Source organism: Copadichromis virginalis, linkage group LG5 (genome assembly GCF_057382275.1).
Source record: "Copadichromis virginalis isolate Kocher_CV1m ecotype Utaka linkage group LG5, C_Virginalis_male_GT1.1, whole genome shotgun sequence".
NCBI lineage: Eukaryota > Metazoa > Chordata > Actinopteri > Cichliformes > Cichlidae > Copadichromis > Copadichromis virginalis.
This window is the reverse complement of record NC_140622.1, coordinates 36,014,799-36,086,887: the sequence shown is the minus strand read 5'-3', so window position 1 is coordinate 36,086,887 and position 72,089 is coordinate 36,014,799. Positions and strand designations below refer to the sequence as shown.

General features: G+C 38.5%; 3 protein-coding genes and 1 pseudogene across 6 annotated transcripts; 2 read left to right on the top strand and 2 right to left on the bottom strand.

Moving 5' to 3' along the window:
• Positions 1-29,223: 29,223 nt before the first annotated feature.
• tfap2c (transcription factor AP-2 gamma (activating enhancer binding protein 2 gamma)) lies at positions 29,224-42,155 on the bottom strand. Of its 3 annotated transcripts, XM_085457602.1 has the most exons (8): positions 38,225-38,628; positions 37,227-37,688; positions 36,738-36,789; positions 35,529-35,600; positions 34,724-34,946; positions 33,421-33,539; positions 31,952-32,093; positions 29,224-31,734 (listed from the first exon to the last, which is right to left on the bottom strand). In XM_085457602.1, the coding sequence occupies exons 1-8, from the start codon at positions 38,270-38,272 to the stop codon at positions 31,440-31,442; spliced, it is 1,413 nt and encodes a 470-aa protein (XP_085313728.1). In that variant the 5' UTR covers positions 38,273-38,628; the 3' UTR covers positions 29,224-31,439. The 3 variants fall into 3 exon arrangements, with proteins under 3 accessions (XP_085313728.1, XP_085313730.1, XP_085313729.1); XM_085457604.1 differs by lacking the exons at positions 35,529-35,600; positions 38,225-38,628 and adding an exon at positions 42,040-42,155; XM_085457603.1 differs by lacking the exon at positions 35,529-35,600.
• A 4,377-nt stretch (positions 42,156-46,532) lies between these two features.
• On the bottom strand, positions 46,533-69,220 carry rtf2 (replication termination factor 2). The gene is made up of 9 exons (XM_085457601.1): positions 69,025-69,220; positions 68,626-68,720; positions 68,331-68,424; positions 68,001-68,140; positions 66,516-66,594; positions 54,472-54,582; positions 54,341-54,392; positions 51,061-51,135; positions 46,533-47,693 (listed from the first exon to the last, which is right to left on the bottom strand). The coding sequence occupies exons 1-9, from the start codon at positions 69,091-69,093 to the stop codon at positions 47,497-47,499; spliced, it is 912 nt and encodes a 303-aa protein (XP_085313727.1). The 5' UTR covers positions 69,094-69,220; the 3' UTR covers positions 46,533-47,496.
• LOC146710239 (uncharacterized) lies at positions 48,000-48,640 on the top strand (annotated as a pseudogene).
• Positions 57,159-66,514, top strand: gcnt7 (glucosaminyl (N-acetyl) transferase family member 7). Of its 2 annotated transcripts, none has more exons than XM_085457600.1 (5): positions 57,159-57,430; positions 60,703-61,006; positions 61,187-61,928; positions 62,513-62,605; positions 63,198-66,514. In XM_085457600.1, the coding sequence occupies exons 2-5, from the start codon at positions 60,800-60,802 to the stop codon at positions 63,443-63,445; spliced, it is 1,290 nt and encodes a 429-aa protein (XP_085313726.1). In that variant the 5' UTR covers positions 57,159-57,430; positions 60,703-60,799; the 3' UTR covers positions 63,446-66,514. The 2 variants fall into 2 exon arrangements, with proteins under 2 accessions (XP_085313726.1, XP_085313725.1); XM_085457599.1 differs by having other exon boundaries at positions 62,510-62,605.
• Positions 69,221-72,089: the final 2,869 nt, after the last annotated feature.

Genomic DNA, 72,089 nt, shown 5'->3' with positions numbered 1-72,089 from the left:
CTGCAATCCAGCCCAAAACTATTTCCTCTTTCAATTTCCAAGGGAAGTTGTTAAATGGTTTCTGAACCAAACAAGCCTTTTTTCTCTCTCCTCTTTTTTTCTTCCTCGGCTACTCTTCGTACTTTTTGTGTTGTTTAGTATGCTATAATGAACTACCAAGCAATAAAGCCGGAGGAGAGGAAATAAACCATTCCACATTCAGATTATAACTAATCTAAATAAACATTCCATGAGCAGTCTTATTTATTTACATGAATACTTTTAAAAGGGATGTTAAAATGGAAATAAAATCATTACCAAAGTGAAAATTAAATTGTTAAGTAGTTAACACATGCAACACTGAATCTCTGTCTTTCTCTCTTACACACACACATGCACATTTACACACACACACACGCACAGCCTTTGTCCTGAGTATGCAGTCAGGCGGGAAGGAGAGCTATTACCACAGGGCCAGAGAAGCATGCTCATCTAAAGGACAAATGCTAACCAGGCAGACTTTCCTCATCCCTCTCCCTCCTGCCCTCCTCTCCGGCAGCTCGGTGCCCTCTAACCTCGCTACCAGTACGGAGAACAGAGAAAGAGGGGATCTATAAATCCACCCCCTCCTTCCCACTTCTCTCTATTCCCCCTATTTGTCGGTGGCAGAGGAGAGGCGAGGCTGGAGGTGGTGTGTAGCAGGTCTTCAGAGTAAGCTGTGATGACAGGTGTCACTGGGTCTCATGGGCAGACCTGTGACGAGTGTCCTGCTCACTTACAATCCTCACTTTGGCGCTTTTCACAAGTCACGAACTGATGAGTGCCAAAAGAGGGTACGAGGATTCATTTGCCCGTTTTGTGTTCCCTTAAAGCCGGTCTATGCACTGGGCACTTGCATGAGCACACACAGATGAAAGCACTTGCAGTCCCATAATGCCAAGCATGTGAAGTGCACCATTTCTGCACAGAAAAACTTAGATAAGTGTACACATGTGCATGAATCTGCACACACACCCTCCCTCAAGCCTGGCACTACACACACGCCGGCTGCCAAGCCAGTTTAGTGTAGTCTGGGAGAGTTGCTCTGTCTCAGGGCAGGGACAATGCAAACAAAGCCTGTAGCTCCTCCATACAGTTGTTAAATCAGCTCTCCCTCAGGAAAAGAGAGAAGAAACTCAAAGGCACGTCTGTCTCATTTAATATGATTTACAAAAAGGTTTTGTCGGGTGCAGAGAGCTTGTTCACACTCCTGAAAGTCTGCTCCGATGATAAATGATGACCAAACAACTTCATTTAGGGTTGTTTGTGTTTCTAAATGTACATGGCCTGGTGTTGGCTTTTCATAAAGCTGTACAATGGGTTCTGTGAAGCAAATTAATTGTACAAAAAAACAGCATTGACTTGCTGTTGCCATTAGTGTAAGTGCCAGGTATTCCTTGTTATGTCAGTTTGTGTTGTTATCATGTGAGCTCACAGGGTTCTCACACTTAGCATGTGATGTAAAAGGAAAAAAGAAACAGCCATCAGCTCCGGCACAAATTATTCAGTGTTAGAGAATAGTGCTATTAAGGCTGAATTATGGGAGCGATCAGCATTAAGAAATCAAATACGTGTGTGTGTCTACCGAAGGTATTCCCTTTCACCTCAGTTAATGTGATGCTAGCTCAGCAGTTGAGAGCTAACCTTTTTCTCTCCCAAGAGCCCCGGCTCCTCGAGTGACGTGATCACAGCAGGACAAGGCTAGGATATGTGGCCAGGGAGGAGCTGACCATTCATCAGATCATGGCAATTAGTGCATTTCCATTTCACATGGGATCTCAGCAGGGATACATACTCATGAAGTCCCCCTTTTCTATGTGAAACAGGGGTTGGCCCGCTCCTTCTTTTATCCTGGAGCCCTGTTCAAGGAGGCTAATGAACATCGGCCTGATACCTCTCTACTCCAGGAGGGCGGCTCCTATTCAACCACAGTTCCTTCTGTGAAAATACATTTAAGAAAGGCAGAGTCAAAGCCAATTCAGCAGACACACCACTCCTCTCCCGCTCTCATGCCCCACTGTTTTTTCTCCCTGCTGTGGCACACAAATGGTCAAAGGCCAGTTCTACCTTTTAACGCTATGTCAAGCTCAAAGGGAGGCTCGCAGGGGATATAGAAGAGAGCTGTGTTTATTTAAACATGTCTTTATAAAGCAGTGGGGGGACGTGTTAAATACAGTCTGGAATGGCCTCACTGTACTTACCAGGACATGAAGAAGTGAAGCTGCAGTGTTGGCTGCTGCTGCTGCTGCAGGCCTCTTAGGTGTCACTGTCACTCAGGGGCTTCCTAAAGCCTCTTTAAATGCCACCAAAGCTCTTTAACTACACTGTGTCAGAGTGTCTATGCATGCATGTGATCCTACTGACAAGATTAAATTCAATCTTAACTTCTTTAAATGTATTATGATTTGAGAATATACCATTACTTTTTTTTGGTACCGACTTACCCAATCAATTATAAATACAGTAAATGTTATTTAAAAAAAAGCGTTCTCTATGTTGTGCATTTATCACATAACTGTCCTTTTTCCAAGAATAGAAGATCTGAATATGAGTTAATAAAGCCAGTGACATTTTCACCATTCACTGAATACATTTCACGTGTGTCTAAAATGCCAAGCAAGTATTTATCACTGCCTTTTACATAATATTCAGTTGTAATTTAATTATATAATTTCTAATTTAATAAAAGTGCTTTAATTTTTTTTTTTTTTTTTTTTAATTTTTGCATCTAAGTTCTTTATCATATTTGGACTTTGTAAATGTAACTCAGTTTGACAGATTCACCGAAGAGATTCATTCTGATTACACTTTCTTTCACTAAAAATCCTCGCCTTATTGATTCAGTCTATGAGAGTAAACATGTGTTTAGTTATTTTTCCATGGCTAATAGCAGGAGGTTTTCACGGTTGACATTGTGCAGAACTGCAGGAAGATGCAACCCTGTCCGTTTGTCATGCCTGGAGTTCATCACAGACTTGTCATTGCTTTGATCTTCGACTGCTAAAGCGCCTCATAAGAGCCTCCCAAACTGGGTTAATTTGTGCTAATAACGAGACTGTTAATGAAGACCTCCACTGGTCATTGGCTTAAACTAATTAATCACTGACCTAGCTTAAACGAGGGGGGGTAATTGAATAACTAAACTATGGACAATGATTTCCCTGCAAATTTACCAGGGTTGACTTTGTTTGTGATGCAAACATGTTTTTGTTTTTTTTTATTATCGAATTTTATCAATATAAAAATGTATTCATAATGTTTTTTAAGGAGTTTTATTAGGTAATAAATAGATTTAATATCATTAGCATTAACCTGTGGTGTGTCCATGCATCATTTTGTGGGGACACTGTAATTTGCTCTAACAACTCCCTGCAAGCCCATCAGGCTCAAGGAGGACATTTGCATTTATGCAGATTAAATTAATCTGTTGATCTCCATGTCTGACTAATGAAGAAGACGTCATGTGTGGATGGTGAGTGGATATGGATGTCTGTGCGCGGACGGGTTAATTAGGGAAACTGCGCTGGGCTTCCCAAAAAGGTCACACATTGCCATAGGCTTGAATACATTCTCTTCTCTTGACATGCCACAAAGTGACAAGTGCAATGACAGTTTTACTATTTTTTTTATCATATATATATATATATATCTATATATATATATATATATATATATATATATATATATATATATATATAGATATATAGATATATAGATATATATACATACATACGTATATGTTTAATAAGTCATCTTAATTATTTACTTTAATCCATTCAGTTCACGTAATTTGCATTAACAAATACCTTACTCTTGTACTCATATATATTTGATGTATTTGATCTGCCTTACAGTTCAAGGACTGTATGTCTTGTATAATGTGAATTTAACACTTAAAAGTTTTAAAAGTCTTGATTAGTGTAAAAAAAAAACGAGACTTTAAAAAAAATTAAATCAAACTGCAGTTATCCCATTTTAAAATGTGGGTGTGAAAACATTTTCCCTGCTTCATGTTTTCTTTAGCTGTCTCTTCTCACTTCCCCTGATCTGTCTGATGGTCATTGCTTCCTTGTCTCATCAAATTATTCAAATACAGCCTACCTGACAAGGCACAGTCACTGGCTGCTATTCACACATGGACAACAGATTTTGTTGGTTTTCAGACAGAAAACAGTAGAAAAGATATTGACGCACACATTGACACAACAGAGTAAGATAAGAAAATATGATGTGAACTTATTTTGCTTTAACAATCTCTTGATTATTTAGAAAACGGAGGCAATAACTTTCTGGAAGAAAAAAAGACATTTTAGCTCGATCTCTTGGCCAGGATCACGTTACTTTGTTCACAAATGATTTTACTCATGAGGTGATTCTTATTCTCCTGCAGGACCTTTGGGGTGCTCTCCTTATTGGTTTGGGGGAAACACACAGGCAAAGACAACACACCACAATGTAACATTTTTTAAGCATGTGAAAGAATTTCATAAACATTTTCAGATGGTATCATATTTATTAATTAGTGTTTCTTGTTGAATATTTATTTTTATGGAGTTGTTATGCTTTTAATGGACAGGAATAATTCTAAGAAAACAGGAAACATGGGAGAAAGAGGCAGGGAGGGATGATATGCAGTCTAATTAATTAAAGAATACATAAATTATATTATTTATCTCACCATTTAAAACTTTTAGCATTGTATTTTTTTATTTTTTTATTTTTTTTAAATATAGTCATTTATATCTTAATAAATGCCCTTGTATCTGCATAAAGTAACACAAACAGGTGGCAATAATGGATAGTGGAACCTAAAGTCTAAACTATTGGTACACTACATGTTCAGAGTACCTCAAGTGTTTGTAGGATTAAGCCACAAGATGAAGATGATCCCTCAGAACAGCTCTGTATTTATTTGAAGTGACCCATGTGAAGAAGTGGATGTTTACCAGCAAAATGCCTCCCAAAAAAAGCATTTGTTGATAGACACACTAGCAGTTAAATTAAAAAATCATTTAATAAATGAGTCAACCTCAGCTTCCTTATTAAAAAGTATTATTTGTGTTTTACCAGTGAACACTTACATCCACATTTCTGTACAAGTTTGTCATTGCAGGAGTACTACTCTACTATTATGAGGCTTATTTAAACTGGTAAATTGTAAGCAGTCCAAATTACAGGTGTGCATCATTGATCCTAACCAAACCATACAAATATCTCACTGTTTCTTTCTTTCTTTTTGTCTTTTAACCATTTTTTTTCTTGTAACTGGCTTAAATTGCACAAAGTTCACCAAACAAATACAGGCCAGAGCACTCACAGAGTTTGCATCCTGCTCGAATCCTGCTCATATGCTACATTCTCATTTCCTCTGCATCTAGGTGTTGCATTTTCAGGAATGCAGATATCAGACAGTCAATCACATGGCAGCTCAGTGCATTTACGCATGAAAGCACAGTAAAAGAACAAAAAAAAACAAAAAACAAACATCTACAAGCAGAAGGTTTCTAGGTGAAAATGCTTTGTTATTGCTAGAAAACAGTGCAGACTGCTAGACTGCTTCAAGCTGAGCAGAAGGGAACAGTAACTCAACCACTCACTGCAACCAAGATGTGAAGAAGAGCATTTGTGAAAGCACATCACACCGACAGACTCAGTCTGACAAAGCACCATTGAAATAAAGTGGAACAGTTGATTTACATTATGAATATGCATATGCAGCCATCAGAGTGTTGCTCTGATGCCAATATGGACAAAAATCTCACGGGAATGTTTGCAGCACCTTCACACAGAATTAAGAGAGGGACTCTAATGCAGGCAAAAGGAGGCCCAGCCCTGTGCTAGAAAACATATCTGGTGGGCATATAAAAAGTTGCATTTGGTCTCAAAATTTTGTCATACCTTTAAGGTGAGGTAATGATAAAAACTTCATAAAACTTCATCTTGAGTGTGCGAATGTAATTCTAATATTCTAGTATTCAAGCAGTCATGTAAATGAAAGATTGCAACAGTGTATGAAATTCCCCTTTGACAGTGAGTTAGGAGTTAGATGCATTTGAGATGTGAGATCCTGTTGATTTGCGCATACAGCTGTTCCCATTAGGTCCTGTAAAAATAAGTCAGCTTATTTATACAGAAGCTTTCTAAAAAAACAAACTTCTAGCTTCTTTTAAGAGTTGTTTTGGCAAGGTATCTACTCGCACCAGCCTTGAAAAACACCTGAGGGTTCAGGTAGTAGTGAGTGGGCCGGTATTAACAGATTTCATACCAGCCATTGTGGTGCACCATGGCTTGGAATGAGCCAAATCCCTCTTTGGGTCTGCCTAACCAAACCACAGCATCTCACTTTGTTTGAATAATATAAAAAGAGAACTTTGTGCTGACACTGAAAATGAAACAAAGTAAACAAGCACAGTTTAAGTGACACAGCGGATTCAAAAGATAAACATGTATGACTGAATAAATGGATTACATGTTCCCCTTGACAAAATAGCTTTCTGCACCTCTGGGATTTTTGAGTTTGCCAAGTGTTGACTGCCACACCCTACCAAGTGAATAGATCTGGAGTACAGGGGGTGTGCTAACTGATCCTTGGAGTTTTTGAGCAGTGTCAGTAATATTTTCCTACTGACGATCACCAGATTCATTATGTAAACACTATGAGGATATAAATCCCTCATGATAAACCCCCAATAACAGTCAGTATATAGTTTGAAGATATTCAACATTCACCTTCAGTGGAAGAAAATGAAACTTTTCTGCTGGATAAACCAAGAGCAAAACTATTATTATATTGTATTATAGCATTTCAAGCTCCTTAATGGTTGGTTGATCATAATGTAAATGTTGGATTGGAGAAAAAGAGATTTAAGATGCAGCTTTAAGATGTGCATGTTATCTTTCTCTGTTTTTTCTTAACCTTTTGAAGTAGAACAAATAAATAAGGAACAAGGAACAAAATAGTTCCTTGATCTCAGCTGTTGCAGAATATGCAAAGAGGATTGGCCCCGCAGATGCGGTGAAGTGGCGATATTAGTTTCATGGGCGTCAGTGCTGGCAGCTCCACTAGAGATGGGGAGAGCAGGGCGCGCTGCAGCATGTCTCTGTTACACTTGCATTATTTAAAGAACTGTGGGAATTTGACACAGGATCCAGGCTACTGCAGTGCACACTTTGTAGGTGGATAGAGGAAAACTTTAACTTTGAGTATCAGGTTTTTGAAAAAATAAAATCTGAAGCTGAAATTTGTTGTATTTGCTGAGTTTGTTTCTTTGTGACACTGGTGAAGCTTCTTCTGCATAGTGTAAGGCGAGAAGCAAATTGTCTTAAGCAGTAGGTCTACTAGTAATAAACTGATCAGCATAAATCAGCATTCTTCTGCATGTACACATACACCTTTACACACTCACAGTCTCCTAGATGATACCCCCTCCCTGCTGTCCCCTTTGATGTGTGGACTTGGCAGTAAATTCTTGGGCTCTTTTATGCTCATTCCTATTTCGATTAGTGAGGTTAACAAGCTGCTGCAGCTCAGGCTAATGAGACTGTACCACGAAGAGGGGTCATCAGAGGTGGGGTGGTGGTGGTGGTGGTGGTGGGGGGGGGGGAGGGGGGGTAAGAATGGATGACTCAGTCCCCTTCCTTCTTTGTTAAATGAGATGGAGGGGGAATCCTAAACATGTGCTTTTCACTCATGTGTCATAGAACAGACAAGAGTGTGCGATTAAAAAGAAACAAGACAATGAATTGTAAAAACAGTGGACACTTAACCTCTCTCTGTCATATCAAGCACATTAGCTTTCAAAGTAAGAACAAGGCTGTTCTTACTTTGACTGAGGTTGTTACTTGTTAGATGCATGCACACGCAAGCGTACGGCTTACTAACATGGGGCCTTATGCACCCAATCCCGCTGGGGACAGATGGGCAGACAGAGAGGGGGGCCTCATTAAGGCAGGATGTACCAGGATGCAGTAAAACCTCTACTTTCCTTTCCTGTCTTTCTCCTGTGCTTATTCACAGCACACAGTGCTTTCTGGATATCACAAACACATGGTAGGGGAAGAGACACGGGATCACTTGGTCACACAAACAAAGCCATCACACATTATTCTATTGTGTCAAGAATATTCTAGTTTAGCTACCTGTTTCTTAACGGTGGAATTGTTCTAAATGTAGTTTTCCAAAATATAGTGTCCCTGTAAATTATGGTTCCTATAAAACCCTTGTATCATTTTACTCCCAGGATGCATAGCATGTAAAACAAGTATTCTCTTGTTGTGTCCTGTGTGTGTGTGGATATTTCACAAATTCCCTTTCACCAACAACAGGTGTGCCTACTGCTGTATAGCTTACTGCTGTATAACAACACATAGCTTAAATTATTTGCATCTGTTTTTAATATTCTAGCATATTAATATTCTAGTGAAATAGTGTCTCAATAAAAGTTCAAAAATGTCTTCTTTTTTGTAGGCAGCCTTTAAAACACTATGGCAGCCCTGCTTAATGGGGTCTGCGGAGCAATGGGAATGACAACTCTGGCTGTATGGGTGTCTCCAAACCACTCATGGCAAAGTTCAGCTGGGGTAAACAGCTGATCTGGCACACCTGCTCTGGGAACCAGGATAAAAGGTGATAGCACACTCTTTGTCGGTTCTGATTTTCTTTTAGTTTAGGTTCTCAACACCTGGCAGTCTCCCCATTGTCTCTCTCTCACACACACCAACACCACTGATGAACAGACATTTTTCAGTTTGCTTTTTTGTTTATTTTGTAATATCTCAGTTTAATCTTTCACTGTCATGTCCTTTCATTTTTTTGTTGTGGCATGGGGGCTGGGCCATAGCAACATGCAAAGTGAAGACAGGCTTTCAACTTTGAGAAGATTAGCTTATTATGACTCATTTTTGTAGGCCTCAACATTATGTATGAAAACATTAACCAGCCCACTGGAGCCTCATTACAACATACTAAACATTTTGTGGGGCTCAGTATGCTAGCAAAACAAACTGAGAGTCTTGCATTAGTGTCCCCTGGTGACCAAAAGGTTAGGCTGTCATTTAGCCGTTATGGTTACATACTGTAGAGATCAGCTGTGATTGCTGGCCAAGTGAAAAGACAAATGAGTAAATGATGAGAAGTGGTGAACTTGTCTTGTCTTGTCTCTAGCAGCATCAACACTCCCCTGCTGTGTCCGTGGCCGTCTGCGGTGTTGTCCTAATAAGGCCAATCAGTGCTGACACACAGCATACTGTAGTGTACACTCAGTCCTCAAGTATCCAGCCCCTGTCAGTCAAGTTAAGAAGGTGGGAAAGAACCTTACAAACATATGAACATGGTAGGATATAGATTCTTCCTTTTATCCTTTCATTTAGTCATTATTCTCCCTCTGTGTTCCTGACCAATAACAATGCATGGGCTCAGTGTGAGACAGACTTTCTGTAAATTTACAGACACAAAGTTGACATGCCTGTTGCTTAGAGCTACGGAGAGGACATTGATCTCTGCAGAAAGAAAGACAACGTAGAAGAGAAAAGACAGTGATGCTCAAAATCTTCAATATGGGGATTCCGATATAATTGAATCGAGCTGCACCTCGGGGGAAATGAGTAGGGCAAGAGGAGGGGTTAGCGGAGGCAGAAACAGTGGACATCAGGATAATAATGATAATTAAATTAAAAGGTTACTCACCTACTCAGTCACTCAAGGGGGGAGACAAACACTGCTCCTGGAGATGCATCTTCCAGTCAATGAGACCTATCACAGCACTGCCTAATTGAGGCCATGTATGTGTGTCTAATGACAACAAGGGGATTGGACCCTCAAACGCCTCCCAGGGGCTCCACTTCTAATTGGTTAATTAATCCAGAGCTCGTCTGTAAAGCCAGGGGCACAGAGTAGAAGAGGAGGGAGAGAGGTAAGAACAGAAGGCTGGAGGGATGTGTGTGTGTGTGTGTGTGTGTGTGTGTGTGTGTGTGTGTGTGTGTGTGTGTGTGCGTGCGTGCGTGTGTGTGTGTGTGTGTGTGTGCGTGCGTGCGTGTGTGCGTGTGTGTGTGTGTGTGTGTGGTGGGTATATGTTTGTGTGAGTTGGAGGAGCAGAGGCAGGCAAGTTTGACAATGACATCAGCAGTGTCAGAGTGGATATTATCCCTTAAAGCTCCACATATCTCTCACTAAGTCTGGGGGAATAAAAGCTGCCTCTTTTATGAGATCCTCCTTTCATTCTATAATTTCACAGCATAGATGATCATTGTTTATTTATTTATGTTATGTTTATATTTATGTTTTTATTGATTGTTGTTCTTAAACTCTTCAATGTTCCTTCCCTGTTCGGTAGAGATGGGTTACAGTAGGCTGCAGGGAAGGGCAGCCATGTAGAGTCCTCATCTGGGTGATAGTCACTGAAAGAGACAAGTTTGTAATTTGCCCTTAGACGTAACACATCACATATTGGATTCTTGCATAATATCCTGGTTAGATGAGGTAAAATAAGAACTGGCAATCATGATCGAACTAAAATCAAGCAGAAATGATCTAAATTGGTTAGTGTGTTTTGCTTTATTCAGGACCAAACATTTATTTCTTAGATGAGGCAGCTTCTTTGTAACAGTGAGGACATTGTTTCCAGCTCAGTGGTGTGTTTTTGCTAATTTGTTTATCATGACTGCTGTTTGTGAATATTGATGATCTTTTTTTTTCATTCTTGGCTCCCAATTATTGAGAATTGAGACCATTTTTCAGAACTAGGAGACCTTTGTATATAGCGAAACATTAACTTTTGAGTATTGACCACAGTTCTGCTCTCCTAGTGGCCATTTTTTACAAAGATTGCAGGATTTTTTCCTTTGTGTGATTACTGCTGTTGTGTGAGTAACTGTGCTGTACTGGTGTCAGTTCCTCTAAAACCACATCAAGCTGGTATTTGTGTTTATTGCTCAAACTGTATAAATTACTTCATATTCACAGACATAATGGAGTCAAACCACAAAATTGTACACATACTCAGGCACCCATATATACACAGTGAATGAAAAATAGAGCAGACATACCAGGAAAATGCAGTCCAATCACAATGTGTCTTTAATACCGAAACATGCACACACACATGCATAAATACTCTGTATGAACACTACATTCTGAAGTGTATGGAGTCTTGTGTGTGTGTGAGCAGGGTCAGTGAATACAGTTAAAGGATTTTGATGACTGAGAGATTCTGTACACACACTTCTAATCCCGTTCATACTGCTGGTAAAACAAACACAAAATGAGGCAGCTGCAGCACAGAGAGCACTGAAGATACAATCCAAAACTGAGCACTGTTTTGGAGAACTACAATGTCCCAAAATGCTAAAGACGCAGTCGATTTCCGTAATTATTTAATTAGAATAATAAAAAATAAGCTCTGAATATGTTAGACAGTTGAACACTTTTTCACCAAATAAATAATTAGGGGTTTATGTGTGCCTTAAGAATTATTTGCATATGATCTGGAAATGTACATTTAGGCTTTTTCTCACATGTATTCGTATATTGTATGAAATCACTTTTCACATAGCTCTCTTTAAATTGAGAAGGAGCAAGAACTGCATTTAAAACTGCATTTAAGGCATGTAGCCACAAGATTATTATTGCTCATATTACCTGCTTACCAAAATGTTGGTATAATACAGGGTGTATCAAAAATAATCTGCCAATTTCAGACGTCTTTGATTCCACAGCCGTTTATGATCAAAACATGTACTGTGAGAAAGTGGGGATTCGTGAGTTTGACCTGGTTGTCAGTAGGTAGCATAACAACTGCAGTGGCTGCAGTGACTCCAGACATGCTTGAAAATTATGGAATGAGCTTAATTATTGCAGAGACTTACACCAGGCATCTGGAGACACCTTGAACACTTGTGAACAGATTTGCATGTAAAACTTTATAATTAGTCATGTGTGAAGTGTTTATGTCCATTACTTTAAAAAATGTAGCCTTTGATTTGTTTTTGATCCTTTTTGATATACCATACATTGTTTTAAATTGATTCAACATAATAACTGTATTCCCAGTGGCAGTTTCTATTTACGCCTCCCTATTATCGGGCCACATTCGATCCACGAGTTACATTCATAGAGAATGGAGCTACATTGTCCAAGCAAGGACACTTTTAGGATATTTCTACTATTTCTCCCTTCATTATTATGACAGTTATCTTGACAGCACAGCTGTCATTACGATTACTGCCTTTGAGTCTTACTAATGGTTGTGCAACATTTTTCCAGCTGATAGGCCTTCAAACACAGTCTGTTACTCCAACTCGACTTTCTGGATCACGTCTCACTACTACCTTAAGCAATAAGCCCCATCAAAATAGTCCCTTCTACTATTTTAATCCATGGTTGTTTTTATTTTGAATCACAACTTCCTTGTACTTCAGAGTTACTTAACTGTAGATACACTGTCCTGACCTGTTTTCGTCTTATTTAAGCATATTTTGAGCATATGTTGCTTTGCAGTATAGCTGTTTACTTTTCTTCACTTGTTTGACACATGGCTAACATATTGTTATGCTTTATGTTTCATATGTCATGCTTTTCTTTTTCTCGTTTTTTTAACACACATCGTGGTGTTTTTCTGTTGCTTTTATTAATATTTATTTTCCCAGACACACGAGTCATTTTTAGGCAAAAGAAGACCAACATTCACCAATCCCTGGAATACTCAAAGTCAAAAAAAACAAATGATTTCTGTAGTAGTTGAGCTCTAAAGATGAGCCGTGGTGGTCTACGAGAAAAACATGGCCCCGGTCAAATCAAGTGTTTGTCTTGGACACTTCGACCCTGAGGCAAAGACAAGTGCAGCACCAAGCAGACTGTATGTGACATGACAGAGCTCCAAATAAAACCAAATGGACACACACACACACACACACACACACACACACACACACACACACACACACACACTGCCTGGAAAAATAGTGTGCATGTGGTCAGAGTGTCAGTCATCAAGGTGTAAACGATGCCCACATGCTCATACATGCACACTATGTTCTATGTAGACATGTAAAGCATACAGGAAGTCGTGTTCCTCTTGCGTGCATTCTATCCCCTTAGCATCTTTCTCCCTCAAGCCCTTCAGGTCAGGGATGTTAAAGTAAAACACATGTACAATAAATAGACACAAGCAAATCAGGGCAAACAGAATAATGGCTCTACATTTGTAGTCTCTGTAGCATCAAATTTTCCACTGAATTTTCCATTAGAAGCAACTGGAGCCAAAATGACATTGTTTCAAATTGTCCAATGTTTGTTAGTATTTATCTGTCAGTGTCTGCATGTCTGAGATTGTGTTTAGAAGTTTAATGTTGGTCTTTCACTTATTGCAGTGTGTGTGTGTGTGTGTGTGTGTGTGTGTGTGTGTGTGTGTGTGTGTGTGTGTGTGTGTGTGTGTGTGTGTGTGTGCGTGTGTCGCCTTGTTTCCTCATACATCAAAGAACAAGGCGAGGAGTGTCAGAAGTCATTTGGCCACGATGGAGCCACACGGCACGCTGCCATTCACTTCGAATCAGCCACACACTGAGAGATCCAGCTCAGCCTGTAGGGGATGGCCATTGCTATACACACACCCACACACACACACACACACACACTATCTATCTATCTATCTATCTATCTATCTCTATCTCTCTCTCTCTCTCTCTCTCTCTCTCAATATATGTACACATATATATCGAGAGACAGAGAGCGATTCATTACTCCATCTCATTGTGGCTCACAGACACACAAAACACAAGGGCTCCAGTGCGTCTCATCACCCAGCCTCTGGTCACTCCTCTTAACCGGACGGAACACACATGCCTAAAAGAAATGCAAAGACACCTACAATCCACATAGACTCATACTGACACAAAGATGTCAACTAAAACACACATTTAATACACATGCACATGCACCAGACAAGTGCTGTCTCTCCAGTTTATTGTCTTTCCATCCTACACCATATCAGAGATTTCTTTACTTCCCCACTGACTTTGCTGTCTCCCTCCTTCCTCTCTAACCCCCCCCTCTCCCTTTCAGAGATTTCAGAGAAAATAGCTAAGGGCCAGATTAGAGGTTGGCTGCCTCTTTGCATTACCAGCAAAGATAAATATTCCCAGGATGACTCCCATTGCCTGGAGGATGTTTATATGTGTACATGCTGCTCTACATCCCAAGACACACACACACATTTGTGGACACTGACACATGTACGTATGTGAGCACATGTGCAATTCTAAACACATGCACTCTGTTGTTATTCACTTTTGCTCAGTGCGACAGGGTAGATCAAGCATTTGTCTGCCTTTTACAGGCTTTACAACACTGTTACCTGTAGATGTGTTTGTGTGTGTGTGTGTGTGTGTGTGTGTGTGTGTGTGTGTGTGTGTGTGTGTGTGTGTGTGTGTGTGTGTGTGCATAGTGGCCAGGTGATGAATGCCAACAGCTGGTCTGTGATGTCACTGTCACAAGCTTAAGGAAGAACGTGGAGATGACACTGTGGGCGACTGCCATTCCAGGAATGTTTTTTTTTATATGATCCAGTTGGTTATTTAATTACAGTTTGGCAACACTCAGTTGGAATGATGATTACCATTGAATATCTTACTAATTTTTATTATAGTACAACATAGCATATTTATCTACTTTCTGCCCTTAGACAATTTTTATTTTTATATCAGCATTTTTAAATTTGTACGCAAGTTTTAATAGACAACAACATAATATGTGGGCCTGTAGCCACAAATATCACTTGCAAGATGCTATTATACTGCCTTCCTCGTGATTTACCGGCTCTCCAATAAACAAATTTACAAGTAAACATCATCAAAGGGTTTATTTGGAATCACCTTCAACATCACTCTGGGTTCTTGGCTAGCTTTGTGTTAGCATGGTGTCTGTGCAGATGCTTGCATAAGTTTTGTTAGCAGTATAATGTGGTTGTTTTTGTCCTGATGCAGTTTGCCCTTTACCTTCATGCTCTTGTCCTTTTGTGCTTAAAAATAAATTTTTAAAAAGTACTTTCCATATCTATGCTCCTCAAAAGCTGTAGACCACACCACAGTTTTCTTCCTCTGACACATGAGCTGAAAGTGAATTTTCTTCTTGAAATGTGCAGGAAGAAAATGTTTGTTTGTTTTTTTTCTACCTGTCATTTTCCTGTTCACATGCAGCACGGTGGCACGGTGGTTAGCACTGTTGCCGCACAGCAAGAAGGTCCTGAGTTCAATTCCACCATCAGGCTGGGGTCTTTCTGTGTGGAGTTTGCATGTTCTCCCCGTGTTTGCGTGGGTTCACTCCGGGTACTCCGGCTTCCTCCCACCGTCCAAAGACATGCAGCTTGTGGGGATAGGTTAATTGGATAATCCAAATTGCCACTAGGTGCGAATGGTTGTCTGGCCCTGTGACAGACTGGCGACCTGTCCAGGGTGTACCCTGCCTCTCGCCCTATGACAGCTGGGATAGGCTCCAGCGCCCCCCGCGACCCTGAAAAGGATAAGCGGAAGCGAATGGATGGGATGGATGGATGGACATGCATAAACATGGTCCATAATTACTGACAAAAGAAGATGAGCACAATTGCTGTTTGTAAGTAGGTGCTTTACACGTGCTTTCATGGTCATGTGAACTGGATATTTTGTTTGGTTTTAAATTTTACTTTTGGTTTTGTGTTTTTTTTTTTCAATTAATACCTTTTTCACTCCAATATCCTGTTTAGGTTTTTGGTAAAAATGTGTATATTATACAAATATATACAACCACAGGCATTTCCTACTTGATTTTCCTCTTTCTGTCAAGATGAAAACTGGAAAGACTAATATCACTTTCCTTATTTCCTCCCATCTGGCAATTACAACCAAAAACTGCAAAGTGTGGCATTGCTTTATGCGCGGTAAACTACAGGAGATTAGAAATAATAACTTTGTAATGATCGGTCTAGATTGCAACCAGTTTACATGATTGAGAAATCATCATGTGTTGAACACTTAGGATTTCAAAAACAATATGGAGACAGTAATTTATGTGTTTTTAACCGTATCCTTTTAGAAGGAAATGGCATGTTTGCAGCCTGGAATAAAGAATGGTTTTGGTTGCTGTTAATGTGCAGTAGTTTAGTTTAGTTTAGTTTAGTAAGGCTTAATATTAGTTTTGACTGACAGATGAATGCTAACAATACAGACAACTGGACCTTTCAAACTAGTTTGAGGCCTTGGTGTCTTTTAAACAATTTAAGTGCAATAATCGGCCAAATACTTCACTAGGAAGTCTTTTCCTTGGTCTTTCTTGGTGATGGTGTAAGCACCCTTTGCTACACTATGACATCTGAAAAACAAGTATAGAGAAAAACATCTTATTTAAGAGCAGTTTCAACAACACTATTATGATAAGTGAACCATAAGTTGTGGAGTATTCAGTTTTCCAGAAATCTAATTAATCAATGGCAATAACCATAATAATGTGGCTGAGCAAAAATAACCAACAATATTTTTCTGTTCTCTGTTTCTCTGATGAAACAAATGAACAAACAAGGCAGATAAAAATGTCTGTCAAATAAGATAGCCAATGGCATGCAGTGGTTAGTTAATGTGTTTCCTGTAAATCACTGTGTTATAATGTAAAATAAGTTAGTTTTGAGATGCAGTTAAGTTCAGGGGACATTTTACTTTCATTTCCACCACAGTGGCACCATTAATGGACTGTACAACGAGCAGGTGTGACCGCTTCCTTAGTATTGCCAGTTTTAAAGTCTGAAGTATTTAGCTGTGCGTTAGTGCAACTACCAAGGTGTAACGAAATCCACAATGATCTTAGAGAAGCAATTAATGCTGCACAATTTGGGAAGGGTTATAAGACCATTTCCAGACAATCAAAACTCAATCATTCTACAGTAAGAAAGATAATTTGCAAGTGGAATACATTTAAGACAGTTGTCAATGTTTCCAGGGGAAATTTGTCCCAGCAAATTCACCCCAGTTCTCAAAGAAAATGAAACAAACAAAACAAACAAACAAACAAACAAACAAACAAAAAACCTTTCAGTTCTTACTTCTGGTTAAGCTCTTTATGTTTTAAGGTAAAGTCCCTGCAGCAATCTTCTGGAACAATCTCCTTTTGGACAGAAGAGAAGTGGAAATGTTTGGCCATAATACAGAGAACCACAGTTGGAGAAAAGCAAACACAGCATATCATCACAAACACCTCAAACCAACTGTCAAGCACAGTGGTGGAAGGGTGATGTTTGGGGCTTGTTTTTCGCAACCACAGGACCTGGGCCCCTTGCAGTCATTGAGTCAATCAGGAACTCCTTTGTATACCAAAGTATTCTTGTTTGAAATGTAACCTGTTCGACAGTAAAACTGAGCTATGCAATGTTATCTCAAGCACAGTAACAACTACAACAGAAGGGCTGAAAAGGAAAAGGAACAAGATGTTGCAATGGCCCAAAGTCCAGACCTCCACCTGACTGAAATGCTGTGGCAGGAGTTTAAGAGAACTATGCATAAACAGATGCCCACAATGAACCAATGAAACATTGTGAAGAAGAGCAGGCAAAGATTCACCCACAACAATGTGAGAGACTGATTTAATTCTAACGAAATTATTATTTCAAGTTATTCAAGTTATTGCTTCTAATTGTAAAGCTGGTTCTACGAGTTACTCAGTTGGTATACTTAGTCTTTCACATATCGTTTCTGCATTTGGTTTAGTTTTTGATAAATAAATAATTAGATGGTGTAATATTACATGTTTTTTTTTGTTGTTGTTGTTCATCTGAGGCAATATTTAAGTCATTTTTGGATCTGGTGAGGACTAAATGATGTTTTTAATGACCTGATATGTAAAACCTTGGAAAACATCATAATGTAAAAGTATAATTCATCCCTTTTATGTCTGCAGAGAATCACCCATAAGCAATTTTAACCTCAGACTGCATGCTTTCTCAAGTCTTGGCCAGAGTGAAACACCTTTATCATGGCATCTTCCCAGAACACTAATTACATAGAAGAGTTGTTGAAGTCATTCCTGAGCAAACACGAGAAAGCAGGAACCACATTTTGACATATAAAAGCACCAGTGAGATTTGATTACAAGTCAGCAAGGACATGTGGCTCCACAGGAGTAGACTATGCTCCAGTGTCTTTTTAGTGAGAAAAGACTGTCAAGCAGAGGTAGACTTAGACCTCCTGAAATTCAGCTTTGTAGATTCATAATTTGTTTACTCATGAAGTTCTGTGACGCTGCCTGTAAAAATTTGACTCTTAACTGATTCAAATATCATAGATCTCTCATTCAAGGCTGTCTCCTTGTGTCCTTGAATCCAGTATTTGGCAACTTTCAGCATTATTACTATTCTTAGTTTACTATCTGGAAGACATATTCTTATCACGAGCAATCTTTTTGGCACAGTGCACAGAAAGTAAGTCTACTTTTTTTGCTTGTTTGTTTTTTGTTTTTGTTAAACCGGCAACTAGACTGAATCTTTTCTAGTCACTTTTTACTTTTATCTCTCAAAGCTCCTTAGCTTGGCCTAACTACTCATCTGAGTATGGAAAACAAGGAAAAATCATTTCAAGTAGCTCACTATGGTGATATCACTGAAATGACACCTCAGATTTAAACATTTGAAACATGAGAATAAGGAGATAAAGCGCATGGGCATAACTTGCTTTCAAGAGAACACTTCAGCGAAACTGGTATCAGATGTAGATAAGACAGTAAGGAAGATGCCCCCCTCGGAGGTTAAGTAAGGAGACAGTGGTACTGATTAACTGTGTTGTTTTTAACAGCAACAATGAAAAAATTTGAATTTTTGAAGAGCTAGTTAACCAATTTATATCTGAGCATTTACTCTTACGTGAAAAAATCTATACATGCTAATTATTTTATTCATTAGATGTTTGGTGGGTCATCTTGGTACTTGTCAAGTAAAAGAACCCTTTTGCTCACAAATGAGTTATTCACCATATTTTTGCTGACTTTTTAAAAATCCTTTTTTGATGTATCTGTTAAAGTGCTCTTACACTTAGGTAAAGCTTTTGTCATTAGAGATAACTACTAGGAGGTTAAATGATATGATATTTCAAGCATTTTGGATTCTTCAAGTTGTCTTATTTAATCATTTAGGAGCATGCACGTTGCTGCTGTCAGGCTTTTTGGTAGATGAGTGAGCTGGAGTGAGGTAGTTTGCGCAGAGCAGAAAATGATGAGACATGTCAGAACAAGACAGATATTTTCAAGCTGCACATTTTTCTCCTTGCTGGAGACTTCTGCCTGTCTGTTTCGACAAAGAACTAAACCCACACACAAACACATGAACATGTTCAGGATTGCGCTTACACACACTTGTGTAATCATGCATTCATGCTCGTACGTTTGTCCACTCGTGTATCTAGAGATGGAGGGAAAACACATACAAACAACAAAGTTCACCAGTGTGGCCTAGTTTTATAATAGAGAACATTTACATTCATATCTGTATTAAATTACACCTGTACTCAGTGTTAATCTGCTTTTAGTGTGAATATAATTTAAGGCAGGCAACCTAAAATGTACATACCCTGTCAAAGTATATTCCCTTAGAAAAATGATATAGTAATCCATCCAGTGTGGTTGATTTGTCTTTGTGGTATAATACAGTGTATTCTGGTAAACTTGTATTGCTAGATATTTAGTGACTCATACTGCACTCATCCATAAACGCAGGTGCACTCATACATCCTGCAGTGTGATATCTCAAAATCAATTTCCCAACAGTCTGATAAGCACTTGTTTAAGTTGTGAAATTTATCACGCCTGCTTTCTTCAAGTATCTTGTTAATGCAACTGTGGATATGAAGGTTGCTTAAAACGCACAGCTTAATACCAGAAAGCAAAGTACGGTGCAGTGCGATGCCTGTGGTAAGTATATACTGCTTTCAGCAATTGCTTTTTAAGTAATAACAAAGACTACATTAGTTTTAAAGGTATAAAATGACTCTCTTGATAAGAGCCACCTCTGTTTCTCACCCAACAATCAGATAGTATACCGCAGCAGTTCTCTGAGTATAAACATGCTGAGATATGAGCTTTATCGCCCTCATATCACTGGCATCTGGGACCTCTCCATGCTCTCTCTCTCTCCCTTGTGCTCTTCATGCTCTCGTTTTGCTCCTTTGCCCGTTTATCCAGCAGTGTTTGCATCAGCAGAACCGTTGTAAGTGGCAGTCACGCTAATTTATTTATTTTTTCTTGTTATATATTCTGAATAGACAGGTGCATGTGAGTCTACACACAAACACACACTTTATAATGCTTGTTTACTTTATATTTGTTTCATACACAAGCAGCTGCATATAAACACAGAAACGCAAAACATTTAAGTAAGCAGAACAGATCATGGTTTTTCTTTTTTAATAAATCAATTTGGTGCGAAGGCATTTGTCCACTTTATGCTGTTCAAACATTTAAAACAAGCAAATGTGTTTGCCCAGTTTAGCACACATGCCCTAATCCACACTATGACAGATATGATTTCCACATTTGGAGTAATATTCAAATACAACATTTAGTTTACGACATTTAGGTTTCAGTAAAACCACAGCAGAAAATAGCTTTGTTGTTTCTCTTTCTTCCTGTTTCTCTCTTTCTGTTGTTTAAAGAGGAGCTCTACCAATCTGCCAATGGACACTGACACCTTTCATCACCACCTTCCCTCTTTAAGCAATAACAGCGTAGTGGCCGGATGCCACGGGTAGGTACTGTAAACATTCACTCCCTTTCGCTCCCTCCCTTCAACACAATGGCGTCCAACATCACAGAGGCATGCAAGTTTGTGGCTGCCATATGCCAAACAAGGGCTGAATAAATTGCTGGAAAGGAAGGAATGAGCAAAGAGGATAAAAAAGAAAAGAGCTGCTTTTTGATTAATTAATGATTAAAGTAGGACAATGAAGGTTGAAGTAAAACTTTGTCTGGTTTTTTTTTTCATCTTTATAATGAATAAATTTGTTTAAACTTTAAAAAATGCAGCTTGCTAGTGTTTCTATTTGTTTTTTTTGTTTTGTTTTTTGTTCGGTAGCATGAGACTGTCAAACTGCTATTCATGCAAGTGTTACAAGTTGCTTAAGTATGGCCTTTCCCTGTCAGAGATGAGCACATCTCCCTCTCTGTACACTATCCTGCACGTTGCAAACAAGTCTGGACAGCTTTGTATCTCATCCCTCTGTGGATAAACACAGGCAGGAAATGAATGTGGTTTTACAATGATTCACTCCATACTGGAAGCATTTGTTGTCAAAGAAATCCATTCAAAGCAGCTTTGGCTTCACATGTTTACTATTTTCTCTTGCTTTGGAAGATACGCATCTTTTCATTTAGCTGATTCTTACCTCAAAAAGCACCTTACAAGAGATCCTTTTGATTTTTGTAATATGGGGAGTTGTGTCTAACTCTTTTTTTTTTTGTTAAACAAAGGCCCTATTTTCAATTGGGGTTTTTTAGCCAAAACTCAAGTGTCCAGTTATGTTTAGATATTTTATTTTGTCTTTTGCGTACCCCTTGCTTACCGCTTCACATTCTCGTATTTATTCTCTATCCCATATTTTTCTCTTCTGCTCTGCTATCTTTATTAGTGGAAAGTCAAAGTGCCCGAGGACAGAATTTAAACTGTGCAGTACAGCTGGTTAGAGACTGTCGGCCAGAGTAATGAGCTTTACCTTTAGCTGAACCATAAAGGCTAGTTCCTGCTTATGGGCATTCCTGCTCTGAAGTGAGGACAACACACAAACACATGTGCATGTATGCTTAATATCCTATGTCCTGGTTGTAGCAGCTATCACTTTCAGGCTTTTAAATGTTTCCCCTCATGTGCAACTTAACAACCTGAATTGTTATTCTCATGTCGAGCAAGTTCATCAGTTACCGAACTTGTTCCGGATTACATCATTAGCATCTTCATACCTCATGACCTTAACAGGCGGCCGCTTTCATCTGACGATCTAGTATAAATTTCAAAACCTTACAATGAAACTAATGTGGAACTGTCTCTCTCTAAATTTGAGGTGATTTACTTCTGTAGCTTCCAAAATGAAATGTGTGACTTGTCAGTGCTTTGTGTCTTTTTTTTCCTCTACTATTAATATTTAGTTGGGGGATTTAATTTTCTTAATTCAGATTTGTGGTTTTCCTTTATTTGTTATGTTTATCTTTTTTTTCTTATACAGTACAAATATTAGTATTATTAGGTTTAAAGATATTAAAGATATTATGTTTAAATATTTTGTATTTATATTTTTAAATATTTTGGTGGATGGATGGATGCATATTACTTGTGTTTCAGTCTCTTTCAGATCACAGTTTTAGTTTTACAGCTTGGACTTTCACTTTTTTCATTGACTTCGTTTCTTTCTTTCTTTTTTTTTTTTTTACTGAAAAGCACCCTAGAAATAGTTAGCACTAGATAGTGAATTGCTAGTGAATAGCAAAATATAGCATTAATGGTATTAATTTTAACGCATTAAAAAAAAAAACAGCTTCAGGAAGTAAAGACAAGCAGTTATTATTACACACGGCAAACACCAGGTACTGGATCTTTCTACTGAATTGTTCAAGTAACCAGAATCTAGATGGTTTATTGTGTCTGCAAGCAAACTCCTGAATGAACTAGCTACTTTTATAAAGTCTCCCTTTGTGACTGAAAGCATGTGCATGTTTTCACTACATTAGCTAAATAAGGTGTAGTAGTGCAGTATACCGGATACTCTGTTAGTTTAACTTGACACACACAGACATAGAGTGGACAAAAAGCTAACATGTGCAGCAAATTAATATGTTCGCAAAGGTATATTATACTAAAATGATAACAATAGACTCAAACTTGTCAATCTTTAAATGTTTTTAAAAAATAAAACGATAACAAACAAAAACTGTATCAACTGATTAGCCATGATCATCCCCAACTGACTGAAGAATTATAATGTGAATGGGCCTAAATTCAGTTTTGATGACAGAAGAGTTTGTCATTACTAGCATGACAGATGCCAGAGCCTGTGAAGTATTACAAAATATAGAAATAAATACATTAATACACATAAAATATGCTCATTTACGCTCAAAGTGTTAGTTATTATTATAAATAAATTTAACTGCAACCTGCAAGCATCTGCAAAGTTTACCCTTTACTTTTTACAAAATGCAGCCCCACAAACAATTTTTTAAACCAATCAAACCTGGAAGACTGTTGGAGCTCCCAATGAAAATATCACTGAACATTGTAAACCAATAAAATTTCTCAGACAAGAATAGGGCCAGTCAACTCTAAGAGTACAGCACTTTTAAACTCCATTGTCTTTTGGCATTTTCTTTGTATAATTCATCAGCTACTAACAAAAATAAACAAACAAAACTATTGTCTGTTGTTTAATGTAAGATAAATACATTATTTTCTTCACATTTGGAAGTATATTTGGGAGTGGAAGGTAGTGACGGGAAAACCTGAAGTCTAGATAGCAGTGGTGGTAGAGCAGAGAGAGCAGATGGCTGAATGACACTTTGGGTGAAGCACCGTGAGAGCGCTGTAGATGCCCTAAAACCCACAGTGAAAGATTACAAAGAATTAAAAAAAATGGAGACTAGTGACTGATAGTGAACGCTGGCAAAAGGATCATTAGACAAGAGTTGTAACATTGAGAGCATGAAAAAACATGACCAAAGAAATAGGTCAGCAAGAATAGGATTTAAGACTAAAATAGAGAAAGTAGAAAATTGCTTAGTGAACTCACACGTAGACGTCATGAACAGTGAAGAGAACGTGACCATTACTGCGGCCTTATCCTTTATTTCAGCCATGCGTTCTCAGACTTCATTCTGGGCTCGGGAATCAGCCATGTGCATGTCAGTGACAATGAAGAACTGAGCAGCGAGACGGAGACAAATCAATAATCCCTGCTAAGCCATAATCCCATTAATGGTAACAACAATAAGCAGCAAATGTTGCTTCATGGGATTTTTTTCTGTTTTCTATTGATTCACAGTAGACTTAATGGACTGCACAAAAATGTTTGAGAAAGAAGCATCTGAGCAACTAATGAGACTACTTATCTCCTGTTGCGATACCCCCTGTGGTCATGAATTTTGATTCTGGTAAACTGGTAAACAGTACTATGCATAAACTTTGGTACGTTTTGTGTTTACAGGTTTGTTTGTTGACCAAACAGCTTGTTCTGATTACTGCACTCAGACCTAGGTGAACAAGATTTGCCTGTATGTTGGTTAGCAAGGGGAGACGGCAGATGCTTTTCATTAAATAGATGAGTGGCGGCAACCATCCTGTGTTAATTTATCTGTTTTTGTGTGTGAGTAAATGAGGAAGAAGTAAGGGCTTTTTACTGGTGGTGGACTCTTTGTACGAATTAGCTTATATAAAATTGTGGGAGACCATCAAAGTCTCTTCTACAGCTAATTCTTCTCCACTCTCTGAGAGTACTGAGATGTGGCAGGTTGAAAAGAATTGCAAAGTATCTTCATTTTGCTGTTGACACTAGGAGAAGCCAGCAAAGAATCACGTATTCCCCGAGAAACCAAAACATCTGTTGTCTGTGAGAAGAGAGCACCAGGATGAGAACAGGGACTGAGGGGTCTCTACAATCTTGTCCACACTGGCCGTGGCTACAATGCTAACTAATTGGAAAGAGGCCCATTCATGAGCAAGCGAAGGAGGGGCATCTGCGTGGCAAGCCAAAGAGGAAGGAAGACAGACCACCTCATTCCCACAGGATGAGGGGGAAAAAAGGAAAAAAAAATAACAAGAAAACATCAACCAAAAAAACAAAAAAGAAAGAGTTGGTCCCCCTCTTCCCTCCCTCTCACCCGCCTTTCCTCTGTAGCTCTTCCAGTCCCAGACTCCAGACTAGCTTCATCCTTGTAATTTAGATTAATTTCTTCCACATTTTCCTCAGGGATTAGGCAGCAACCCCCCAAACCCCAGCACTCCTACCCCCAGCATACACACAGCATGCATGCACGCACACCCAGCTCACCCCCTACCATAGTTGCTTAATGCTCTCATTATTGAACTTCTTTCCACCAAATATAACTTCACCCTACCCCCAACCTTCACACAAAAACAATCACTCACAAATGTAAAACCTCTCAACTGAGATCAGTGTGGATAGCTTGATATATGATTCTACTTATTATATAAAGAAACCATTATGTCTCATTTTCAGCTTTATTTGGTTCAATACTTAGAGTCAACTCAGAATTATTATTGCTGTTTTCAAATGCCGTCAACCACGCACTGCAATAAACATCCTTTGCAGCAATTACTAGCCAAAGTGGTTTGTCACGGAAAGATGAACCTCTTTGGCATCTTTAAAAGGTTTCTCATAAATAAAAGGTAGAGGTTGCCTTGGGAATAATTATGGAATTAGGGATAACAAAACAGCTGCTATAATAACAGATACACAGTGAACATATAAAAGGCAGTGACTATTGTCAATACACAAATTAGCCATGGTCTTTGACAACTGTTCACTGCGTCGCAGCAGCCAAATACTGACAGACTTACTGTAACTCAGGTGTTCTTTAATGCCAGTGAGTCACTCTGGGAGTAGACACAAACATTCCTCAGCCATACCGGGAAAGTAAAGCAAAGACACATTTGCTTTACGACTATTACGTTTTAAATATATTTACATTGACCAACAGTTAATTACACTTTCCTCTTCAATTTAAAACGGCCAGTCCATCGCATCATGTACAGTAAATACTAACTGCTGGCCTAGATGACTTTAAGAGGCCACATTTGCCTCTGTTTTTCTTTGGTCTTTTCTTGATTTTCTGCATTTTTCTAACACACATATATTATCCATTATATGCCCCATCCCCGCCCCCACCCCATCTGTTTTCTTTCTTCCCAAAATATATTTTTTCAGTTGTTTTCATTTACAAGTAAAATTGCAGGAGTGAGAACATTATCAGACTGGAAACAAAGAACTGCCTTCTGCCTGTGTGTTGTAGGGGAATTCTACTGAGCCCTGCAGTAACTAAAACTACATGCATATACACACATTATTCCACATCTTTGCAAAACATTTTAAATTGAAAAAAAGCTGAATTTTGTTTGGGTAAGTTGCCACATGTGTCATAATGAATAATACAGTAACAAAATAGAATTCATCTTCAGTCTGGACTAAACATAAGAAGCCTTTTTCTTTCTAGAGAAACTGATATGTAAGGTCAGTTTCTATTAGTCATATTAATATGGGTATTTCTGGGATTTTTTTTTTCTATAACCAGTATATAAAAAAAATAGTTTGACTCCAACACAAAATAACTTACTCCCCACCCCCTACTCCAACGAGGAGTCGACAGTGAACGGAACAATGTCACAGAACTTGAGGCTAGCCTTAAAGTACAACATCAACTCATTAAAGGTGTAATTCCTCTGCTGTTAAGATCAGATTCAGTACACTTACTTCAGTATGATTTATATTTTATCCTGGTATGTTCTTGTGCTTTTCCCAGCACTGATGCAGACCATGTTGCATCAACTTTTATCAGAATGCATCATCTCTAATACTTTTAGTCAACTCGCTCTCCATATAGCTCCTCATTCCTTACTCTTATTCCTCAGTGGCACCAAAATGGCACTATTAATCATGTAAAGACCGGATTGTTCCTATTTTTGTCCAAATGAGAGACACTTTTTTTATATTAAAATGATCATCTGGGTTGTGTGTTTACAGGGCCAGGCGTGTTTTAATTCAGATTTCTGATTTACACTACTACTCTCATCTGTGTGACTTGTCACTTATGACATGGAACGTTAAGGCTATGTTTTAACTCATAAAGTGGTTTCAGTGGTTGGGAGCTGCAAGCAAGCGATTAGTCTGACTGCAAATGAGCCTTAATGTACAACAGATTTCAAAGACAGGGAAGGGAAGCGGTTAACTAAAAGGGTAATTGTAAAGTTCTAAGTGTCCTCGAAACAAGTTGGGCAGAAATCTATAAAAAAAATTGTAACAGTGAGAGCATACAGTCAACTTGTTAGGCTAATAAGTAATAAAAACCAACAAAAAGATTGTCAAACAAGGTTTTAAAAAAAAAAAAAAAAAAAAAAAGGGGAAATATCACATCAAGTTGTCTCCTTTTTGGCCTTTTTTCCACTCTTACAGTTTCATCCTGTGACTTGGTTTGACCTACATGGAAAGGTCATTCAGTCAGAGCTGGAATAGAATACAGCTACAGTTCAGTGAATCTGGAGTTGACAAGTAGCCTCGGGCATCCTAATGAGGTCTGAAGATTATATTAACATGTCAGATATAATCTCTAATATCTATTTTTTGAAAGAAAAAAAGTACATGAGTTCCTCTTCTTTCATAAGAGAAAAAGAAGTGAAGGTAACAGGTAAGTGCAACAAGTCTATGCTCGCCTCCTTTTCCCAGCTACATTAGGCGTGTCGTAAGAGAATTACTCACACGGTCTCACAGTTGAGAAGAAAACGTTTGACCAGTTGCGATGTTGCCTGTGTTTTGGAAAAACACGTACAAGGAATTAAACAAAGCCGTTCACCTGATGTCAAACGGAAAATATGATCATTGTATATGTAAAATCAGGTCAGTTTAACAACTCTGCTGATCATTTGACCAGCTCCAACTTTGTGAATGTGCTCAGTTCGAATTGATTCTGACAATAAAAGATTTGGGGGGGGGGGGGAACCCCCCCCCAAAAAAAACAAACAAAACAAATGGGACGTGTGTACTTAACAGCTGACATCTGCCAAAACAAACTTTGTGATGTGACAAAGAGACGGCATAAAGAAACAAGGTCAACCTCCAATCAAATCCTCAGTGCTTCCTCAACCATTTTCAGCCTGTCATCAAAGGCACAAGAAGAAGAAAAAAAAAGTCTTCCTCTTTCTCTCTGCTAAATTTCACCCATACCTCCTCCACCTATTATCTACCCTTTCAGGGCCAAGCACACAAGCTAACACGAGTAACTGAAGGCAGTTAAAGTCAACCGCTGTGAGGGCAGCGAGCCACTGCGTTGACAGGTCTGGTTAAACAGGTTCTGAGGGGAAAGGCTGATACTTGTTTAACTGCAAGGTAGTTGCTGCTGCTGCTGCTTCCTTTATAACCTGTGGCTTGGTTTTTGGGAAATGTTCGTTTCACCCACTGACCCCAAAAGCTAATATAAAACATAAAGAGAAACACTGATGTCATATATGTTTGTGCATTTCAGTGCCGTTGTTATACCTTTCAATTCAGCTATATGTTCGATGTTGATTCATATAAGTGTTACTCCTACGTATGAGGGGCCGTACAAGCCAAAATTCATTCTTTCAAGCTGCAACACTTGCACCTGCAAACTTCTTTTTACGTGCACTCAAAATAGTGGCACAAAAATAACGCCATAGATAGCTTGCTGAAGAACTTATAAGAGCACAATATTGCAATGTGTGTTTTAAATATGTGTAAACATGAGAATAAAAATATCCAAATATAAAAATTAAAATAAAACTATGTGAGAGTGAAAGTATATGTATGTGAAAGAAGAATATATGTATGTGAGAGTGAAAGAATGAATTTGTTTGTACGGCCCCTCATACCTACGTGAAACACAAACAGATGAACCTCTGAAATTAGCAAGGCCTGAACAGACAAGTGATGATGAAACAAGTAGACAGTTCTGCCTAACTTCCTTTTCTCTTAACTAAATTCTTTGCTGCAGCCACAAATTTGCATCTCATTATTCCCCAAGAAACTTGCAAGTAGGCTTAATGGCACACCTGCTCCAAACATATGTAAAGGAAATATTGGCAAGCTGCAGAGGATAGACGTTGAATGCTGAACGGTTAGTACAGTCGATTCAATAGTTGTCCAAGTTTAACATAAACAACCCATTTGTCCTCTCTAAGCTGCACTTCTTTGTTCATCACATGATGTACTTTTGAGGTCTGTGCTTTTACTGAGCAACACAGCTTATTTGTGAAGCTAAGTGAGAGCACATAATGATGGCTACTGTTCTCATTAGTTTAGTAGGGGATTTTCTTTGCCGTTTATTAATAGGAAAGTTTTTCAACACATGACTTAACCATCATCTGTGTGATATTGCTGAAAAAGAGGCTACAGAACAAAAGTGCTATCCATTAAGAAAAAAAAAAAAAAAAAGTAAGTGTGTGGCCTAGGCAACAGTACTGACTCACTAAATCAGGCTTGAGGCTGTCATTTATTTTTTTCCTGAAACTTTAAAACAGCATTTTTTTTTTAAAACATTTTCAAAAATGTATATCATCCCCACTTTCTAAAGTCTAGTTTATATAAAAAAAAAACAAAAAAAAAAAAACAAAAACCTAACTGATTTACAAAAGTTTAACACATCGTCATAAAAAGTTAAGCTATGCACCAAACTGATACCATTATTTACACAAGCCCATTAAATTACAACATAAATTAGAAAATATTTACATCCAGGACAAGACACTGGATAAAATTCTATGCTTGGAATTTAATTTCTAAAAACATTTTTTAAAAGAAATATTTACATTTACGCACGCATTCTCACAACCAACACACAACCTGGCAGAAGTGGGCTTGTTGGTAGGTTAGTGTCAATTTGGATGTTGTTTTAATAACTTGTTCACAAAAAATTAATAAGTAAAAGCAAACAAACAAAAATTCTCACGACTATGTACTGTATGTGTTGTAAGACTGAGTAACAATGGATCCATGGCAACGCCTGTAATCCACAAACACTGAGGAGGCTTCTGTCATAGCAAATTCAAAGTGCCCCTGCTATGCATTCTGGGATTTTATCTATCATGTAGTCTGTTAAATCATTTTTGCACATGAGAAAAAGGGTTTGCAAAGTCCACATCAAAGTGAATTATTCTCTCCTGCAAAAACCAGTGCTGCTAAACTGCTTGAAATGCATAATTTGAAGTCCAGACTTTTCTTTTTGTCATTTACATCACTATGTAACATGGTGCCATAATGCACACCTAGCAGCTAGTTTGGCATGCCCTCAAAAAAAAAAAAAAAAAGAAAAAAAAAAAAAGCAGTCAACTAAAACCTAATGCAGCCACTAATACTGAGTGTTTCAGAGGGTGAAGAGATGTGCTGTAGCAGTATACAACCACAAAAATAAAATAATGAGCCTCTAAATTGGCATAATGGGGGCACTTTAAAGTTTTTGGTTTCTGAAAGAGCACAGGCTGAGATGAGAAAACCAACTGTCTTTTCTCATCTAGCTTCAAATCAACTCCCATGAACAAAAACACAATAACACTGGATCCATTCTGAATTAATGGTACAACTAAAGCACAAAAATAAAGAAAACTAAGATTTTCCATCACACATAACTGTCCTTTGCAAGTCAATTGAGACACAGGAAATAAGTGGATTTGCCCCCAGACTGAGCAGGAAGGAGAAAACTGAGAGGAATTCACAGCCACAGAAAGGCATCTTGAAATGATGTCCTCTAGGGAAGATGAGGGAGGAAAAAAAAAAAAAAAAAAAAAAAAAGAAAGAGAGAAAGACAAGGGAGGTGGCAAAAATAGTCGCAGAATGCATTTTGTTTCCCCCTCATCTTCTTCAACAAAATGCAGGCCCTGTGGTTATAGCAGTAGGCCACTAGCAACTGTATGTAACTGCATAGTGGCTAGCATGATGCGGCATGTATTAATCCCCTTTTTAGGCATGTACTCCTTGCTAGGAATTTAACAGTATTTTATCGCATTACTTTGGTGTATGAATGTACACCCTGGTAACCTCTCTGGAAAAGTCATGGCTGTAGTTTCACTAGCTTATGACAAATAGCAACTGTGCTAAACAGCAATATGAACATAAATGTATACTTTTTTCCTTTTCTCCCCGACTTGCATGCATCACACAGACCCTGCTGTCCGTGGCAAATTTAGAGAGAACTGAATGCACAAACCTTACCAGTTCATAATGGCAGGACTTGTTGCCAAAAACAAATCTTTTGCACGTGTGAAAAATAACATATGCCATGCTGCTCTCCTCTTACTGGTTTGTGTGAATGAAGGCAAGACAAACATTAATATAGAAGTGAACTATCACTAAATGACAATCCTGTTGCTTTAGCAGACAGAAGAAGCCACACATGCCATGTCTGAAAAGGGCTTTACTCTTTCACAGAGCGGGCTCCCATTAGGACAAATCCAGAGCATTCAACACGCATGCCAACAGTAACTGATTTGTAGCCTGCTGTGACAGGCTGTTAAAAATCCCCAACCTGTCAAACTATAAATTTACAGTGTGAGCACACACATTCACACACAAATGCAGCTCTCAAAAAGACAATACCAAATATTGATTTTTAAAAAGGTCCAAAAGGGAAGTCGGGGCAGCAAGATTAAGTGACTCTGGGAATCTCAGGTTCATAGGGATTCTCCTTTAAGCTCTCATTTCCTGTGCTTGTCCATTTTGTCAGTAGATTTACTTCCACTGTCTGAGGATCCCTGGGTGTCGCTACCAGAGCTCAGGTACATCTTGTCCACTTGTTTGAGCGCTTCATTCAGGTAGTTCTGAAGCGAGGTCATGGCAGCACAGATGGCTGGAGAGCCAAAGCCATGAGTGATGAGACTGAAGTGAGTCAGGCAGCCTTGGATTCCAGGTTCCAGAATGGGAGCAGGCCTAGCGTTGCCCAAAGGTGAGCGGTCCTGAGTGAGCAGATCAGTAAACTCTTTGCAGATTTGCCTGTAGGTAGAGAAGCAGAATAACTAAGGATGTGAAATATGTACAGATTTGTGACCTAATTGGAAAATGGATAATACTTCAGATAATTTCGAAAATACAGCTTTCTATTGATCAAATACTTTAAAACCAGCTTTTGAAAAAGGTTGTCTTGCTACATCCCACTTTGCTAGGTGTTTAAATGCATGTAAATTAAAACAATGATTGAAAATACACTTACTTGGCAGCAAGGAGCATGTTCTTGCGCGAGTTAGCCTCATTCCGCTCCACATGTGGCCTACCCAGGTATTCAGCAATTGCCTTTGCAGGGAATTCGGTCTCACACACATAACCAAAGTCTCTTGCTAAATGAACAGCTTCACCTAAGACAAAAAAGAAAAAGATAATATTACATATAAGAAAAAAAAAAACAAAAACAGGTTTTCTGTAGATCCAAGAAAACACTCAAGTTGCAACTTTATTGCTAACCACAAATTAATACTTGTGAATAAATATATTACTAATACATATTAATATTAGTCTTTAGACAAATATTATAACAACATATCCTTTGACATACTAGATTGTTAAGCTGTCCAGGAGCAGAACAATTTACTAGTTTAAGAGCATTACATGAATAGTCCCATTTTCAAACAGATATACACAAGCATGAAGGCATAAGAAGTGAAGCAGCTGAACTGCAGAATAATCATCTGCAGTCATTCTTCTAACTCTAGGTAAGAAGAGCTATGCAGATTGATACATTTTTGTCTTCAGGGTGGCTCGACTTGCATGTTCATAAAGGGATTATGTGAATAAATGCTACCAAAACGGGCCCCGAGATGCCAACAACACCGCTTATTGATAGACATGTACAAGTCTTCAAATGCTGGCAGCTATTCAGAAGCACAAGCTTTAAGGTCAGCTGGCCCTCCTGGCAAGCCGAACACAAGATAACAAGGCTTAATTCAGCTTTGAAGGTCTCTAAATAACACAGGCCTCCAGTCATCTTCCTGCACAGAATCATCACCCCATTTATAAAAATTCGGCATGTGGGGAGTGAGAGAGGGAAAAAAATAAAATAATATCTTTCTATAGCCAGCGGCAGGTAAATGTGATTAAAGTGATACTGGGATGATAGAATCAAATGTCACTGACTGAGGTATGACTGCAGTTGTCATTCAAACTATACAGCAACAGAAAACAGTCACAATAAAAATCAGGGCTGTATGACCTGGTAGTATTCTTTCCATCAACAGGAACAATTAATTTTCCCTAACACAACTGAGTTTCAGAGGTGACTTTGCACACTAGGTAATACAAGACAACATGCTCAATGGAGTAACAGAATTAGTGCTGAGGTTTGTTGTTTCTTTTGAGTATTTCAGATGGAAAATGGTCATCTCAGTCTTTTATACACTATACGAGTTCAGTCAACCTAATTTTGGCTAAATTTTCCAAACCACTATGACTCACCAAATAATGTGTAGCTGACAGTCTGGCACATTAAACACAGGGGGGAAAAAAAAAAAAAAAAGGTTGCAGTTACATTGCCTTTAGTTACCCTTTCCACAAGAAGTGAAACACACGTACCAATGCCAATACACTAACGTTCCCACATTCTCATACTACTAACACGACATTCCAGCCACTGCAAACCGTAATTATAGTGCGAGAATTTACTGTGGGCAAATGACTAATGTGTCATACCTTCTACTAGCGAGGTAAGTAGAGTGACATTAGCTGCCTTCCTTCTTCCTGCAGGCAGGTTAAGCCCAATTTTGTCCAGCTTTTCTCTCAGAGAACGGCCTCCATTTTTTGACTTGGCTCTGTATAAAGAGAAAAAGAAATTGAGGTCATTCACATATTGTCTTGACATTTTCATCAAATTATCAGTGGAGTTTTAAAAGGTTATTGTGTCATTTATGACTATTTATTTGATCCCCCTTGAGACCATAAATTAAAAGAAATACCAAGAGTTACAAGATATGTACTGTACACCTGTGTAATACACATTCATGTGTATAGTCTCAAACACTTCTGAAAATAAATTACAAGAAGATTCTCTTGACCTAAAATAAAATATTGAAACAATTCATGTTCCACTCAAAAGCACAGCAGAGAGGTATAACTCATAAATGCATTTTCAGAAGCTCTTGAACTCTCCACTTGCCATAGCCAATTCAGTTTTCTGCATGACTGGCAGACAAGCTCTCCCCCTCAGTGGTCGGTGAGAAGGGGCGCATCTTTGGAGAGACATGTGTGTTTGAGTGCCCCCACCCCTTCTCCCCCTTGTCCCACTACTAACGATAGTCCTATTGCTGTGTGACCTACTTTTAAGAAAAAAAAAAAAAAAAAAAAAGAGATTGTATATGTGGGTCTGTGGGTGCATGTCAGCATTAATACAGGCACATGGGAAGTGGTAAACATGCACTCCAAGTACAAAATGCTCCAGTCAGGAGTGTTAACCATGTACTGTAACCTCGAAGTCCCTCAACAGACTGCTGCACTACCATGTGTGCCATAAGGTCAACTGCTCTGGCACAGTTTAACATTTGCAATCACGTACACAGGCACACAAACACAATAGGTAGGTACTAACAATGTTGACGCAACCTATCCCCAATGGAAGCACTGAACCCAAAATTGCACACAACACAAAGAATGTCACAAACCTTGCAAAAAATAAAGAAAAGAGGAAAAATGATGAGCCGGAGCAACAGAGTCAAGCTGTGCTTTTAAAAAGAGCCTTTCCCATGGGCTACTAAGCTTTAGCCTACAGATCACTTGCTCCACGCCTTCCACAGCTTAATGGTTTATTTTTGAGATAATAAAAGTCTTAACAGTTTGCAGAAACCAGAAATTTTGAACAACTGAAATCATTTTGGATTAGTTAATCCTATTTTTTGTGAATCAATAGAAATGTATTCACATGTCATGTTAAAGATTTTTACGAACCACAAGGAAAAAGAATACTGTCTAGCTGTGACGTGGAATGAGACCGAGCCCTGACCTGCGTAGAACGCCTCCCAGGAGCGATGCGTTGAGGCATTCTGGGGGTGACAAACGTCTCTGGACTTCAGCCACAGTAACCTTGTACTTGGATGTAGAGCTCAGCAAGGAAAGACGGCCTGGTACGGAGCAAAACACCTCTGTGGGATTTGACACCATGCCCAGCAGGGACTCTTTCTGGAAGGGAAGACCCAGTGCGTTTCCTTTAGGCAGAGTGACAGGCCCTGGAGAGTGAGGAAAATAATGTTTGTAAGCTAAATACTAAAGTAGTGCAAAAGAACATAAAAACAGATTGTGGTTGGGCAGTCAGATTTGTTAATTACTGTCAATCTTTATTCCAGACTTACGATCCATAAAAAATAAAAATAAATCAGACAAACCAATCTGTACGTTTCCTGTTTATGTGCATAAGCTCTGATCTTTCTGTGTCTTGTGCGGAAAAGCGAGCAGAAGTATGCGTATGCTGCTCTCCTCCAATGAGGAAAGCCAGTCTCTGCTGTGCCAAAATATACAAGAAAAAAAAAACATCTAAAGCCTTTTGAAATGTGTGGTTTTGGAAAGATCGGATGCCTGATGGTTAAACAGCTATGATGCCCTCACGTCAAACACTATCCACAAACAGGTACGCACATACAGACCGTCACTCATCTAAGCCACAACCTCGGAACCGTGAATTGATTGGTCTCAGTCTTTGATCGAGCTAGACATTGTGATTTTTTTTAAATGTCATCCCACAACAAAAGCACTGACAGACAAACAAAACAGTACAGCACACTACGAAACAAAACAGCTATCTTCATCCTCACCCGCGAAAATTCCCCCCTGATAATAAGTCCTCTGTAAGCGATCAAGGTTCCTGCCACCTCGAAGTCCTAATACTGAGACAGAAATGACAGAGTCACATCAGTGCTTTAAATCTCCTCTCCGGCAAATCACTGGGAATGACATGCCATTGTTTACAAGTGGAAACCCTAGATTGCCCATAGCGTGCCCTTGAGCCTGGGAACAGTATAATAAGCAATCACTGATTTACGTAACAAATGCAGACTGTTTGGTTTATTGCACTCTGCAAATGTCGTGCTGCTTGTTATGTACTGTAATATTGCAATATTACAAAGCAACCCTATAATTACTAGCATGCTTTCAAAGAATAAAACTTTGGGACTGTACTGCAAAATATGACATTGTCAGCAAATCAAAAACATCAATTTTACTTTGATGTTTAACATACATATGAACAAGAAACTAAGGCGTGACGTTTACATTTTAAAATGAAACTTAACTCTACTTACGCAAATTATATTTTCTACTTGTCCACTGTCCACATACTGTTCATAATAACATGATGTTCCTTGGGTTCATCTTTCACTTTAAGTCTGTTTAATAGAGCCCTGATGACAAAACAGCAGGAATAAGTTTCTCCCTCAAAACAGTTCAAGTCTCAACAAATTACTAAACTGTCCTTCACATGCAAGCCTAATGCCACACCCACCCAAAAGCTGGTTCTGCAGAGCCAAACACAGCTTCAAGACCAACTCATAATTTCCTGCTAACATGAACTGAAAAGAGCTGCAATTGCGAGCTTAACACGCCTAAAGATGATCCAAAGCTTTGGAACTCATAGTCAACACAGTTTGTGAGATTGCTCAATTTCAGCTGTAGCCTGATGAATATGAAAGGGATCAGTTCTTTCCCACTGGGCATCCATTCAAGCACCTTCAACAGAATAGGCTAAGGATCACATCGGGCTTAAATAAGTGCATCGCATGGATTATCATTGTATGCAGTTTAAGTACAAACAGAAGACGCCTCCTTTCCTTACTCTCTCACTGAGTGCCCTGACATGCCACTATAGAAGTATGTCATTTCCAAGTATATAGAGTTCAACAAATGAAGGTCCAGCATTTTTTAGTAATTACCACATATTTTGCTGTACAAAAGCATTCCTCTTCAGTTTTCTTTTTTAATTGCTCTAACAGTTAAAAAGTCAAAATAAATAAAATGTCACAACTCACCTTTTTTGATGACCGTCTGATCTGCCATAATTATACTGTGGTCGTCTACTTGCTGATAACAAAGAAAAGAAGCAGCAGTAAGTAAACACATGCATTGCTCTGTTTTGATAAGATGCTTGAGCTAGACTATTTTTTCCTAAGGTGGGTATTTTCTTGATATTAGTAATCATAATCTGTCTCTTTCATGCAAAGCATATAATGTAATATGTTCCATTTTATAATAGAAATATTTTCTACTACCGCACCTTTAACTTGGAAGCATTTTGAATATATGTGACCTTTGGTTATATTAACATTTAGGAGATTTTAAATGTCAATATGGCAGGCGAGTGCAATAAAACACACTATAATGCATCCATTTACGACTTTTCAGTATATTCACTACTTCGACTGCATTCACACAACCATTTAAGCACAAAGCCTCAGTCTTTGCGCGCCTCTGCCTCAAAAGTATAATGTCAAGTGATTATATAAATCTAATCCACTTACTTGAACATCATCCAGCCCGTGTCCCATGTCATGCATCCCCATATTATCGCCAATAACCGACGACTCTAGACTGTGAGCGTGTGGAGACAGCAGCTCCGGTCGGCGGAACCCTTCCCTCCTAACCCCTGACGAGCCTCCCTCCAAGCCTAGGATCTGACTCGCGAGTCCGCTCCTCCCGTGTGCGCCGAGCCCCTCCTGGCCTTGCCGCCCAGGCCACGGCTGCTGTTGGTTCGACGATGGCGACTGGTGTATGGAGTTGATGTTGAAAGGGTCCCCGAGGTGAGAGTAGGGGTCACTAGACTGCGGGTACGAGATAGGCTGGTAGGGAGGAGGAAAGTAAGGGGGCTGGAAGTCTGAACTGGCCGAGTGTGAGAGGGAAGTAGACGGGCTGTAGAGGTGTTGACTGACCGCCGGCAGGTGAGGCAGCCGTGGGTTCCCATTGCTGTTACTATCGTGCCTTTCCTAAGGAATGGAGGAGACAAAGCGGCTGAGAAAGATGCCAACAACATGGCAGGTTGTCACCCAAGGAGATAAAATGTCAGATTATTCGCTGGCACGATGTCTACTGAAAAATGGGATTTAGACGGGATAAAACAATAACGGAGACCGTTAATTTGGAATTTTTCTTAGTACTTAGTGGCTATTGCAAGAATATGCAAATATTCTCAGCAGCAATCAGCGTCTCAGATTATTATTATTATCATATTTTATTTTGTATATAGAGTAACAATAATAAGAACACGACCCCACTTTAATTTTATAAGGAATCATAGCCGGCTTTAACTCTGACAACGACATCCTGTTTTCACTGTTTCGCCAAACTTTACTCTAACTTTTCTCCCTTGGTGCAGCACATCATGCTGCTTCTAATGAGTCACCTTCCGAAATTTTACCGTGATTATTTCAACCCAAAGGATTAAAAGTCAGTACCCACTTCTTGCCGTTAAATTCGGTGCCACTGATCTCACTTAGTGGAGGCCATCTCTTACGAAACTCACCTCACAGTCATCCTCGTATTTTACGTTGTCGGCTAATTTCCACAACATTTTGGCTGAGGAAAAAGTCTCTTTCTTGCAAATTTAAAAAAAAAAAAAGTGTAAAAGAAAAAAAAAATGGGGGAGGGGGGAAAGAAGCCCGCGAGTTAATCCAGGTATGAAGAAATTAACAGCTTCCTGGTGGTCATGAACCCGCTTATTCTTCAGCTGCAGCAGGAGGCAAAGTTGTAGGCGAAGGCTGAAGGGCGAACTGACCTACCGACTGAGTATCCAACTACAGATATGAGTTTCCACAGCCACTATGAGAGAAAAATAATCGTTGTCAGGCAATATTCCCCCCTTTCCTGCCAAGGCGCTCAGTACTTCTGTTGTGAAAGTGGGCGAAACCGGTTCATAAGAAACTTGACTCCCTCTTATGGACAAAACAGTGCTGTTCAGTGCAAACATGAGCATTTCACTATATCTGCACAGCTACTTACAGTGGGCGTCACCCTGTCCGATGATGTCAGTGAATTGGAAAAAAAAATAAATAAATAAAAAATCCTGATTGGCGGGGTGATTGTCCAATCAAAATTCGGTCCGTCTGTAGCGCGTCTTTGCACGGCGTCAAATATTAAAAGGATTAAACATCCCCAGTGTAGTCTATATCCATTTTCCTCTCTCTCTTTTTTTTTTTACCTATTCCTCGTGTCTTGCAGCAAATGCTGCTTCTCATTAACATTTTTACTTCTTTTATCTCCTCGGGCCCATGGGTAGTTGAACCTTTAATTTTACAGGGCACTGTGTTCTGTTTAATGATTATATTCTTGGGCTTTAAAGCGATTCATTGGGCAGAGATCTGTTAGCCAGTCATCAAAGAAATGATTTCTTGAGTTTTATATATTTACAAAATTGCACTTTACTGAACTGCAGGACAATGTGCTCATGTAAAATATTACGACTACGAGACAGAACCTGTGAAAACGTTGCAGTTACTGCTGTACGTTAATGAGAGCTTCTTGACGAGACCTTGTACTGTAGTATACGCAGGCTTTACACAGTGTATTGCCTCTAGAGACCAATCACTTTGCTCGGTTTGAGCTGCTAATTTTAATAGCCTTCAGGAGAACGTCTTAATTTGAGGTAAAAACAAAAAAACAAAAGTTAACATTCGTGTTCTTAAAACCACCACCACTAAAAGTAAAAGCCTATTATTATTATTATTATTATTATTATTATTAGTGGTAGTAGCAGTAGTATGTAGGTCAATTATTATTGGCCTGCATACATACTACGCATAAATGCAGTGATAGGAAACTGAGCCAAGCTACTGTGTGTTTCCCTTTTATTCCTAAAACCTTGTGGTTATGCTTTGACCGACTGGATAATTTTATAATCTTAAAGATCACCTTTTTCCCACGACAAGGCGTACTTACAGTTTGTATGCTTAATTCAGTAACAGGTATTCCAACAGGCCCGTGACATTTTGATGTTTCATATCAGTGGTACGTTTCAAACCGCAATAAGCCCGAGGGCTTAACCGCATTATTCTCTCAAAAAGCTCTAAAGCTCAAAGGATTTCGGCAAGCAGCCCTTTCTTAACTTCATTTAAATTTTTGTTGAGCTTTATAGTATCTCGGAAGGAGGGCTCTTTGAACTCTGGTTTTAATCAAAAGACAAGTAGAACAGACTTTGAGGGGGGAAATACATGATATAAAAATAACACCTGTTATCAGTTCTTCAAATCGTATTATGCCACCCCGAGGCTGCTCTAGTATTTTATCACTTTGTTTTGCATTATCAATTGATACGTAAACCAGTACGTGTCAGATTTTAATTTGTGAACTTAACGTGCGGAAATCCCGTGGCTTCTCTCCACCCAGCTGTGATAGTCCGCCCCTTTTTGTCCTCTTTGCCTTGTTGTCATGCCAAGCACAATTTATTTATTTATTTTTTTAAATGCCCTATTTAAAATGTTGTTCTGTGTTGAAACAGGCACAGGACGTACCTAAGAAAGTTAGTCACGCTTGGCCGACCGGTAAGGTTTTGAAAAATCCTGATGCTCAGCCTGTCATTTTAATGACAGCCGACTCAGCTGATGTCAGGTGTGAAGACAAAATGGATCCGTGCCCGGACACATTCAAAGTGTCACAGAAGCCAATGACTGAGCTCTGCCTAGTGATCTGCCTGTTTGCTTTGATCCCAGACTTAAGAAATATAGTTCAAAGCTGGTTTATGAACTGATTTTAACACCCAAAATTTGCATTGTATTGATAGGTCTACTAACTAAGTGAGTAAACTACTAAGTGAACAACCCTAATGGAGATCACAGTAATATTGAAGTTGCTCCAATATGTGTTCGTAACTGAAGAAAGAAAGAAAGAAAGAAAGAAAGATATATATAAACTTTACTGGGCGGAAAATCTACTCTTGTAATCCCCCGCCCAAAAAAAATTCAATTTAAAATTTATAACTTAAACTGTTTGCAGAAACTATTGAAGAGGTGGAAAAAGTACCCTATCAGCAATTTTACTGAAAAATCATTTCATCCTTTATTTCAGTTTTAACCATCAGCAGCTCCACTGGTTTGTGATCCAGTAGCCTCAAGCGAAAATACTCAAAGTTTCTGATGAGTTAAACCTTGTTATTATTGGCATTAATCACAGGTTATTCAAAAAGCGCATATAGCGCCGTGCGACTTTAAGCTGGGGATAAAAACGAATTTGTAACTGCCCTTTTCCGCAGCAACCATTTTGACGTGAAGCAGTGTACAGCCACAGCCGCTACTAATGACATTAATGAAGATTTTGTAATTAGTAACACCTGTAGTTACTTACCACGTCGTGTCCAAATGGCTGCTGTAAAGGTTTAGGCTATATAAGGAGGGACTCAGTCTTAAGGTTAACGAGAGCGCACGTTTGCACAATGCAAACGTATTAAATTAGACAATAAATATATTTATGAGTAGATCTATGATTGCTATAATTTGACTTAATATAGCCTAAACTAGGGTTACGTTTTTATTCTACTCTGAACAAGACTGTTTTTAAAGTGATCAGTGTAAGAAAGACCCTCCGTAAGTTTACTTTTCTGTTAGTCTTCCACTGATGTAGATATTAAACGAATAAGTTTAGTCTTTTAATAAGTGCATTAGAATTATAAGTTTACATTTTACATTAGCCTTTTCATATGCTTGGATATTATTGATGCCGTAGTTCACTCAAACATGGTGCAATTTAAATTCCTTCTATATTCAGGTTATTTTAACTGGAAGCTACTAGTTAAATCAGCGAAGGTTAAAAGACAATCCACAGGCCTCCGTCCTGTTCAAGCAGGATGTCAACCAATTTGCATTAGTTTTTCACCCTTATTGCTCACTCCGTGGCCTCTCGCACGCAACAATCTCCCAATGCCTGCGCCTTCTGACAGGGACCTGATCTTCAAGGTGGTTTTTGACAAAACAGGGAGCTGATCTGCAAGGTGACTTTTACGGGAAACCCTGTGAAGCTTGTGATATTTGAAAGTTGCCATTTTATACCCTACAGCTGTAATTAGTCAGGCTTGTTAAATTTAATGACAGAGGTGGAAGTGCATGAATTCATTGTTCAAAATTTTAAGAGTGTGGCTGTAAAAACGGACTCTAAGCTAACCTATATTAAGATGAAGTGAGGCTGATCGTCTACCGAGCTCTGTGAGGAGTGTGTCGGGCCCGAACAGCACCAGCCCAATTTAACTCCTTGTTATGGTGGGAAGTAATAAAACAAAAGCGATAAACACGATACAGGCTTGGTCAAATTAGATCATCTGTAAGAGGAAAATACAGGAGGCAGCCAACTCACCCTCCAGTCTATCCTCTCCAGTACAGACATCTGCAAGGCTCCAGTCGCAGTAATCCCGCTGAGCTGCAGCGAATGAGTGAAACCATGAGTTTTACATTGCCGACTTCACCTGACTGCAACGCAGGACGCATGCGCACTCTAATGAACTGCACCTGAGTGGACAAATCAAAATTTATTGCCAAACCGTTTATGGAAATTTGCATATACGGTTTGTGTAAAACAACGTGTACATTAATTTATTAATATGAGGAAAGCTGGTACGAAAGACTAAAAAAACAACAAAAAACACTGAGGAAAACAAACATGATGCACAGAATTAGACTTATAACCGAGACAGTACTACAGTTAAACTTATCATTGTATTCTAGTTTTGAGTGTAAAAAAAATAAATAAAAATAAAGTTACGGAGGATAAAATTAATGAATACGTGGAAAAAAAGAAGTATGGAAAATTCAAGATAAGGCAATTCCAGCCCAGCCCTAAAGCCACAGCGCCTCGGGGTGACCACAAGAATCTGCTTTCAAAAGCCACTGAAGCTTTTTAAGGTGTATAGTCCCTGTTATCTGATCTCCAGAAGATTTCAGCTTAAACTATTGAACAGATCAAAGTGTCTTTGCTGTGTGGTTAAGAATGCAGCTGATATATCTTGATCTGGGGAGGGGGGGGGAAGACGTCTACCTGTGGTCTGACACCTGTTTAATCGATTTTTAAAAAATGGTGGAATGACACATTTTCCCCCAGATTAATTTAATTCCAACAATAAGACCTTAATTTAAAACCGTGTGCTACTGTTAAAAAATAAAGATCTTCTAATATATAAATTTTGTTGTTACGTTCTTGAGTAAAACAAAAATTAAGGGTGGAGGGGGAAAAAATCTACAATTTAGCAAATCTGACGTTATGTGTTGGTGAAATAATTCAAACCAATATAAGCAAACAATAAATTGTTCCGTGTAGTTGGTATTTATTATATCTTTCCAAAAAACCACAACAAAACACCAATTTCGTTTTATTATAGTCCCCCATGACCACTAAAGAGGCCTAAATAATAAATATATATTTTTTTTCATTCGCAAGTCTTTATTATAACTATCAACTAAATTAAAATGCTTGTTTCCTAATCAGTGTTGAATGCTTTGTTTGATAAAATGCCGCACTAAGTGATCCAAACGTGAAAGAAAGAAAACAGCAGACTACCAGGAAAATCTCTGGATGGAAACAGTTCTGTTATTCTAAAGTTTTAGCCAACATAATTTGATCATTTGTGGTGTAACGAGAAGCAGGCTTTGTACACCCTTTGTATGCTGTTTTCTTTACGCCGAGTATAAAATCTCAGCGCGGTACTTGCGCCTGTGCTGTCACCTAGGGGCCGCATCTTTTCATTACCACAGGACTGCAGTAGTAGCCTGTTTTGTAGTGGCTGTGGAGTAAGTAGCTACTCTGGGTGGACCTATTCAGAGATCAGCTCAACATATTACATCTACGGTACTTAATTTTCAGTTATTTAAGTTATTTAGGTATTTACATTACATGCCATGATTACTTCAGCAGTGAGAAAAATAGCTTATTGGCATGGCATATTACTTTTTATTGCCATTTTCACATATGTGTGTGTGTAAGAATGATTGTTGCAGAGGTACTGTATAGCAGATGGCACTAAAAGCAACCAATAAAATGTTGAAGGTAAAAAATTTTTTACATTTTCTCGATCACACAAGTCAATCATCTAATTGCAACCCAATCATGCGTTTCCCTATATGGAAAATTAGAAAGGAAAAACCCGGCAAACATTAACTCAGGATGCAGTAAAAGTCTGACAGAGTATCACAAAGCAAGAAAGACCATATTTAACATTCACAGGTTCTGGATATCAGCTGTTGAAACCAGAGGTTTCTCAGAGTATTTTATTACCATCAATTTGTCCAGTTTTTATAAACCTTAACTTTGTAGTCAGGGACAAAAATATTTGAACCCCTGCTAATTTTATGAGTTTGCCAAATAACAAAGAAATGATCAGTCTATAATTTCAATGGTAGGTTTATTTGAACAGTGAGAGACAGAACATTAACAAAAAAAAACCCCCACATTTCAGTAAAGGTATAAATTCCTTCGCATATTCATGAAGGAAACAAGTATCAGCAAGATTTCTTAATACAGGTAATGAGTTGACATTAGGAGCCTTCTCAACTCGTTACCTGTATAAAAGATAGCTGTCCATAGCAGCAATCAATCTATCCAGATTCCAAACTCTGCACCATGACCAAGACCAAAGAGCTTTCCAAGGATGTCAGTGGTCCAAGGATGTGTCGACAGCACTCTGGGCGCCCTTTCCTCATATTGTAAAACACATGTAAAAAACCTCGGCGTCTACATTGATGGTTCTTTTAAATTGAATAAGCAGGTGAATGCAGTAGTTCAGTCCTGTTTTTTTCAGTTAAGACAGCTAGCCAAGGTAAAGCCATACCTTCCGGCTAACGTCTTTGAGCGTGTTATTCACCCTTTTCTTACTTGCAGATTAGACTACTGCAATTCATTGTATTATGGTCTAGATCAGGCCACCATCCATCGTCTTCAGATGGTTCAAAATGCAGCTGCTCGCCTGCTAACTGGTGCCAAACGAAGAGAGCATATAACCCCAGTTTTAGCTTCTTTACACTGGCTTCCTGTCTCCTACAGGATCCAATTTAAACTTCTACTTTTTGTTTTTAAGTCACTTAATGCTCGGGCCCCTCCTTACCTGTCTGAGCTCCTCTCTGCCTATGCTCCAGGAAAAACCACGAGGTCTAGCTCAAAACTAATGCTGTCCATCCCACGGACTAACCTCAAATCCTGTGGTGATAGATCCTTCTCTGTGGCAGGTCCCAGACTTTGGAATAGTCTCCCCTTAAATATTAGATCTGCACAAACACTTGAGCAATTTAAATCATCACTAAAGACACATTTCTATGCCCTGGCTTTTAACACACTATGACCCAAGCATTTTGGTCTTATTTGAATTAGTTTAGTTATTGTTTTAATTCTTTTACTGTCCTATTATTGTTTTTTACTGTTATTATTGTATTACATTGTTGCTTTTTAATACCATTTTTATATTGTTAAGCACTTTGTGCAGCATCGGCTGTTTGAAATGTGCTATATAAATAAATTTGACCTTGACCTACACAAGGCTGGAATGGGCTACAAGACCATCGCCAAGCAGCAAGGTGAGAAGGTGGCAAATGGAAGAACCATAAAATAACTGCCAGTCTCCATTGTTCTGGAGCTCCACACAAGATCTCACCTCGTGGAGTTTCAGTGATAATGAGAATGTTGAGGAACCAGCCCAGAAATACTCAGAAGGAACTTGTCAATGATTTCAAGGTAGGTGGGACGATAGTCACCAAGAAAACAGTTGGTAAAACACTAAGAAGTGAAGGACTGAAATCCTGCAGCGCCTGCAACGTCCCCGTGCTGAAGAAAGCACATATGCAGGCCCGTTTAAAGTTTGCCACTGAACATCTCAATGATTCAGATGAGGACTGGGGGGAAAGTATTGTGGTCAGACGAGATCAAAGTTCAGTTATTTGGCATGAACTCAACTCGCCATGTTGGGAGGAGGAGAAATTCAATTTAATTTTTTCAATTCAATTTTATTTATATAGCGCCAAATCACAACAACAGTCGCCTCAAGGCGCTTTATATTGTACAGTAGATCGCACAATAACAGATACAGAGAAAAACCCAACAATCATATGACCTCCTATGAGCAAGCAACAGTGGGAAGGAAAAACTCCCTTTTAACAGGATTGGTTGGGGTGAGAGAAGGAAAACTGGATAAAGACATGCTGTGGAAGAGAGACAGAGATTAATAACAGATGTAATTCAATGCAGAGGTGTCTCTTAACACATAGTGAGTGAGAAAGGTGACTGGAAAGGAAAAAACTCAATGCATCATGGGAATCCCCGGCAGCCTACGTCTATTGAAACATAACTAAGGGAGGATTCAGGGTCACCTGGTCCAGCCCTAACTATATGCTTTAGCAAAAAGGAAAATTTTAAGCCTAATCTTAAAAGTAGAGATAGTGTCTGTCTCCCGAATCCAAACTGGAAGCTGGTTCCACAGAAGAGGGGCCTGAAAACTGAAGGCTCTGCCTCCCATTCTACTTCTAAATACTCTAGGAACAACAAGTAGGCCTGCAGTGCGAGAGCGAAGTGGATTTATGCTGAGTCAGTTTTTTCAGTTGCTTCCTGGTTGTCTCATTACTGTGAGATACAAGCCCTAATTACAAAAATGTGACACTGTCCACATTATCACTGCAGGGAGACTTGTTGTTGCGTAAGAGTTTTTTATAGCTTGTGTTAGGTGTGATGTTTCCCTTCAAGTGCACAACAGGGATTTGGTTTTGCTTTTGTGATCTTGGATAATTAATGCTCTGTTATGCACTTAGTAACATGTTACAGAAGAGAGAACACAAAGATGTAATATAATCTGCACCATAAAAACAACACTAAAATACTGTGAACAGAAATTTATTGTGGTATTGCTTGATACAAAAAAAAAGCAAAAAGTAAGAACAAAGCCTTTTTTTAGTTCTTTGTAAATGTTGTAAATGTACTGACTGTCTATACAAGCACATTTAACCTCAATATGAATTCATTTGGAGACAATAATACAATGTAACTTTGTATTTTAAAGGTCTTCCATTAAAGTCCAGACAAAAATGCACAAAAACAAAAAAAGCATTAGTTATAGAGTATATTTCCCCAATCGCATTAAAGCTGTTGGTCTCTGGCTGTGGTGGTTATTTTGCAAATCAGAGGAGTCAAATACACCAAATGCTTTAGTTTTTCCCCCGTTTCAAAGAACAATTGAGAAATAACTAATTAAAAGAACAAAAGTGAGTGAAAGTCACCTGCTACACCTGTTAAAAAAAAAAAAAGCCAAAATAAATAGCTACCAGGCACATACAACTAGATTTTGTGAGGAAGGAAAATCTGGAGATACTAATTACTGAGGATCTGCCTTTTCAAATGCAGGGCAGTTTGTCTTTTTTCATTTTTCTTATCATAACTAAGGACTAAAATAAATGCAGCAATCCTGTGAGCACATTAAAATGCGATTTTCTGCCCATTAGGGGGAAGCAGAGTGCCACTGATAATACAGTCATCCTAATATTAATTCCTCAACCACCTGTGACTGACAACAAAGAGGTTGTGAGGGAATCCATGGGGAGGAATTAAGTTACAAAGTACACACTCAGAACCACTTAGGGAGCCGCAACTAAATGTTCCCAACATGTAAACACTGAGCTACTGGGAACTGGAGAGAGAAATTGGGAATTAGCCTGCATATCGCTGTCAATATCTGAGGTCATGTAGGGTTGGTGTGTGTGCTTGGTATGCACAGCAAGATTTATTTTAATATGTTAATATTTCTGGGAAGATCTAGAAACTGTGATCTATGCACTTTAGTAGTTATTAGAAGTGATAAGGGGTGTGGGTGACCCAGTTGGATGTCTGATCTTTAGTGCGCTTGGCAGAACTGTGGGTTGTGAACAAAGACTTAAAAGCCTCTGACTTTTCGTTCATATCCTGGATGGACCTCTTTGTAGCAGAGGCTGATGAAGACTTGGTCGCTTTAGACGAGCTGGAAGATCCAGAGGGTCCAGCCACAGCTGAGTAGTAGGATGAAAGAGACAAAAAAAAAAAGGCATCTTTAAAAATAAGGACTTGTTCCTCCCACAGGTTGATCATACCCATTGGATGTTAATTTAACTACAATAGTCTAAGGAGCTTGGAAAGAGTCTGGACTTCTTTAGGTTTAGTCGAAGATGTTTCACCTCTCATCCAAAAAGCTTCTTCAGTTCTAAGGGCAATTGGTGGAGAGTCCCAGATTTTAAGACATGTGGAGAGTCCCCAAGAGGGTCACGGACCCCCTATTGATCCTCTACCTAATCACACAAGCCAAGGTGTGAAAAAACAAATGCAACAATACTGTCATCCCTTATGTAGCAGGTTTATCAGAGCAACTCAGGAGAGTTTTCTCAAAGCACAACATCCCAGTGTACTTCAGACCCAGCCACACACTCAGACAAAAACTGGTTCATCCCAAAGACAAAACTCCTACACACAAACTTAACAACGTAGTGTATGCTGTACAGGGAACCGGGAATGCTCAGACCTCTACACTGGAGAAACCAAACAGCCAGTTCATAAACGCATGGCACAACATAGAAGAGCCACCTCCATGGGACAAGACTCGGCTGTCCACCTGCATCTAAAGGACAAAGGTCACTCTTTCGAGGATGCCAATGTTCACAGAGAAGACAGATGGTTTGAAAGAGGTGTGAAAGAAGCCATTTATGTCCACTGTGAGTGACCATCCTTGAACAGAAGCGGTGGCTTACGACACCAGCTGTCTGCCATCTATAATCCAGTTTTGAGATCCCTTCCTAGACGCCTTAACGCCCACTCACATCCTGGGAGATTTGACCTCAGTAAATCACATGACAGGGTGGGGCTAGGCTTCACAATAGGTTCATCCAAAACCTTGGCTGATTGGGACCCACACCCGTTTCCACACCTTGGCTCGTGTGATTAGGTAGAGGATCAATAGGGTTTAAAATCTGGGACTCTCCACTAATTGCTCTTAGAACTGAAGAAGCTTCTCGGATGAGAGGTGAAATGTCTTCAAGGAAACTTAAAGAAGTCCAGTCGCTTTTCTTTCCAAGCCCCTTAAACTACGATGACCTGGATGACTGAGAACAATTCATAGACATTTTAACTACAGTAGAATTTTACTTTAATTGGACATCAGTGGTAAAACACTGAACATTAGACTGAACATGGATCATTAACCTCCTGAGCCCTAGAAGAAAAAATGTGTGATAGATCCGTTTAGATAATTTAAGTATTGTTTCAAAGAAAAAATAACTGTGGAAGTGGAGTCAAATTTAGAGCAGTCAAGAAATGCGGTGGACAAGAGCCAGACATTAGAGCACGAAGGTGAAATTTCAGACAGAGTGAAAAGTTCATACCAGCTTTTGAGGAGCCTGGCAAAATGATAACATCCATCGCCCATTATGGACAAAAAGAATTGTGTATGCTAAGGCTCTGAAGTTGTAGGTAGTTACTGGTTTCTCAACTGTTATGCAGGACATCGAACTGTGAAGGTAATCACACTTCATGGCAGCCTTATTGCATTCTGTATTCACTTTCCAGAGTGCTTTATTCTGCTCCCACTTAGCTGTGACGTTAAGATCATTATTACTTAGACTGCCCAATGTTGATGAAGCTCTCTCAACTTAATGAATTGGCTTTAATTAGGAACCAGTAAATTCAGATTTTAAGCTATCTTTACAAGCGGTGACAACAGATAAACTGAACAATGTTTCAGTTCCAATGCCACCTTCAGAAATGACCATTTCCCTCTTGTTTGTGTGGTGATTTTTTCTGTTACACACAACCACCAGACAATGGTTTCCTGTTTTCATGTTACCTGTTAGGTTTTGTATTGTTGATTGTCATTTATGCTTAGAAATATTTAACCATATATGCTTAGAGGTGTATAATCAATTGTGTAGTGATAGGATGTGTGATCTTTAGCAGGCTGCAAAGGCTTGGTGTGCATGCACACCTACATCCTGGGAGCATGGGAAGAGGTCGTACCTTGTTTTATTGTCTTATGGTAGGATAAACGTGGCTATATCTGTTTTAGGCTAAGTGCCTTTTGTTTAGATGAACTGTTGGACTTCCAGACCAGCAGGTTTAGGGAAGTCATTTATGGGGTCACACTCTGACCCCCCCCCCACACACACACACACACACAGACACAGGCAAGGTACTTTTTGTTTGTATGTAGACGTCATATGTTAATGAACCTATGCATATTCATGTAACCTCAATAAAAGAGCAGTGTTACGGGGGAGCGGACGAGAGCAACTGGGGTCAAGCGAAGGAACGGCGTTTGTCCGGTTCTCTCCCGTGCACGAGAAACATGAAGAACTTTGCCTACTTCGTGTCTTGCTTGCTGTGTAATTATATTGTCTGCAACGTTCCAGCGAATAGGTTCAAGCTACAAACCTATCATTACCTATAGAATTTTCAACCCAATTTCAGTATGTAACCCAAATTGAAATGATAAAGATAGCAGATGTAGAGTTTAATAATATATATGCTGAAAGTGCATTAATTACATGACTTGACAAAATAAGAGAAGAAATCAAAATCTTAGCTGGTGGAAGTGTGATTGTGTGAATTCAACTGAATAGGTTTTTATTTCCCCTTCTAGATATTAAAATGCCTAAAAAATTGAGAGCCCTACATTAAACAGCTCCTATTATGGATGGTAGGTACAGTCACACCACCCCTTCATAAGCTCCTTTAAAGATGATGATCCTCTGAGCTTCCACCTTCCTACTCTGATGTCTGGCCTTTGTCCACCTCATCCCCTGACAGCAGTAACACTGACTCCTCTTCCATAGTTCTGAGTAAATTATCTTTCTGCTTCATCCTGCCTTCTGCTACCAGAAGTATGGACTGGTTGAAAATGTAAGTAGTAAGTCCTGCTGTTCAATACAAAGGACAGTGAATACAATTTTTGTTTTGGAAGGGATAAACTTATTGTACATTTCTGAAATCAAAGTCAAAGTTAAGACTCTCAAATTGAAGAAACAATCTGAGTGTAAGCAATAGAATCATAATGTATGCCAATCTGTGGAAGCGGCAATTTCCATCATTTTGAAAAGAAAGTGCTCTGCAACCTCCACAAATGTGGCATTAATAAAAAGCCCATCATGTCCCCTTGACAGTATAGTAGGAGTCGTATAGATAGCATAAATGGTGCTTAATGTAGCAGTCTCAGTCAGAGGACAAAAATTCATTGCTGGGTCTTAGAAGGTTAATAAAAAGAGGCTGAATGAATTACATACAGAAAACCACATTCATGTTTTTAAAACAGTTGGCTTCAAGAGATTTGTGAATACAATGCAATGTCAATAGACTATTTGTCTGTACGTAAATGATCCAAGTATTGTTATTTACCTGACTGGCTGCTGTCACCACCATTTTGTTGCAAGCTTGTTCCTGCTATATCATTGGGAGGAGACACTGTGCCGTCTGTGTGGAAAGCAATCAGGCAAGACAGAGGATAAATGGTTAAAAGCACTAATACTTATGTAGCGCTTTTTAACTGAGCACTAAATGTGCTTTCTTCCTACAACCCTCATTCACCCAATCACACACACATTCATAACAAGCACTTTTTTCTATACCTTGTCAAACATTCATCCACAAAAACATTCCAATGTATGCTTTAAGACATGCACTGACTGGAGTGCCCGGCAAATTGATCCACAGACCAAGTAAACGACTGTTCTACCCCCTGGGCCATGTTTTCCCGAGACTGTGTAAGTTGAGTGGACTTATACTGTTCAGTGAATAAATAATAAATGACAGATTTAGTGGTATTTTCATAAACTATTTATTTACCACATCAATGGCAGGGCAAATATTTTTCCTAACATGGCAACCTTTAAAAAGTGAAAGGAGACAGAAAGACAGGTGAGAAAGAATAAAACTTAATTGACTTTTTGATGGCATTTTACACACAGTACTGGTACAGTATCTAGAAAGTGTGGGAAAATACTGGCATCATATACAGTACTTTCCTCTGAAGAAATTATGATGGGACCCAGAAAAAAAAACATTCCTATGTACAATAATGGATTTCTATACAGTTTACATCAAATGAAAACTTTGGTTGTAAGATTCAGATTATTTTTTCAAATTATTTAATAAAAGCTAGACATTTTAAATGAGAATAAGAAAGAAACGTATTTCTTTGTGCCCCCTTTCCCTGTTAATGCCCTACCTGGCCCCCTGGCAAGACTTTGCTAGACCCGCCCCTGCACAGTTACCAGCTGTCAGCAACGTAGAAAAGGATCCTGGTGTTAGTTGTCTCTCAGAAACAGTTCATAACTTCCTCTCAACTCATTCATGTCACCTAAAAGGTAAACCTGCTTCTCCATCAGCTGTTCAGCTCTGATGATTCAGTAAGGACATCTCCTGGTTTCATCTTCATGTTTCCCTCTCACCACATATCCAAACCGATATCATGACCAACAGCTTTTACAGCTGTGGCTCCAGCAAACATCAGCTGATACTAGAAAGTAGGGCTGGGCGATATATCGAGTTTTTTAAAAATATCGATATATTTTCATACGAGATATAAGATGTGACAATATCGTTTATATCGATATAGTCTATGTTACGTTATAATTATACTTGTGGAGCCGCAGGTTTGCCTCTCTTTCGTCCACTTTTGTCTCTACGCTGCGTTACTCGGCCTCGCCTCTCCTTCACTGAACACAACTCCCCCTCCCCCATAGCTTCACCTGCAGGCAATGACAAGATGAAAGCGGAAAATCTCCGTTAGCGAGTTACCGTGCGTGGGGCTGGACGGCGTCAACGTGTTAGCGAGCTAACCGCGCTAACGAGCTAACCGCGCTAACGGCCTAAAATCCTTTCATTTTCTCAAAAATCGACAGTGCACCTTATGTATGAATTCTGGTTGTGCTTACTGACCGCGAACCGATTTTATGTGGTACACAGCGCTCATCAATCTGTCAAAAAATGTTTTAATATGACTTTGCTAAGCTACGGAGCTGCACCGCTTGATGGATTGCCGGAGGACTACGGCTACCGAGGAGGAGCCTCGCGGAGTGATACGTACTGTGTGTGTATAAGGACCACAAATGGCACCTGTTCAGAGACGTGGTGCAGCTGTGAAATCTGTCTCTTTGTTATTACGCTCAGCGTCTATTAGTTTACATTTTGACTGCACAATTGTGAGCTTTTTGTTATGCACAAAAACAACATTGTTTTCTTTTATTTATGGACCATGATTATTTAATAAATGCTGATAATTTATTTTTGAGTAATTTCTTCATGTACATCTACGCTGTATGTAAATAAAAGTGCCCGTGTGACATCTGGGACACAGTGTGACTAAGAACTCTCTTTGTTCTTAACTTATGGCTTTAAAAAAAAAAAAATCGAGATATATATCTTATATCGCCATCCAGGTAAAAAATATCGAGATATGAATTTTGGGTCATATCGCCCAGCCCTACTAGAAAGTAATATTAAGTAAATTCTAACAACAACTTATCAACCTTAAGTGCTGCTGCTGTTGTTTAGCAGCCTCCTCCTGCCTCACCTTTCCAAGTGGTGGAGACCAGCCACTTGCTAATGTTACTGAATCTGTGGAAGCTCCGCCATAGCCACCACCAAGCAGTTGAGTTATTTTTACACATCTGCCAGCATCTGGCCAATCCACCACCTTTCATTGTTGATACCGTTACGTAAAGAAAAAAACCTCCAAAAAAACCAAAACATCTGCCCATAAAAACAAAAAATCCCCCCCCACCGGGCAAATGCCCGGTACGCCCGATGGCCAGTCCAGCTATGCATTGGAGTGTTAATCTGAGTAAAAACAAATCGAATTCTGGGGTTTCTCAGTTAGTCTTGTTTGTGAGTTGAGAGCGTTGTGCTATTATTGAAAACAGGAAACCACAGCAATGTTCTCTGTTGGCACACAACACTGACACCTTCAATTTAGACTAATTAACATCAGGTTAGACTGCAGATCTACAGAATCTGGTTCAGTGTGACTATTTTTGCATTTCTTGGCTCATTTATGAGAGTAAGAAAAACAACTGGAAATAGTAAGACACATTCACAATTATAGGAAATGTATAATATAGGAAAGTTTTTACATTTTGATTTACAATTGTAAAACTGTGGGAATATTCCCCCCCCCCCCCCCCTTTTTTTTTTTTTCTTTTCTTTCCTTGCAAAAAGGTGAAAGACAGTCAACAAGGCTGATATTGGCCAATATTACTTATTTCTATGACTAATCTTTTACAGTTACACTTAATCCTGTGTTATTGGAAATGTGTCAGGATCTAAGTTTGCACAGGAATTATGAAAAACACTGTATGTCAGTAAAATATGACAAAACCAGCCTGATACATTACCGCAAAACCAGAATAAGATAAAGTAATAATGTCCATCATTGATGTACAAAGTATTAGCAGCATTAGCTTGGCCACACACTATATATTACATTTATATGTATCTTAACTTCTCAGTATTTTCAGTGTGAGTTAAAAGTTTGAATAACCCAGCTAGTACACTACAGCACATTCAAAATATTATCCAAATGAAGAAGAAAATTTTCTGGCCTTTTGCTAGTTCGTTGGCCTTGTTCATGCAAATGCTGAACACATATGATGACTTACTTACTAGGCTTCACACAAACCTTTTGATTCTGATGTTGACACCGTTTCAGTTGCTTTACTCTTCTTTGATTTCTGAAAATCAAAGAATATTTGTTTCAGGGTTTTGTAGTTGTGAAGACAGATTCTATCAAAAAGCAGAGAAGTCACACACCTTAGTTTTAGCTTTGGCCCGCTTCTCTTCCATCTTCTCCCTCAGCTTGTCCACCTCCTCCTTGTTGCCATTGAGCACAACAATATCTTCATCTTTAAATGGATCTCCACACTATAACACAAACATTATATTCCAGATAAGGGACTCTTAAAGGGATTTAGAAAAGGCAAACATGTTTTGCAACAAGTGTAAAGGCAGAAGACATTCACCATATAGCGTTATTTCTGCTAATGCACTGTTATCCAGCACAACTGTTTTAAAATTAAATATGAGGTAGGACTTTCACATATATCATCTGAAATCATGAAGCAATGAGCAAGTTCTGTGTCAACCTCTGTTTACCATTTAGTACCTAAAAAGGGAACTACTTCAACAACCCCCAACAAAGCAAGATGTTTTGCAGAATCTGCACATAAACCTCCTCTCTTTCTCAAGGTGGAAACAACAGACCTGTTTTACTATTTGAGGAAACAACACACCCTTCAGCAGAGCAAGCTATGAAGGATGGTGCTGTGTAATCCTAAAGTAAAGTAAACACTCAACCAAGCATCACTAGCTGCACTCTATATAGAGCAAGTCTTGGATGGAAAATACTGGTGTGGAAAAGCAGGACTTTAAGTGGTTGGTTAAAAAACGTGACCCAAGATACAACATCCAATGTAGAAAATATTTTTTTCATTTTTATTGAAAAAGGAATAAAAGTTTTTAACTAAAATACTATGCAGGCTCCGAACGAGTAAAAAAGTGACTTTTTTTAGTTATAGGTAAACTAAAGTGCTAAGGAGTTACGTTAAACCTTTACTTGAAATTTCCAGGGAAACACGACTAGCTTATTTTACTGTTAATTGTGTTATTATTGTGTATAATTCTCTATTACTAGTATTGTGTATAATGCTGTTGCTAGCGCCTCCTTTCAATAGATTCACACTTTGAATGAGGTAAACTGTTATCAGTGACAGTAGCTTCTTGGCCAAGGAGGATTAAAAAAGTGCCCTTCAATTACTTACACTTTTAAAAGCTGCCGCCTGCTAGCATTGATAAAACATTGTCTGGTTGTATATGCATTATAAATTTTGTGGCAAAACAGGAAGTAACAAAACTGAAAGTTGATTGTAATTAACATCATTTAAGGTATTTTGAAATATACATATTTGGCCGTCAGGCTAGTTTAAAATGATTTTCTCTGAAAAAGTGACTGCTTTCAGTTTCACTTCGTATAAGTACATGTAGTCCAATCCATCTTGCAAATCAGTTTTGTTTTGTTTTTTTAACTTTCTCAATGGACGTTCATAAAATGTTGCTCGTTTGCATCTTTTGCAGGAATTTGCAGTAAAACTTTTTTTTAATATGCCTTTTGCTTTTTCCATGAGCCATTAATATCCAAACATACCTAGAACTCAACACTAACTAACAAAACTATTAGATCAACCCACAGATAATTTCTTTGTCGGGACACGTCCGTTTTCCATTTTATTTGCATGCTGCCTGCCTATGACTGGCTAAACTCTGTGAAGCATGAGAGGGGAAAAAAACAAAACAAAATGCCACGAACGTGTCAGTCAGACACGCACACATCGATGAAATGACTAAGACAAAGAAATGTTATTGTTATTCTATGTTATTATTTCAACAGTTTGACACTTGAAATTTTCACAACACAATAAACCATTCTGTCACACCAAATCAAAAGTTTAATATTTGCTCCAGATCCAAATTAAAATGTAATTTGTTTTATTGTTGCTGTTGTTTTCATCGTTCCTTTGGTTTCAGAAGTAGCACTTGAGTTATGATTTCATTTATCCACAACAGTTTGTAAGTTTGCTAATAGAAATACAGGATAATACTGGTTAACGATAACCCTGTATGAAACAAACTGGCTTACATATTTGTGAAAGTCTTGCGATTAAAAAGAAAAAGAAAAAGGCTTAGGTTTTTGTGTCTCTAAACATATAAACGGGATGAATGCTTTTAATAGGAAAACACACACCGATATTCAAAAACAAATATTAAACCCCTGAGTAACAAGTAGGGGATCCATTGTGTGGTTGTAATGCAGGCTCACTGGGTGTGAACCGTGGCCATGTGCTCTGTTCAACACAACAGAGATAATCTCGGGAGCTGACCAAGCAGCAAATAAACTCTGTGGACCGCTATGAAGTCTGTCACTCTGCTGTTACCATCACCAAAAATGACACAACCTAGCATGAAGTCAGTTAGTAAACAAGTCAACCAAAATCTTTTTTTTTTTTGTAACTGCAAGAGGCAACAAGATTGTGAACAAGAGACGAGTCACACTGCACAGTGTGCATAAACATGCACACCATTAACAGGGCAGATAAACTGGAACTGATCTTATCTGAGAGGAAAAAAGAAAGAAGAAACTTGAGGTAATGAGATTCGAAGACGAGCAAAAAACAAGAATACTGATGCAATACACAAGTGAGCAGGAGAGAGAGAGAGAGAGAGATAGCAAGAAAGAGTGTGTGTGTGTGTGTGTGTGTGTGTGTGTGTGTGTGTGTGTGTGTGTGTGTGTGTGTGTGTGTGTGTGAATATGACTCCTTATGTCAGGTGTGTGATTGGGTGTTCATGCTAGTAACCAGGGAGGGCCGGACTTGTCTCATGGGGCTGTGGGAGGAGAGACATAATCAGCTGCAAACACAACAAGAGAATACTCCACACAATTACAAACCACTGTGGCTCACTCACAACGCAACATCAAGCTCTGAGAAAGCAACCTCCTGACGAGAACACAAGAAAGCAATTCAATTTAGCTTGACACTACCGCTACTGCTGCTGCTGCTGATGGCACCAAAGGAACGGACTCTTCACTGCAGGACTTCAAATGAATTATAGCAACATAACTCGCAGGAGCAATTTAGGTCATTAAGACCCAAACAGGTGCTGATGTACAAAAGTTGACCTCTTCACTATAAGGAGTATAGATTGACCTGCATCAAAGGTAGGTCACTAAGCTTGTCATTTCTTTGTCTTTCTTTCTTTACATATTCTGCTGTTTATTTCTGTTGCCTCTGACCAAAGCAGCAATGTGATAAATGATTGCACGAAAACAAAATATAGTCGAACATGCTGATCTAAATATGATCTCAAATTTTCATTGCAAGGAATGTATAAACAAATATTTTAAGAAACCAAAGGGGTTTTTTTTATCTACCCAAACTCATAACCAACAACCAGCAAGCTATTCCTTGTTTCTACATATGAACTGTTCTTTCTATTAGTCGCAATATGAGAAGGATAGGAATCTCAGCAGATCAGAAACATACACATTTCCATGGCAGCCTCCCTGCTGATATCTTTATCTTCAGTGATATTCTCAGGAACAGGCTTGAGTGAGGATGTTTACTGTGAAAGAGAACAGTGTTCAGACATGTCTAAAGCTTCTCTGCCCTCCAAAGGATACTTGGGTATAATTTTTTTTTTTTTTAATAAACAAAATAAAAAATAAAAGTTGTACTTTTTTCCAATTAAACTCAGGTTTACTTACATAGGACCTAACAGTATTTGGGAGAAAACACCAAAATTTAAAAAATTCCCTGTAAGCAAGCAGTTTGTGGGGAGTGTAGAACTCTCTTTTAACAGAAAGAAACAGCTAGCAAAAACTAGCTCCGGGGGGCAGTAATCTGCCATATCCAGTTGGGGGTGTCGGGATATGCTCGGTGCATCACAGCACACCGATTTAGTCCCTAAAAAGGAGCTACTTCAAACCTCCTCCAAAAAAGCGTTTTCGGAGACGTCTGTTACCCAACAGCTCGGTTCAAGGCTCATTAGAGCCGGTGAGAACACCGGACTCCCGGCAAATTGTTTTCAAACCCACCGCCGTCTTTCGCTACTCAGGTTAAACATGGTATATAAGTCACTTAGATAACTTAAAAATGTTATTGTTTGGCTTTTTTCAGTATTTTATTTGTTCCCAAGTAAATTGGTTTGGCTGAGATTAAAATTATAGTTTTACACAGATGAATAAACATCAAGCAGACAACTGATTATCAGAAGTGCGAGATGCTCGAGAATATACTCCTGTTATATTTTAGATAGCAAGGAGCAGACGGCCGAGTTTATTCAACTTTACCGAGACAATCTGCAAATTTCATTAAAAGTTTAATAAACTATCATCTTGTCTTTATTTTTAGTTAGCACATACCTTAAACACTTAAAGCTGTAAGCTGGTGCAATAAGCTGTAAGTTTTACGTCCAATGGACGCACAATCTGATTAGTTGACTAATCGCAAAAATAATCGTTGACCAGTCGACTATCAAAATAATCGTTTGTGGCAGCCCTAGTGCTGTGAAGGAAAGAGTGCTGTCAAGGATGACACCAAGACTCTTGACCTGAGAGTCCATTGATAACTCTGTTGGATAATGGATAATGAAAGACTTCTGGTTGGAACTTTAGTCAGTTTTGATTTGGTGCCTATTAGAATAAATTCTGTTTGATTGCCATTAAGTTTAAAAAAGTTGTGAGTAAACCAAACCTTGATGTCACTTAAACAATCAGAAATAGTTGTGGGTAGGAGAGTACCTGTGGGTTTGGAAGATAAGTAGAGCTGGGTGTCATCTGCATAGCAGTGAAATTGCATGTTATACTTCTTCAAAATATCACCTAGGAGTAGGAGATAGATAATACAAAGTAAAGGACCCAGGACAGAGCCTTGAGGTCACCAGAATTAACTGGAGTAGATAGTGATCTGTGAGTGAGTACTTGAACAAACTGTGAGGAGCCAGAGAGATAAAAAGAAGACGTTTAGAAGAATCTGATATTAATGGATTACAATACTCCACCTGAAAGAAAGCAGCGACACATATTTGCTTAATGCACGTTGAACGACATATCCAGTTCAAAAATGACTCTCAGGTTCCTCACAATGTTACTGGAGGCTAACGTAATGCCAATCAAGAGTTTGCGTTCTGGTTAGACATCATGTTTCAGAGATTAGGGACAAATATAATAACTTTAGTGTTGTGTCTAAAACATGCCTGTCCTTTAACTCAGCGGTCCCCAACCCCCGGGCCTCGGACCGGTATCGGTCCGTGAGTCGTTTGGTACCGGGCCGCGAGAGTTGAGGACCGTTTTCAGGGTTTTTATCAGTTTTCAGCGTTATTTTGTTATCATTTTTATCGTTAACTCGGTTGTCCCGGGTCTTTTCACGTGCGTTATGAATAAATCTTTTTTTTTTTTCGGTACCGGTACTAGTTTTATTTTATTGTATTTATCCGCGACACCTTAAAGGCCGGTCTGTGAAAATATTGTCGGGCATAAACCGGTCCGTGGCGTAAAAAAGGTTGGGGACCGCTGCTTTTTATTTGTTCTTGCTTTTTATTTGTTCTTGTTTCTAATGTCTCTGTAAAGCACTTTGAATCACCTTGTTGTTGAATTGTGCTATACAAATAAACTTGCCTTGCCTTGCCTTTAACTAATTAATTTGTGTAATCCAGCTTCAGAGGTTACTATAGCTTGGTATCATCTGTGTTGTAATGAAAATGTATGCAAAATTGTCTAATAACAAGGGAAGGGAAGCATCTATAATGTAAACAGAATTGGTCCCAGCACAGAACCCTCTGTAACTCAATAACAAACTTGTCATGTGAGAAGACGACTCCCTATTTGCATGCACACATTGGAATCCATCAAATAAGTCATGATTAAAATCAATGCAAACCATTTCCTTTAACACAAAAGCATATATGAGTCTCTGTAGCAAAATACTGTGGCCAATGAATGTGACACTGAGATTTAATAGGATAGCCTGTTGTTCAAGTAAAGTAATTGTTCACTACAGAGGTTTCAGTACTATGATGAATTCTGAAACTATACTCAACGTCCCGCAAATAAACCGCTCCTCTGCAAGTGATCAGTTAAACGTTTTACAAGTACTCTTTCAAGAACTAAATCATCTTCTTCCCTTTGCCGCGTTGAAAATATACAACAAGATGAAAACAAGTTATCCTCAATTGAACTGCTTTGCATTATCATAAAAAATACATCTAACATAGTGATCGATATCAATTACCTTTGCCATGCTTTTGTAATATTATCATATACAGAACAGCAAGTAATTCACTTCCTGTGTTGCAAGCTGTGGTTCTAGAAAACACATCCCATAGACATTGCAGAAGCACTAAAGCAGCAGCAGTTAATGTGCCAAATATTACAAGCTAGCTTCATCAATTAGGTCCAACCTAAATACTTAACCCTATTTTATATTCCTCAAGGATCCAGGATCCTTCTGCAAATAATCCAACTGGATGTCTCCACTGCAGAAGCTTTAACTGTGGTGGTACTGGCAGACTACAGAGAAACAGGGCTATTATGCGCCAGCTTGAAGGGACAAAATGCAGCTTCCTCGTGTGCCTCGGGATAAGTATTATTATCTTTTCCTTCATTTATTTGAGGACTAGGACGCCACCTGAGTTAAAGCCTCCCCCATCTTCAAGTTGCAAACCTTTCTCAACTGTGTGTAAAACTTTTTTGCCAGGCATGAAGAAAGGAGTAAATTGGTACAGCTGTGACTGCCAGGTATGTATTTTCCCCCCACCCTTTCTTTACTTCTGAGAAATAAAAAGCACAAATATTCTAGATGAAATTTTCATTTGATCTAACAACCAGTTAGGAGCATTAGCACAGTCACATTGACATTCCTATTTAAAAATGAGTTTCAACAGTAACAGTCGCTATATATGCTTTTTTGGTCTACAGGTGGAAAGCTACATTCTAAACAGCCACCTGCCGTGCTCAAACTTGAAAAGAGATTTACACTTTATAACAAAACCTCTAAGTCGTGCAGAGGAGGCTTACCCTTTAGCTTTCATTGTGACTATTCATAAAGAGCTGGAGCTTTTTGTCCGCCTCTTGAGGGCAATTTACATGCCACAAAATGTGTACTGCATTCACGTGGATGCTAAGGCTCCACGGGAGTATCGGGAGGCTGTACAGAAGCTAGTCAGCTGCTTTCCAAATACATTCCTCTCCAGTCACAGTGAAACTGTGACCTATGCTGGTTTTTCTCGTTTGCAAGCAGATCTGAATTGCATGAAGGATCTAGCGAAATCCAAGACAGACTGGAAGAAGGTGGTGAATCTGTGTGGACAAGACTTCCCTGTTAAGAGTAACCTGGAACTGGTACAGTACATGCAGAGCCAACAATGGAGGGATAAAAACATGACACCTGGGGTCAAACAGCCGATGTCTATGATGTACAGAACGCAACGCCAGTACAAGGAGATTGTGGGGTCACATGTAGCTCCGAAAGGGCTAGGCCTGAGGAAAAGGCCTCCTCCACACAATCTGCAATTATATTTTGGAACAGCCTACTATGTTCTTACAAGACCTTTCGTGGACTTTGTTCTGAAAAGCCCAATAGCGCATGACTTCTTGGATTGGTCCAGGGACACATTCAGTCCAGATGAACACTACTGGGTGACGCTCAACCATATCAAAGGTAAAATGGCGGTTTTAAACAGGTGCACAGACACAAAACTCCACGCTTGTTTAACAGCTAGCACAAAACTATTAAACATGTACTAATGTGAGTATGATGTGATATAAACAAAAGATGATATGAAACAAGGTTCTAGGTTCAAATTTCCTTATTAACTGGAGCCTTCTGTGTCTGTATGTATGTGGGCTTTAAATACTTCAGTTCCTTCTCATAGTTCAGGAGACTGAATGGGTTTCTGTCTATGTAGGTTATACTTTTCTTTTTCATTTTTGTCAGCTAGAATAGACTCCAGCCTGCCTGTGACCATTTGTTATCCTTATACATTTTATTTCATTACCCCCTGGTAAAATGAAAACTTATCAGGAATTATAACAAGTTTAACTTTTGCAACTTTGATCAATGTCTCTACTTTTAATTGCTTACAGACTGCGAATGCTACCTCTTCCTTTAGCTTTTCTTTGAGATGTATCGAGAACTGACTCTCAAACAGCAGATGAAGGAGGCCTGAGCAGGGCTAGTTAAACCTTGACAATTCAATTAGGTCATATAATTACCAATTTTGTCTGATTACATGTTTTAAGAAGCTCCAGGCAGTCGCATTGATGGAGGCTGGGAAGGAGCTATCCGGGCAATCAAATGGCGGGATCAAGAAGGAAGTGCACACAGTGGTTGCAAAGGTATAGTCATATATGTCAATAAAGACCGGATTAGTTACTCACCCAGAGATTAAATTCTACCAATATTTCCTAATTATTTAAATTATAAAAATGTGGTAAAAATGAGGTATTTAGTTTTGTAATCCAACAATAAATTATTAATCCCACATAAATCCTTGTGAGCAAGTCACATGTACATCCATAAATAGACACACACAGATATATATATATATATATATATATATATATATATATATATATATATATATATATATATATACATATACACACGTGTATATACGTGTGTATGTGTGTGTGTGTATATATGTGTGTGTGTATATATATGTGTGTGTGTATATATGTGTGTGTGTGTGTATATGTGTGTGTACATGTGTGTGTACATATGTGCATATATATATGCGTGTACGTACATATGTACGTACGTACATACATACATACATATATATATATGGCATACTCTCCACTAGCTTTACGTCAAAGGTTATATAAGCTTGCGTACATATATTTATTTATATAATGGAAACTCGTAATACAAGGAACGAATTTTGGCATAATGCTAAAAAAAAATCATGTCCAAGCTGCTGTTTTCCAGGGCATTACATACGAGACATCTGTATCTACGGAGTGGAAGACCTACCATGGATCATCAGCATGGACAGCATGTTTGCCAATAAGTTTGAGAGTAATACCTTTCCTGAGGCACTAGACTGTTTGGAGCAGTGGCACAGAAACAAGGTTATCAACCAGGCTACTGTTCCCATAGAACCGTCATGGCTACTGGCCATACACAGCAACTACAGCAACAGCAGCAGCTACTTTAACAGCAGTACTGGAGAATGAAATCACTACAAACATGCAGTCTATATCTAGTTGAGCTTATTTGCACTTGTCTTGTGTTGTTATGTCATAATGTGAGCATAGGAAAGCAAAACCAAGGAAGACAAAATGCATTCAATATGCATTTCAAGACCATGTGTGTATACTAATATATTTATCTATGAAACTTTATCAGTGCTGTCCTTTTTTCTAAATACAGAAATAAAATATGAAATAAATTCTGTCCATAAAGCAAAAATAATGACTAAAGCTTGGATGAAACGACACCACCAAAGAAATGTTATTCAGTATGACATTCAGTTTGAAAAACACAACTGCTGATAAAGGTGTTGACCTTTTCTCCTATTTAAGAAGTAACAGGTGTAAACAAATAAAAGCAATTGTGATAACGAGTCCTAACTTTCACATGATCTTGCGCATGCTGTCAGTGTGTCTGAACAATACCCGAGTAAACAGTGTTTTGCCTTTTTAAAAAGAAGGTTTCTTTTATATAGGCTACAGAATTTTCTAGTAAGTCAAGCTGGACTAAAGACATTTGGTTATGTGAATGGCATTTTTACATTTTTACTGGCAGATCAACTTATGCAATGACTCCTTGCAAAAAAAATTTTTTTTAAAAAAAACAACAAAATTTCTTAAAAAGGACAAAAAGTGTGTTCGGTAAACAGCAGCATGCAAGTAGAGTTCAAATATGAACCCACAAAAGAAAAAGAAAAAAGAGAGATAAATGCTGGCTTAGATAAAGATTCAGTCTTTATCCAATGACACACACTCTGAACTTGATTCTGACAGTTCAGCCTTAGATAACAATTTTATGATGGGTACTGGATGCAAAGGGGGAAAAAAAGCCAAAATGGCTATCACTTTTTATAGAACCTGTCCAAAACTCAGCACAAACTGCTTATTGTCTTACATGGATATAACAAAGGGTGATGTTGCATTATCAGTTATTTTGTATGTTTTACTTTGACATTTAAGGTTAAGTGAACTGTACTTTACATTTCCTAAACTTAGCAGCAACTGAATAAAGAGTGGGTAAAGTCAGGCTAATCGTATTGGCTCCAGAAACTGTGCTGCCTTATAAGCCTATCTTATCAAAAATCACAGTATTCTAAGTCAGCTTCCCACAAGAAGCGCTGTAGCTTTTCTTATACTTTTAGATATTTTTGACAAAGTCAAACAACTGATCTGTCACTGTTCCAAAATGCTTTTAATTAAACAGAAATAACAACACTGACCAGCTACCATCTGCTTTCTGTTACCTCAAAATAGCCTGTGCATGGGAAATTTCCACCATAGTTTTAATGCTCCTTACAACTACAAGGTCAGAACCCATAAAAGGCCTTAGGCCTACTTGATTCAAATTCCCGTGTGGCTTAAACTAGGGCAATCTCAGAAGCGACTTGAAGAAAGGAACAGTGCAGTTTAATCTGTCCAAAACACATCTACTCACATAAATGTTGTGATATGGCATGTTCTTTATGGTTTAGTATTATTTAAATTCAGAAAGAGGTCAGTAATATTGTAAACGCGCATTATATAAAGGCCATGTTCAACTAAAGTGATTAAACGTTAAACTTCCTCTGATCCTCAAATTAAAGTTCACATAGATTCTAGTGCAAATTGTGAATTCAGCAAAACAAAGGTCAAAACATGATGAAACCAAATTTCAAACATTTGCCTAATCACATATTCCTATAGAACAACAAAGTGGTTTGTAGTGGACTATAGGAGCACTTTAGTTACATTTACATTCTCTTCAGGCTTTATTTTCTTAACAATGCTGATATTGTGATAGTTTTTAAAAGTCAACATGCTATAATTTTTTTGTTTAAAAAAAGCAACCCAAAAACAATAAGTTATTTATCTGTGTGTATTCTACGAATGTAAAACATTGCCAGAGTTCACTTACATTTTTATTACTAGCCCTTAAATACCGAAAACAATGTGAACATGATGGTTTTTATTTCTATTTATGTCTTCTCATGGGAGCATTAAATCATTACACTTCAGTAATTTAACTTGCATACTTATCTATCTGAGCAACCAGTTGTGCATCTGGAACAAAGCTAATACTAGAGGTGGGAATCACTATACATCCCACGATACGATATTATTGCAATTTTTTAAAATATTTTGCGATATTCAGATTCTGTACATAAAAGTAAACTTTATCAATATTCATTTTATCTAATATCAAAGTCTCACACTCAGTCTTTCTCTCATTTCAGTCAGTTTTATTGTTGACAAATTGAACGGTTTGTATTACAGTCTAGTCCAACTTAACTGAATGCAACCATCTGGTACAATTATAGCTATTCTGAACTATGCAATTTATGAAAACTATGCAGCCCCTTCAGCAACTGAAGAATTTGAAAGTAAATTAAAACAAAATATAATTTTACATTAAATAAAAAAGTTTTAAACTTAATTAAAATAAAACATGTCTTAAATTAAAATAAGTAAACTGTCATGTTTATTGCTGCCATAAAAAAAGTTAAACACATTTGGACAGTGAAGGAATGTCAGGATTCTTGCTCAGAAAAAGGATCAACATGCTCTGAAGTCAGAGCACAAAAACCTTTTTTGTAACAAAATATCGATTTCTGCTGTCCCTGTATCGATACATTATTAGCAAACAAAATATCACGATACTACACAGAATCGATTTTTCCCCCACCCCTAGCTAATACCAGACTGCTGCTATCTTATCTACATTTTTATCAAACCTGCCTATTTACAAATCATTAGCGTTGAAAATTTGCTGAGTGTGACTTAAACAAGGAGCATTAATGCCAAACACCCAAGGTCAATGATGGAGACTTTAGGTCCATCAAGTCTTTGAGTTCAACTATTGGTGGTTTTGTGTTTAAGGAGCATAAAAGCTACGTTATCATCTTGTTGCTGTTCAGCAGAAATGATGTCACAAATAGAGCTGGCTATGTTTGTTTTACATATTTTTAATGGCAGTAAAGATTAAAAGTGTCTTAAGAATTTTTTTAAAAAACTGTCAGAGTTGACAACCTACTGAGGCTAAATAACCTGGGAAAATAAATAAATGAATGTTGCCTACCTTGTGGCAGATTTCTGTCTTGACTTCCTTCAGGGCCCTGTCTGAAAAGACACAGCCACAAGTCTGGAGGTAACAGAACCTAAAAAACAGAGAAACACTTATATGAAATTGTTAAACAGTTTCCACCTGTATCGCTTTTAGGGCCATTCACCAAAAATAAATAAATAAATAAATAACAGACGCAGGGCTGGGAACTGTATTTCTTTCTAACTTTATGTGATCTAAAGTTAGGTCAATACGTTTTTGGGTTCTTGACACGTTGTAATTTTCCCTCTGTACACTACCGCCTTTCTTTTCCACAGCTGACAAGGTCCCACAACAGCATAACAGCAAAAGTAACCCACAGACGAGTTGTTTGTGACACTACCCCCTGGTGACAGGAAACAGCTACAACATGTAGACAAGTCTGTGCCATAGCATCTTGGAGCCCTTAGATTTTGTGAATGTTTTTGTTTCTTAACCATAAAGAATTTTGACCTTATTCACTTTAGTTTTCCTCTGTGGCCTTTCAGGCTTGATGGAGTTGCAGAGCAGACTAATGCTTTCTTCTTTTCAGTAATGTACCTGATTGAAGATTTGGCCACTCCCAAGGTTTTTGATTTCTCTCTGATAGGTTTGTTTTGTTTTGTTTTCTCAGCCAAATAACTGTTTTCTTCACTTGCATCAACATTTCTACCAAATGCATTTTGTTAAACTCCAGAATCAAAGATACAAATCTGTACTTCCATTACATTTTGATTATTTAACTTACGCTGTGTTCCAGACACCTCAGAAGTCAGAACTCAGGAGTGACATCACTCCTGAGTTGAGTATGATTCAGTCAGAGAAGACAGTAAAAACAGGATGTCTTATACCTTGCTTCTTAGTAAGATAGAACTATTCATCCATCATTAACAAAACAGAGCAATACTTGTTTTTCTTTGACTTAAAAACACTGCTGCAGCATGGTCATGGATCGAACCTTGTAAGTGCTGTGTGAATGGATTATTTAACAAATCACAAATACGAAACAATACCAGCACAGGTTAAAAGTTTTACACTTTTAATAACGTTTACGTTCAGTCCTGCCATCTTACAATTGTTAACTTGTGGTTGGCATGTCTACTTTGAATTTCTGAGTTGGAAATTTGAGTTGAGAGGGCGTTCCAGGTGAAAATTTCCACTGGGAACTTGAAAATTCTGATTTCCAACTTAATCGCAAATGCGGTATTAAAGTACGATGTGGTTATGTACAGAGGTAAAATAAAATAAAATAAAAAATAGAGAATTTTAAGAAATACAGAATTGTCCAGAAATTCACAAGTATATCAGAAGCAAGATAGACGAATGCCATCATATGTTTTGCAGTGAATTTCAAACATGTATTTAGTATATTAAAATTAACTTAGATACAGTGGCTTGCTCCTTAAAACAAAGAGAGAACATGAATCGTCAGTCTCATTTTTTCATTCTTAGGTTTAGTACCTCTTCACTCAGGTTGCTTACCGGTGTTTGCCATTCATCTCCAACCCAACTACAGGGCAAATAAACATGCCACAATGAATGTCTTCATATCTGTCTCCCTTTGTATTTCTTCTTTCTCCTTCCCATTCAGGGTTATCAGTCAAGTTCAGCTCCTTTATATCCTTCAGAGAAAGCAAATAGATAGATTTCCTGTTTGAAACCACGAATAAACACACAATCATGTGTCCAGAAACACATGGGCTGAAGACCTCCAACTGTGTAAATGGATAATGTAGCTCTGTATTTTATTAATTACAAAAACAAACAAATAAAAAAAACAAGTTAGATGTTCACACTTCGGTGTTAATATACCTTGATCCCACGGATGTGTGCTACAGCCTCAGCATTAGGTCTCTCAGCCGACTTATCCAGGAGATACTCAATGATAGCATCTTTGTTGTACAGTCTGAAAAATAACATGTGCCAGACCACCAGAACATAATGTGGTGTAATGAAAAGATGAAAAACTGTACAGTCTTAATTCATGTCTGATTTTTGTTATTTGTGAAACGGTGTTTATATCTTCGCGCTGTCACATCATCGAGCGATACCGTGTCCAAACATCAAATAATGCCCGAGTACAAAACAAGACAAAAAAATAACTCACCTTCCCAGTTCACAGGAGACGATGGGTCGTCTAAGTTTCTCTTGACTCAATGCACAGTACTTCCATTTGGCAGCCAATTCAGCATTTTTATCAACCTGTTCATGTAAGAAGACCGTGAGGAAAGAATACGCCATGTAGCTTCGTCTATAACACATCAAGATAATGTTAACTAGCGTTAAATTCTGAAAACTCACAGCAACTACGTAACGTACATTAGAAACCACATTTAAAATACCGTAATATGTCTTTTTTATTCTCATGATGAAACCCCGAAACTTAACAATACTTAGTTTAGCCCATTAGCATTAGCAACTTGTTAGCGTTCGAAAAATATCGCCAACAGGGATATTTTCTATTTAAAAACGGAAGGGAAACTGAAGCCAAATAAAGCTAACACACCTTCTCGATTTTCTTGGGCCCTTTCACCAACTCGTGTCTTTTGGGAATCGTGCCACCATCACAACCCATCTTGAAAGCTCACTTCTAACTAGTTAGCTCAAACAGTCACTGTCACACACAAAAAAACCAAAATGCTACTCTCATCAGACAGGAAGTTCTCGGGTTGTAAACAAACAACGAGATCTCACTAAAGCTCGCGGGATGTGCGATGAATTCAAAGTCGCCCTCTAGTGGCTGAATGACTAGAAGTTCAAACGCTGCATGTGTATCTAATAGCTTCGGCCATGGTGTGGCAGCATCGTTCTAAATGTGAGTATATTTATCTAACTTGAAGCTAGAGGAATAGAAAGAAACTACATATATATTTTTATATTGACTTTTTTTTATATTTTGTTAAATGTTTTTGTTTATTTTTTTCACAGCTAGTTTATAATGACTTAATTTAGATCTAGCATCTAGCATGTAAATACAGAATAAGAAGGTGATATCAGAATAAGCAAATTGTCACAAAACATATACTATGCAAAAATGCACATAACAAAATAATCAAAAACAATCCAAATGTATTTAGCAGTAACATTGATTTAACAACAAAAAGGTTGTATGGTTCCATGGCTTTTGCTAAACTATAGCGCTTTATGACCCCACAGTCAAGCACACAAACATAAAACAACTTCACACAGATCCCTCCACTCTTTCATTGTCCATCCATCCATCCACATTTTCAGTCAGCCATTAAACCCAGAACTAGTAAGTGACATTAGTCTGGCTTTCAGGCCTCTTGTCAGAGTGGTCTAAAGATGAAAGTTTCCTTGGAAGATAGTTCAGTGAGTGCTAATGAGATCTGTTTCCTGTGCCTTGCAGGCTTCAGATTAGTTTACTATCGATAGTGCTGTCCAAGAGCGACCATTAGTTTGGGGAATACCTCAGTGGAGACATCTCTGGCGGCATGACTGATAATCGTTGTGGAAAAGAAGAAGGAATAAAAACCCAGCACTAGACTTCATTTTGGCCCAGAAAATAGATTTCAACCTCTTTATGCTCACCACACACTGGAAGCCACATACAAAATACAATACATTGCCCAAAATAAGCAAAATTAACAAATACAAACATAAAAACATTTTTCCATTTTCCCTGTTGGTTCGATTGGTTCTTCCTGTAATTTATAAATTGTGTTATGTGTCTTATTGAATTTCCTCCCTTTCTCACACAGAGCTAAATGTTTAGTATGGATTTTCATTAGAGGCAATGGAGTGAAAGCTCTGTTAGCAAACTATCTTTGAGAGAGTACAGTGCCCTGGGCTGAAGCAAATCAACACCTCAATGCACAATGGCCAAAGGACAAAAGGAACCCTGTGTGATCTTCTATCACTTCTATCACAAAAAAGAGGTTGTATGTGTGTGTGCGTGCACGTGTGTGTGTGTGTGTGTGTGTGTGTGTGTGTGTGTGTGTGTGTGTTTGTGTGTGTGTGTGTGTGTGTGTGTGTGTGTGTGTGTGTGTGCGTGTGTGTGTGTGTGATGTACGTAACTAACCCCACCTCATCAGTGGATACATTGTTGTATTTTGCACCTTTCATTTATATCTTTTTTTACCATATCTTTTATTTATTTCTTCATTTTTTTAAATTATTTTGCATGTTTTTTGCATGCTAACAGAAACTCAAAATACACACATGTAGGAGGATAAGTCACCAGACACTGTAGCTTTAATCTAATTAAAAAGAATGTGAAATTATCACGTATAAAAAGTAAGAATAGGGATAGTGCAAGTCTGAATGTCCATATGTTTTCTAAATCTTAAGAAGTGACTGGATATTGCAGGCGCAAGGTCTATTTTTAATTACTGATTGCTAACTGATAAAATAATGGCATTGCAGTGGCCTAATTGCAAAATAATCAGTCTTTTTACATCTGGTCTGAAAAAGTGCATACAGATCCTCACTGTAATAATCACAGCTTCTGTGCTTTCTAAGAGTTGAATCTGATTAGTTTCCACAGCTGAAATGCCGCTTCCTCTTTTACAAATATCTCCCTCTGATTGACCTCCCTCCCACGCATATCTTGGTGGTGCTACCCAGCACGGCTGACCCAAAGAAAACCCCAACCACTAAGCGCCCATCCAGCCTCATGTTTATACTTCCATGATGAGTCCAACCTGCATAATCAGACTTCCAGTGACTGGCCTTGAACTGAAACTGTATACATCTTAACCATCCCAGTCATCCAAAGCAGCCAGTGGAGACTAAGACTGCATTAATTGCATAGACCAGCCCTGGTATTGCACCGAGTCCAATGCATTTAGCGTTTCTAATTGGGGAGGAATTGCTGTGTTTACATTGGCGCTAGTTGATAGAGCTGGACCCTTAGCCCTGCAGCCAACCAAGCTAATGCTCTCTGAAGGAGAAAAACCAAACTGCCTAGTCCCTGAAATCTCTCTGGACAGAGCTGGAAGGAAATTATTTGGAACAGAGCAGAGGGCTATTTTCTCAGATTTATCATGGGGGATGGTGAGAAGGTAAATCTTTCTTTCTTTTTTTCCTCTGGCAGATTTCATCTTAAAAAAATGTGCAGAGGCAAGAATGTGATTATTTGTAGTAACTAACGAAATGCCATCCTGCAATGGGAATAGCTGCCACAGTTGATTAATATCTGTTTTATGCATTTATAAATAATGACATGACTATTTTCCAAAGCCCAACTCTTTGAAAAAAAGCATGCCAAAAATAAAAGATGTTAAAGTTATAGATTTATGAATGAAAGACAATCTTGTTGTATCTCAGAGACTGCTGGATAAGCAGGAGATTTGCCAGCATTATTCAGTTTTCAGTGAAATATTTATTGTTAATGATTAATTGTAATACATTTTACATTTCAAAACTAATCATGCCTTGACAGCACGCATCCTTTTAATTTCCTGAATCCCATCAATTTTTTTTATTTGTCTGCTGCCCATACAGGAATAATATAATTTAAAGGCTGTTTTGACATCATTTCACACTTTTCTGGAACGACTCCAGTGGACAGTGACGCCCCACCGTGTGCATGAACTTTCAGATTTCAAC

Bases quoted from the DNA above. Each gene is read 5' to 3' on its own strand.
- tfap2c (XM_085457602.1), bottom strand. From the start codon at position 38,272: ATGTTGTGGAAATTAGCCGACAACGTAAAATACGAGGATGACTGTGAG. The intron at 32,094-33,420 runs GTATGACACATT...TTTTTGTCTTAG, and splicing joins ACTTACCTCGCTAGTAGAAG to GTGAAGCTGTTCATTTAGCA. The intron at 31,735-31,951 runs GTAAGTGTATTT...CTCTACCTACAG, and splicing joins AACATGCTCCTTGCTGCCAA to GCAAATCTGCAAAGAGTTTA.
- rtf2 (XM_085457601.1), bottom strand. From the start codon at position 69,093: ATGGGTTGTGATGGTGGCACGATTCCCAAAAGACACGAGTTGGTGAAA. The intron at 68,141-68,330 runs GTATATTAACAC...CTTTCTCTGAAG, and splicing joins CACACATCCGTGGGATCAAG to GATATAAAGGAGCTGAACTT. The intron at 47,694-51,060 runs GTAAATAACAAT...CCTACTACTCAG, and splicing joins TGGTGACAGCAGCCAGTCAG to CTGTGGCTGGACCCTCTGGA.
- gcnt7 (XM_085457599.1), top strand. From the start codon at position 60,800: ATGCGCCAGCTTGAAGGGACAAAATGCAGCTTCCTCGTGTGCCTCGGG. The intron at 61,929-62,509 runs GTAAAATGGCGG...ACATGTTTTAAG, and splicing joins GACGCTCAACCATATCAAAG to AAGCTCCAGGCAGTCGCATT. The intron at 62,606-63,197 runs GTATAGTCATAT...GCTGTTTTCCAG, and splicing joins TGCACACAGTGGTTGCAAAG to GGCATTACATACGAGACATC.